Genomic DNA, 55,269 nt, shown 5'->3' with positions numbered 1-55,269 from the left:
ATATAAAACCATTTGATTATATGCGACATCGCAAACCATTTTTAATTTTACTGTTTGTTAGCTCAGTTTTTCATAAATGCTACTTCTCGGTTGCTCATTTAATCAATTGTTTTAAATTAGACAATATAGCTCAAACATTCCGTAATTTCCAGAAGATACGAGTTATAATTAGGCCTACGTGTGATTATTACGTCATCATAAGTACAGTGAATATCCACTAAATATTGGCGATGCAGCGTAACCTTTGCTACTGGACGTTAGCTAGCGTTTTCAGTTTTTCGAAAACAGCATCATAAAACACTCAAAGTTGACTGCAGAAAGTTAGAAACAAGTCAGATGGAAGGACGTATGAAAGTGGAGAGCAGAAAAGAAAATTTTAATTAAAATTCGGTTTTCGCTAAGTGTATGATATTTTCAAATATGTTAGATGGTATGATGTCAGTAAGTTATATTTCTATAAGTTATACTTTTGTATTTGTAAAATTTAGCATGGACATAAAATGAGAAAAGTGTTCAATTAGTTTACCGATTTTAATTCGTATAGGCAGGTTTATTGTAATGTTTGGTAAGTGTCTATTTCAGATAAACTTATTTGTTCAAATATTTGTTTAAGTTGCAAGCTTGCTTGTTGACAGGTATTTCAGTACGGTCTGCATAAACAATGACATCTTAACGGTCCCAAAAACGACTGATCTGGTCCCCACACCTCAGGGTCTCAAACACGTAACTCCAGCACTGCCCTTCGACAGTCGGTTTCTCTTAGAAAAAAGATTGATGTCGAACCGAGGAAAGTCTTTGTAGTCATTTTAAACGTATCTGCAGCTTATCTCTTTGCACCGTTTGCCTCTTCTAGGTCATGTTTGAATAAAACCAAACCCTGTAGTAGCGTGTAGCTTTAGCACGTAGCCTAATTGTAGTAAAATTCTGTCTTAAATATGTTTGCTCATTTTTTCATTTTATTTTTTTCGCCTAAAGTGTGGGGCAGAAAATTATGCCGACACAGGTAGTCGTAAATTTGTTAGCAATTACGATGATAGTTACCTCAAGTAAGACAGGCAGATGTGACAAGGATTCGGGTGCAAAAACTTGTAAAATAATGTGAAAAACATAAAAACTTAGCGTCAGCACGCCAGCCACCAAACCCAATTATAAAAAATACAACTTGAGCTTTCAAAGTAGCCTACAAGTTTAAATTAAGCTTTCACAATTTCACCAAAAAACTTAAACGTTTAAGGCAATTTTTCTCTTGTCCTTAGTTGTCAAAGGGATTTAATATTTACAACATGCTAACATAAACATATAACTTGTACTATCTATCTTTTGCTGGTCTAAATTTAACTTGAAATTTACTCTACTTTTTGCATCTTTCACCGATTGTAATTGTCTTTTTTTTAAATTAGACGTGCGGTATTTCCTACTTTATAGGCTACGAATTAGTCACTTTCAAAATTGCATGTAACATTTACATTACAGGTTTTACAATACGTGAAAAATAAACACAAATAATAAAAGAAAGTTCCCAGTTTCCAATTAAGTTAAACTGCATTAGGTTGCAGTGCAAGGCTTTTCTCTACAATAATATTTGGTGCCACAAACAAGAATTTATTTCCAAAAGTCACTTTTCATAAACGCACGGTTCCTTACAACCATTGAAGTGTGAGTTAGCCATATTTTGGGGCTAAGTGGGCCTATAGCCACTGTCAGGATTATCTTTGCTTAAAGCTGAAATCAACACGTAGCCCGATGCTGATACACGGAAAAAATCGCCTGCTTCATTCGTTGCTTCATTTTAGAGAAATAAAATTTGAAATTTTACTCAGTTATATCAATTAATAGAAAATGTACAGAATACATTGAACTTTCTTCACCTATATGTTTTTGAAAATTATTTATATTTAGCAGAATTTTATTTGGTAAAGATATTTGTTTAACGTGATTTGAAATTATTTTCCATTAACAGGTGATAAAGTGGACGCCGATTGTAGAAATTACATTTCCCCAAGTGTTGATTTCACCAAAGAAGGAAGTAATGATAGTCTGCTCTGAGTTTAATATTTTCTCTTATAATTCGTCCAGTGTTTCTAACTTAGATTTTCGGAGTTAAATTTAGCTAATTTTTTATTACTTTGTCTCAAAAATTTTAAACTATTTTTTAGTTCTACATCTATCTTGTGTTGTAGTGTTACAAGTGATAGATCAGAATGTATCTAAAACAAGGTTAATATGCCTCCGTCCAAATCTAAATAACGCAAAGTTATAGCCCTACTGAGCTATAGTTTGCCATACTGAGCTAAGCTGTTGCAATGTATTTACAAATAGTAATGTTTTCCAGCAAATTTATCATGTTTAGGAATACTGAAAATAGTTTAATTGACGTATCTAACTTAAAAAAATGCGTTTTCTGGACTACAACATGATTTAGTTTTATTTTGTTTGAACCTTTAACTCTCTTAATTCCAATAACAAAAGGTGCTCAGCTGGTGAATTAAATCTTTTCTGAACCAACGTTTCGGAAACCCATGCGGGTTAGCTTCAATAAGATTCAGCTTCAATAGCAAATTACAATAAGAGAATGGGTGGATTGAGCATGGGTTTATGAAACGTTGGTTCATAAAGGAATTAATTAACCAGCTGAGCACCTTTCGTTATTGAAATTAGGCTATGCCTGGTGGAAAACATAGTATCTCTTAATTTTAGTTTTTGTGTGACAACACTGAGTTTGTCTGATTTCTGAAGGCGAATAGTTCGGGAAAGACCATAAGACTTAGGACTGAGCAGATGGAGTGAGTTGTTTGTGAACCGTTTAGGTGGTTTTCTTTGAATTATTGCCGTTGAATAACCGTGGATGGGAAAATGTGCTAATATGTAGAGTATTAATAGTTCATGGTGGCTGAATTGTATTAATCTTAGCACAGTTTGCTAATTATTTAACATAAATGATAATTACACATGACAGCATAATGAAGCAAGCTCGGGCAATCGGGTTTCTGTTCAACCTTTACTTTAGCACTGCCATACGTGATTGCTTTTACTTTTGCACTCCTATATTGCCATGTCACTCTGTCGGGATTCAGTATTAAAGTGCAGTATAATTACGTCATAACTGTTTGCATGAGTTTGATACCTCATAATTTCCAGTTCCCATTCAAGCCTTAATACTGTCTTAAAAGTGCGAATCTTAAGGGGACCTGAAACTCCAACTGGCTAAAGCTAACTGGAAGCTGTGAAGTCTACAAATTTGTTCAGTGCACCACACCCGAAAACCTGTATGCCAGACTGCAGTTTGGCATAGGCGCACGCAATACTGCTTATCACGAGTTTCAGTGCCGCACTTAAGATGCGTTATTTTACACTTAATGATTTGGACAGAAATTCTGTACACTCAATTTTGAATTTATTTAAAGATTGAATGTGTACATTACTGTGTAATTGCGCACCCAAGTTCATGCACACTTCCATTATGTCTAAGTGTTTTTATGGACCGCATTTGTACTTTTTTAATGTTTGGTGTACCCAACATCTTACTGAAAATGGAAATGCTCTGCAGTTCGGCTTGTATGAAAAACTTGCATGATATGCCAGAAATCTCCAGTGTGGCCCTGTAGCGGCCGTTGGTTGTCTGTTTGTTTAGTCGCTGGTTGGCGCCCTTATAATGCTCCCAGCACGAGTTGATTTCAGCACTGCTTGTTTGTTTTCAACAACCCACCCGACCTACCCTCGCCATAGCCCTACTGGAAAGTTTGTTTTCAGTGCGCCGGATAAATGCGCCAATAAAAATAGTGCCAAAATTTGTGGTACTTTAACGTAAAGCTTGTAATATAGAATGTATAGGGGGAAATGGAAATCCTCCACCAGAAAGTTAGCATGGAAGTCAACTTTCTACACTGGAGAAATCTGGTACATCATACCAGCTTTCGAGTATGGTGGTTTGCTGAAGGAGCAAATATCATTGCGCCAATGTCATATATATCAACTTTGTTCTTTTTTTTGTAGCATCACAAAATTGTGTCACAAGAAACCAGGCTGGAAAGTGTGGCACTTTTCAACGAGGTCTCGTGGGTGCACCAGGTGTAAACTGGTGGACTATGTGCATTTTTCATTTTACAACGAACATAAGCTTGAATACAAAGCCAGTGGGCTGTCTTTTTTGGTGGTAAACAAGGAGGTATTTTGGTGCACTAAGCACAGTTTTTAAGAATCTTGAGTGTGCAGTTATATACTTTCCACTTAGTACAGGAAGCACGCATATAAAGACTGCAAGTGCAGTGAAATGTCCTTTAGTTTCATCTCTTCACAATTGCAGTGGCACGGATAAGTAAAGTGACACCAATGGCTTTTGAGTAGGCTCCATTTATTCAAATAAAATAATTGAAGTGGAATATAATTACAGCTTTATTACTGGCGTAGCATAAAACGTAAACTTGTTGTTAATTTCTTGGTATTAAAGTCTCCCCACACTAAGATTTCCATACAGACTTGAAAGTTGCCTAAAATGGCAAATTTTATGAGAAATTGTGTGTGCAGTGACGTAAGTTTGTTTGGAAGTCTGGATGACTATGTGAATTAAAGACTTAATTTTTTGTTTTTTCTTAAGTTGTTCAAACAATTAAAATGCCTTCAAATTTTGTTCTGAAGATGATTAAATTTTATTTAGCAATGTGATAGGAATGTAATTACTCAAAACTAGGCAAAACAACGGAATATCTTAATCTCATATCATCACATTTTTCTCTTGTGGTATCATTAAAGGTAGCCCGCTGGTGTTAGAGCAACAGTGAATGATATCAGAGAGCAATTAGTGCTCTGACATTGGAAAATGGTCACATACTTTGACAATTTTTTATGAAACGAAATACAAGGTATGTCTGGAACACAATGACGAATGTAATGTAGTCAGTTTTGGAGTGAAATATTGGCAGTTATAACTTGTACGCAGAACAAACGTTAGAGCCAAAATATAGTTATGTTTCAGACACATTAATCGTTCAGTCGATGCTACAACCATGATCAATGTTGACATTGTGTGTAGACTCATAAGCCAATTAATATGTCAGAGGGTAAAATAGAAACCAGAGACAAGGCAAACAAATTTGAGAAGCCTAATGTTTGTTAGAAGGAAAAAAGAGCAAGAAGTAGCTGCAGTTTGTAGCTAATATGTGCTGCTGAGGTTGGTGTCGCAAAAGTGGTGTGTGGTGAGGTTAGCACTAACTCATTTCATTATGGCATCTACAAAAGAACACAAAAATATGGAATTGGTAGGGGTTTAGCAGCATACAAGTACCTCACATTGTTGTCTATTTCTTTACTATACCCTAAAAATGTAGCAAAGTGTTCTATTATCAATCAATGTAATAATATTTAAAAGAGAGTTTTCAGGTTTGCAAAACCAAAATAGCAATGTCCATGCTTTTGTAAAGTGGTCTGTACCTTTACTGGTAAAACATAGCTATTTAGTCCATAATTTAAGTGAACTACACGAAAGCCGAATTTGTTTTGTTACGACATTAACTGTACAATAAAATTTTTAGGGTATGTAATTACTGTTGTCAAGAAATTAAAAATTGTCCAAACTTAGAGCTGTTAAGGTCAAAATCCACTGAAACAAATACAAGAAAATTGCCAAAATTTGAAATCTTGAATAGGCTACATCACTTGTAAATCTAAATTAATGCTATCTTAAACAAAATATGCGGTTTCTTAAAAAGATTTACACATTAGCATGGGGGCACGTTTACCACTGAATATGCCAATAATAATAATAATACCAATATGCTTTAAATAAAAGAACAATCAAAAGAGATTTTTTTCAATTAAATATAAGTATTACATCAAGAAGTACCTATATACTGTTTGCAAGTTGCTGATACACATTTGTGTAAATTGACTAGTTATTTTAAATTAGTGATGCAAAAAGCAATTATTGAAGTTACTTGTCCAACTTTGGGAGACTGGGTACCCAAATTGAGACAATAAAAATTTTATCTCGTAGTAAATAGATCTCGCAACTTGCTAAAGATATGAGTTACTCAATAGGAGAAAGAAGGCAGAAAGTTTACCTTAGTTTTTTGGGGTTAAAGTGAAGTTAGATGAAGGCTAAAAGATAGATTTAAGTATATAGGTCATTATTTCCAAGTTAACTTAACAGGAAATCGAAAGAAATTGCTACGTCCAATTTTTTCGGTGAAATGCTAAGAGCACGAAAATAATGAATGTTTATTTTTTTAGGCTGCTATGAAATTATCAAATTTGTTATAACAATTTACACTTTTGTGAAAACTTATATTAAGATCATTAGTGTTTAAGTTATCAGATTGAGAATTGAGATATAATCAAAAGAAAGATAAACACAAAAATAATCAGCATTAGATATAGAATTTTTGCTATTTTAGGATACTTGTTGGCACTTTTATGTATAAATTGCTTCTGGTTTTAATTACAAAGGTTTTTTTTACAAAAACCAAATTTTCACATCTTTAGTATGGGAAATAACCAGGATATTTTGATAATCCAATACGTAAATCTAATCCAATTTTTAGTAAATTTTTGGAAAAAAACGGATGAAGCTGTGTTACACTAAACAGATCCAGCCTGTTCACCACATAGTAGGTTTAAAACGATTCCTTAATTGTAAGCCATAGACTATCCCAGGGCTTCCCAAACTGGGGGTCGCGACCCCGCAAGGGGTCGCGTAACGAACTTCAGGGGTCGCAGAGCGTATACCAATTTTACACGAAGTACAAAATACAATCAAAACAAAATATCGTTCCAGCATAATCAACATTGAAACCGCCTTGAGACCAGAATTAACAGATATTGAGCCACGGCTGGACTTGCTTTGTAGCAGAAAGCAGTCGCACCAATCACACTGAATAAATGTGCGTGCTTTTTTGTTTCCAGTAGCCTAGGCGTGTGTAAGGTAGTAAGTAGGCTCTGAGTTCTGGTTGCTTGAATTCAGTCTTTGCATCTCAATAAATGTCACTAATGACTAATGTATATTTCGCACTGCTAATCAATTTAAACGTGAAGGGTCGCGGAATACTTCAGAAGTTTGAAAGGGGTCGCGAGCCAAAAAGTTTGGGAAGCCCTGGACTATCCTATAGGCTGGGTTACCTTGAAAATAAGGATGACTGGGAATCAATGTTCCTAAAAAAAGAAAACGAGACACTATTTGCATGTTCTTAATTTTTGTATCTCTTTGGTACAAAATGGTATATTAAAGGCGTCGAAGTGCCCAAAATAGGAATCTCTGCCTTAAAAATAAGGGCGCAAGTAAAAATAAGGACATTTCTTAGAAATAGGAAATAAATTTTCCAAAGACACAGGCCTTCAAAATAATAACGAATCTCAGATGTAAGGACATTATGGCAACTCTGCTTATAGGAAATTATCTTGCCCAGCTGTGCTCGTACTTTTTGGTCATAGGTATTCCTTGGGTCATCTTGTAGGTTTGTGTGCACCCTGATACTTTTGACATCCATATAATTTGATTGGGCAAAATGATGACATTTAGCCCAGTTCTTGCCAACTGCAATTTTAGACAGTTTCATATTGTATAAAATATTGAATTTTTTTTTCAGGTGTAAATTTAAAAGGTTTGCTACGATGTTGTAAGAACTAACACACGTTAAATATGGTAAATGTTACTCACTAATATTTTATGTAAACATTGCCGCAAGAAAATTCTTTCCAAATGATGATCAATCCTGCTGCCGACATCTCCAGAAAGAATCCAGCAACCGACTTTGAGCTTTTGCAAAGAGTTGGAAGCGGAACTTACGGAGATGTCTATAAGGTATTTATCTCTCCGAACAGAGTCTATATATCATTAACATGAACATCTTTTTGTAATTCTAACAGATAGGTCTGCTGTTAATTATTACATAGAAGCTTGTTTTAACTTAAATTGATATTATTCATAAAATTGAATATTAAGTGAACAACAAGTATTTTCTACATCCACAGGCACGACACAATGCCACTAAAGAACTGGCTGCTATAAAAGTCATAAAATTAGAACCAGGTTTGTTTTGTGTAATCATGACATTGGTTGTGGTACCTGTCCAGTTATTGCATTTAATCGAAGCTTTTTCACACATTTTTGGCCGCCTATGTTTGTTTTTGACAAAGCAAATATCTGTGTTTACGTGTGATAGTATCAGTGGCTTATCTTTGTTTACAATTGTTGGTGTACATAGGTGATGACTTTTCTATTATCCAACAAGAGATAATTATGATGAAAGACTGCAAACACGAGAACATTGTTGCTTACTTTGGAAGTTACCTTAGGTATGCTTTGCATGAGATATTGTTTTCTGTGTTCGGCATTATTCCTGTTCCATTTAACAATGGTTGATTGGAATTGGTGGGTTATTGTTTACTTGCCCTTTTAGATTTAATTAGCTTATATAATGTTGATATAAAATTAATAGTCCTTTAGCAATTGCTCACAGTTTGGACTTACATTAAGAGTGTTCTATTTTACTTTGTTTACAGTAATAGTAATTTACTTTTATAGGAGAGACAAGCTGTGGATTGCAATGGAGTATTGTGGTGGAGGTTCTATGCAGGATATTTATCATGGTAAGTAGTGAAAATGCATCATTGTTAATTTGGGATTTTAGTAGAACTCTGTGGATAGATTTATGTGTTTAGGCAGTAAATATCTTTATCTATTTTCTAATTTCTAAGCAACATAAATATTCTGGTAGATTTAAATTTTTTTAATTTTTTTAGTCACTGGACCACTTGATGAAAAATTGATTGCTTACGTTTGCAGAGAAACCTTAAAGGTAAGCATTTATGACAATGTCGGACCTGATATCATCAATTGACATAATACGTTATAGGATATGTTTTAACTTAATGCAAGGAACTCCCATGTTAATATTAGTCAGGCTTAACTTTATTCTTTTGGCAGGGTCTTGCTTATCTTCATAGCAAACAGAAGATGCATAGAGACATTAAGGTAACTTTACCATACAGTATACTGTGCAGATACTAAGTATAATTGTAATGGAGTTAGGAATTCACCACTATTGCATTTTACAATAGCCCAATCCTGTACCCACAGAGCATGTAGTTGTACAATTGTTGTTTTTTAACTTATTGATTTATAGTGTAAACTTTTTGATAATGCTTAATAAGAGTATGAAGAGGTTTTGGATAACTATACTGTGATAACCTTATCTCTTGTACCCCTTGCCCAGTGTGCTACTGGGGATAGGACTAACATAGCTCTGTATATTGATTACCATCAAAGGTTAACAATTGTCAAAATTAAAGGGAGCTAACATTCTTCTCACGGATGAGGGTCATGTTAAACTGGCTGATTTCGGGGTTTCTGCCCAAATTACCCAGACCATTGCAAAGCGAAAGTCTTTTATTGGCACGCCTTACTGGATGGCCCCTGAAGTTGCAGCCGTAGAAAGAAAGGGTGGCTACAATCAACAAGTAATGATAAATTTGTGTAATTTATCCTATAACTACCATGTGTTGCTGGCAGCTTTCATAATGATTGAGTGAGTGGCTGTTGCTAAACAAAACTTGACTAATTTGTTCTTGCGCCGCTTGTTGTGAATCACTGCTGTTTTATCGACTGCGCTATTTGTGATTGTTTTATTTTTTATTTCCATTGTGCAGCTATATATTTGGTCGTTAAACTGTATGTATTACGCTATACCTCAGAGGTAAATATCTTATCATTCAGTGTGGATGGCAGCTAAGCAAACAAAATAAACTCTTAATTTTCACCGTAGTGCGATGTTTGGGCGGTTGGAATCACTGCCATCGAATTTGCTGAATTACAACCCCCAATGTTTGATCTTCACCCGATGAGAGCGCTTTTTCTTATGTCCAAGTCCAGCTTCTTGCCTCCCAAGCTCAAAGACAAACAAAAGTAGGTTTACTTGGTCAACTAAGTGTGTATCAGGAAAGTATGTTATGGCAATTGAATTCCACCATCTGCTGTTGCTGTGTTTGCTATTCAGAGCAGCATGTTTTTGGATTTGAGCCCTGAAGGTTTTCCAAGTATTTTTCTTTTTCTATTAATTTGTTGACAATATTTTTCTCAGGTGGACTCAAGACTTTCATTCATTTTTGAAAGCTGCCTTGACAAAAAATCCGAAGAAAAGACCTTCATCTGAGAAGATGTTGCAAGTAAAATATTTATTTCCTTACAAATTTGGAAGTTTTGTCTTCAAGCAAATCAACATGTGCTGCATCAGTACACTAATAGAAAAAACCTAGAATTTAACACATTTAGTTTAACTATCCCTGTTCTACTGGATCTCACAGATGTTACACATATAGCCGGCAGTTTTAGTGTGACAGTCCTGTAAATGTGACACTGATAGTGTAATATTATAGCACATGTGTAACATAATTGTTATTTTTCCAGCATTCGTTTGTCACCCAGGATGGGCTTAGCGCTCGCTTAGGCGTAGAAATGCTCAGAAAGTGTAAAGATCCACAACTCGGTGACCCTGTGAGTCGTAATTCTATAGTGTCTTGGTATGAGCTAATTATTGTGCGAATGATGTAATTAAACTTAAACTTTTTGGTCACCACGCCAGAATATTAAATTATGCAATATCGTAAATGCTGATGCGGTTAATGATTATAATAATGAGAGCTGTCTTAGTTGATGTTTTTTCTTTCATTGGTCATTAAATGATTGTTAGGGCGCCATCTTGCCAGAGGACGATGATGAAGATGAATTGTTGATCGACTCAAAACGTCGAATTCGTTCTTCGAAGCCTGAGGACAGGCAAATAAAAACAAAATCGGAGCTGATAAGTAAGCTGATGGTTATGACCAATTCTAAGGCATCAGCTAAATTCAAGTTTAATAAACTAATGTTGTTCTTGTTTTGCTGTCACTGTATTAGTTTTTTTTCATGTTTGCGCAAAACGTATTGTATTAATTATCATCACATTTCTTTACCAATTACAAATACATGCTACTTAACAGTGGGTGAGGTTCAATTTCAACCTCCCATGCTCAGGGAGACCGAAGTAGAGGTATGTATAATTATATAATGTTTTTAACTGACTGAATTCTGTTATGTATGGGTAACCCTTTGGAAAACCACCTTTGCCACTTAAAGAAAAATTTTTTTAAAGGACACAGATGACAGATGGACACAGAATGAAGGCTCGAGCAAGTAAGTAAACAATTCATTATTGTTAACTAACAGGGCACAAATCACAGAATGTTGTTATGATCACTGGTGCACTGCTATAAATTGGAATCAGTTATTTATGCTTACCCATTGATTTTTGTATGCTTGTTGGCTTTAATATGAGTAAAGAGATAGCATAACATATTTTTTTCCTTCCGGTGATTTTCGACTGTCGATGCTCATATGCTTAGCTAATAATTTTGTGCATTGCCGTTGTTGTTCATGCATGCAGCTTTACATGGATTAGAGACTTTAGTTAGGTGCTAAAATATGAATGTTGAAGCTTTGCCCTGGGCCATCTACTCATGTTTCTGCATTATAATGTAGTTAGTCTTTTCAAAGTTTCATGAGTAGCTAGCTGAATTGTTCGACATAAAATTATGTGTCAGTTATTTATGATGTTCATTTGTACACCGATATTAGCGGTAAACTTTTGAAAGAACTTTATTGAAGTAGAAAACAAGTATGTTTTCGATTGTTCATTATAAGAGGTATTTTGTTCAATATTCATTCACTTTTTGTCCTGTAGAATCAATTAAATGTATTTATCTCAGTAATCTCAGATTTAACCCCAAGTATTTTATTATATTCTTGCTTAATATTATAATTTTTTGACTGAGTTGTTATGCACCTAAAAATCTTCACTCACAGGCATTTTTCTTCATTTTAGTTGTTTTTATTCATCAATTTATTTTTTAGCATTATGTTTTGTTACCATTAAGCAATGAAATCATGATTTCAACTAAAGTTTAAAAATTCTAACGAAATTTTAGTTATTCATCAAAGCAGTGGGAGCATGCTTTTACGTTTGCTAATTTAAGTTTAAAAAGGAAATGATAATTATGTTTTAAAACAGAAAAACCTGTTACCAGTACAATGTTATGGTAATAATAACTTTGTAATAATTATTTTGTTTACAAGAGTTTTATTTGTTGCTGACATATAATTTCTTAGGAGTCTACTTCGTTCAGTCGAAGAAGAATTGCTTTCACGGTAAATATCTCTTAAAGTGAAAGTGGTGTTAATTGGTAATTTGAAATATCAATATTTTTTTAAACTAAAACTTCCTGGCAAACATCTGAACAATTTTTTCGAACTAATGTTTAGGTCTGTTAATTGCTAAAAGTTAAACATTTTTCAAGTTAATCTTGCATTTTAAGCTAGGTGAAGGCATTTGTAATAACACTGAACATGACCTCACGCTTGAATGATTTTGTGCACATTTTTCTTTGCAAGACTACATGCCAGTGGTTGGCTTTGTTTTTGGGAATGTTAATGTAATTGATTTCAGTTGGTGGTAGGTATCACTTTTAAGCTAATTAATAAGTTAACCCTCAATAATCCTTTTTCTGCATGTTGAATGATGTGTAGCATTGTGAAGGTTGTGACTCAATTTTGCAAAGCCAATTCTCATTTACCAAAACTTGTGAGAACATCTGGCATCTTTGCATGACTAATTGATAAACTACATTAGTTTTAACAAAAGTGGTATCATCATCTTTTTGATTTGCATGAACCATATATCATAATTTGAATTTTAACACGGAGTAAAAATGATCTTAAACAGAAATGTCTGTAAAAGTTAATTCCACTGACTGATATGTACTTTAACTTCCTGTAATTTCAACCTGAATTAAAAATCTTTAACTGTTGATCCTAGGATTTGTAAAGTCATAGCTTTTTATGTAAATAACGTTTTTGGCTTTTATTTAAGAATTGGACAGAGTAGTTAAATTTGTTCTTGATTTAAATCTGGTTTGTTTCATCTTGAAATAGTACTTGCAAGAAGTTAGTCAGAAAGCCATGAAAATCATTTTTGGAAGTTAAAAATTTTTCTTTGGGTATTATTTTATGGAAAATATGTATATATATGTATGTACTCGGGCAGTGCCTGGCCAAGCATGCATGCTTTAAACACTGACCATAGTTTCAGCACATATCAATATTCTAACATCTACATTTTTCTGGTGAATTATTTGGAAATTTCCTTTTTGCCTCATATTTTTATGTTGTGCTGATTGTTTTGGTATTAGTTGCAGTTGAGAACAAAGAAATTTGAATGGTTTTATAAGTCACGCCTGTGGTATAAATTGTTAAGAATTGGTTCGGAATGTATAAATAATGCAACTATATATACAATTGACAAAATAACAATAGTAAGGGAGGTTTTGATTATATCCGTTGTTTTGTCTTGATGTTGTAGATTATCTAATTGAATTAGTTGAAGTAAGACTAAATCAGGAGTAGCATTCCGCACACATCTTACAATGATTTAAGTGCTCATTTGCGACACTTTCATTTGAAAATTCCATCTGACCTATTCGAATTCCCTTCTTGCAAGTGACTCGTAATATCTTTGTTGTCTTCGGACCTACTTAAAACAGTGTATATACAGCAACAGCAGCATAACTTGCTTGTTACTTTTCAACATAAAAGATCACAACTCACCAAAGAAAAGTGAATCAAATCAGTGAAATCTTTATCTGATGCGTAATTTGTTTCAGACTATGGGCTTAGTAATAATGAGGCAATAATTATCATGCCAGTTAGTCTCACATTTCCTAACATTTTTTTAAACTTCGTCTGATAGGCTCCAGGCTACTGCATAATACAGTATATATACTATTTACAGGAAATAACTAATTAATTCTTCAACTCTAGATGAGACAAAACAACGGCACAATGTAGCGATTGCAATAAACACTTTACCACACAAAATTCCTTTCTCTTCTTAATGTAATTTCACCATGTTTCTGCGCATTCATTTATTCTGCTCCAACCACATATGAGTAAGTTGCTTCAGAATTGCTTTCAAAATAACATCTGGTCTTGAGAATTAACCACATGTAACTCGTTAGCCTTACATGCAAAATAAAGTTCAGCATGTTGCCCCTTTGGTTTAAATTAATTTGTTATGTGTTTATTATCCAAAGATTTGATGCAAAAATTCTGTATGTGTCAGTTAGCTGTCATCCATTGTTTCACTACACGGTAAAATTTTTGTTGCAACTTAAGCGTGTCTAAAAAATATTTTTAAAACAATTCAGCTATGCAAGACCAATCTAATTACTGTTAAGAATTGAATTAAAAGTACTCGAATGAATCGTCCTAATTGTAGAATATCCAAAAACTAACTCCTAATTTGTTATGCAAATGTTTATGCTAACAGACACTAATAAGTATTTCTGTAATTGAATTTAAGGTTAAACAAGATTAATTTTTCTAGTCTTTAATTCTTGCCAAGGCGTATTTTTTATTGAGATTTTGTTACAGGGGCCATGAAGCTCATTTCGAATCTGAGTAAGTCGTCTATCTATTATAACTAAAGTAATCTTAGAGTATGTCGAACTTAGGTAAATGAATAAGTTTGGTTATTGAAAATATGTTATATGAAATCCATTAGGCTACTTTTATAAAATTTTGAAAGAATTTTTGAAGTTTTTGTTTTGTGCAAAGTTACATGTCTGCAAGAAAAGCACCATGATACTTAAATTTGAATTCATTTTTCAAGGAAATGTGTAGATGTCATTTGTATTTCGCCTTTGTAGGGAAGGAGGTACCATGAAACCAATTGATGGTGTTTCAAAAACCATAAAAAATAGCCCCAGCACTGAAGCTGCCGGTCCACCAATTCCACCAAAGGTGAGTTGGATTATGATTATGTTGCATGTTCTATTGTCATAGCTTTGGCTATCTCGTTTAAGTAAGGGCGACTGTACTTGGTTTTTATGTTTTTTGCTGTCAAGCGAGTATGTGGTTTTAGTCAAGTGTTTCCTTTAATTTTTGGTTAAGTGGTGATGCTTCTGATTTTGAATGATTTTATGTTAATAGCATGCTTTTTATTTAAGCCAAAGCAGTATGGCATGGATTATCTTAGCCAGTCACCCAGCGCTTTGAGCCCCCCAACTAGGCCACCTAAAGACATTTTGTCGGCTGGAAATGCCCCATCTAGACCGCCCAAACCCCCTCCGTATAACAGTGGGTACAGTGCAATATCTAATCCCATTGCTTCCGAAGAAGACCCGCCATTGGTGCCACCTCGTCGACGAAACTCTCCGGCACTAATCGGCCCACTTGCCGATCCTGCGACAGGCAGGCCACCGGTCCGTCCTTCTCACAGAGCAATTAACGGAGTCATGCAGGAGTCTGGCTTGCCAGGGCGAGCAGTTACGCCACCAGCTGGCATCGGCAGGCCAAGTTTGGCCCATCCCGAAGAGGATGATGACGTGACTCCTACTGGGAGTCCTGCCCAAACAAAAGCGATCCCGCCACCAGCCCCTGCTCCTGAAAAAGAAGCAACGCCACTACAGGCCAAGCCTACACTTGTGAGATTGTTTTATTTTGTCAATTTCAGGAAAGATTTGTCTTTGTTCTAACAATGCTTTGCCGACTCATTTTTTATTTTGTCATGAATTGAATGTGAATGTTGCTAGCTAGTGAATTTGCTTGCTTGTTTGTGGCTTCATTTTTCTGTAGCATGTTACTGTAATGGACGACCCTGAAAAATGTTGTCCTTTTTTCAGCCAGCTATGCAGAACATGATCAATGGCCTTCCCCCAACCCCCAAAGTGCATGTGAGTAAATCAAACTACTTTTTTGTTCATGTAAATTTGTCATTGCTCAAAATTAATCACTGATCCTGGAACACTGATGATTGTATTAATACCAATGTAATAAATCGTGTTGCTGTGCATGTGTAATACAGCATCCCAATTTTGTTAAATTTGCGTATTTTTTAGATGGGGGCTTGCTTTACCAAGGTATTCAACGGCTGTCCCCTCAAGATCAATTGCGCATCAAGCTGGGTGAGTACAATCGTAAAGTTACGTAAAACACGGAAAACAACAAACATCGATCAAAATTTTGACAATGAAGCTGATTTTGCAGGTTCATCCTGACTCGCATGACCAGTATATTCTCTTCGGCGCAGACGAGGGCATTTACACCCTCAACTTGCACGAACTGCATGAGAATACAATGGAGCAGCTCTTTCCGCGAAAGTGTAGTTGGCTATATGTGATCAGCAATGTGCTCATGTCCATTTCAGGTTTCAAGATTTCAATTTTTTCTAATACAACCATGGAAAGTGTGCGCTGTAAATTGTTTAGTAGATAGCAGTTAGTAAAGTGCTTTGTAATCATGTCATATAACACATTTGAGCGGTTCCAAATTCATCCAAGTAATAGTCAGAAGTTACAAGATTGAATGTATACTAGCATATGCAATTGTACACAGTGTACAACCGTACATAGCAGAGTCACACAAGAAGGTGCAAAAGTAACAATGCTCCCTTAATATGTACAGGAAATCGGACTCCTACACTTTATTCACATAACTTGGTTGGCTTGCACGAGAATGCTCAAAGGACTCAAAGAATTCATTTTCCAGATAAGATGGTGCCAAGGTAATTACACCCTTCACCTTGTAATTTAAACGGAACATGTCAAGTATATGTGATCAGTGCTATGAATAAGTCTTGTAAGTTTAGCAAAGTTCTTCTCTCACTTTTATAATATTTTGCTCATAAAGGATACAGTTTCTCTTGACTTTTCTGGATTCTCAGAGCCTGAGAATCCCATAGTATTAAGAAATAAATTTCTATACTCGAGAATTATCTGATGAACCGCTACCTTCTATATTAAAGGCGTTTTGCTGTGTCCATGAAAGTTCCTGATACTAAAGGTTGCCAGAGGTGTTCAGTTGTTAGGAACCAGTACAACGGCCACAAGTATCTTTGCGCTGCTCTCCAGCAGTCCATTGTCCTTCTCCAATGGTATGAGCCGATGCACAAGTTTCTACTTATCAAGGTAAGCTTTTTTTCTGGGAATTTGTCAGGCTATTGACAAGGAGATACTCTTAATGATAGCAAACATCTGTTTGGTTTATATAGAAAGAATTTGCTAAAAACAATGTGATGTTGAGTTTCATAGTTTAATGTTTGTTTAACTTTGTTTGCAGCTGTTTGAATTTCCCTTGCCACACCCATTAAGAGTATTCGAGTTGCTGGTCACACCAGAAGCTGAATATCCGCTTGTGTGTTATGGGGTTAGTCTCACTAATAACACTATTCCTGGTGAGTATGGTTATTACTAATTAGTAGCAATTAGTAATTGATGACGTGTAGTAATTGTAAGGTACATAGTGCGATGCCTGGAGTTACATTGAGTATCATACGTAAACCTGTACAATACCTAGAAAGGTGCTGACAATCTATTTAAGTTCGGATTACCTTGTGGTGCCATTAAGCATATACCGCTTTGATTTTATTCTGAAAAGTAACTTAAGCTTTTTGACAGGTAAAGAAACAACACAACCAACTTTCCATTTGAATACGGTCAACCTTAACACTTACTCGTCCTGGTTTGACCAGCCAACTGGAGCCCAACAACTTAACGTGGTGAATGTAACTCAACTCGAGAAAGACACCCTCCTCATATGCCTTGAAAGTATGGCGTTTATACATTTTTGCTGTGGCAAGAGCTGTTTATTGTTGTAATCAGATGCAGTTGCATAAAAAAATATAGAAATTTTATTTTTTCGGCTTCAGGTTGTTGGCTTTATATGTAACAATTTTATGTATAGTTTTAAGAAATTCCTGTTTTGTTTCATTTTGTTTTGATATAATATTTTTTCAACAAATTTGCAGGAGACGTCAAGATCATTAGCATGTCTGGAAAATTAAAGTCAAGTCGAAAATTGGCTTCTGAGCTCCATTTTGATTTTGTCACTAAAAATATTGGTAAAAAAACAACAAATATGGTAACTGGTGTTCAGTTTATAAATCCATTCAAATCTTCACGCTAGCTTCTGTCAATAAATTTGGTCATGCTGTTGTTTTAAGGGTGTTTGAAATATTTTTCCAGTTTGCCTTCAAGACAGTGTCCTTGCTTTTCACGAGCATGGAATGCAAGGTCGTAGCTTCCGCAACAACGAAGTTACGCAAGAGATTTGTGACAGAAGCAGAATATTTCGACTACTCAGTTGCTACAGGTAGAAAACGTCATACTCAGATAGCGTGGTGGTACCAAAAGTTTTCTGCGTAAAACACATTCTATTAGTACTAGCAGACTGCATAAAAAAAACTTACGCAATACATAAATATTGGACGTGATAGTAACGTTACCCAAAACATTTATTTCTATTTTTTTATATATTTTTTGCACTAATCAATCTTATTCTATTGCAGGGTAATTGTACTTGAAAGCAAACCAACTGACAATCCAAAAGAACTTTCCAACTTGTACATTTTAGCTGGCCATGAGGACATGGCTTCTGTGTTTTAATTCATCAATGTGCGTTGACTGTGATCTTGAAAAGGTGGGATAAAAATGAAGAGCTGTTTGGCATTTTTAAAGTGAATGTTTATACCAAAGAGAGAGAAAAAACAGTGTCACAACTAAAATCGAAACTGGCCCAAGCGCTGATATTTTGTTCATTTTGTCAAATATGTATACACGCCTACAAATCTATTTTATCAAGTGTAGCTCAAATTTAATGCGGTTGTGGTTTTTATATATCCAGGTTGAAATGGTCTACGTATTGTGAATAGAAATGCCATTGTTGAAATCAAAAATGTGAAAGAGGTGGTGGTGAATAATAACTAAAGCTGGTTACTTTGATTTCATCTTCACAAAGTTTTCATTACGGCAAATATAAAAATAATAATAAAGTTGGTTAGGGTCGAAATACGCTCACAATTATGTCCCAAAATATGCAGCAATATTTAGTTGGTTGTTTTTGCAAAGTTTTCTACTTGTTCTAAACTGAACGCAAGTAAATGTAGTTACTTTTTTGAAGAATTTAATGTTCAACATCAATTTTAATCTCTGCAGTACTAAATTGAACCAACCTGACAAAATTTGCCATTTTTCACAATAACTAAAAGAATAAAACATTGTTTCAAAGGCAAATCGTTTTTAGATGTGCTCTCAGAGAGCATTTTATTGACTTAAATCTTCTGTCTGGTTGTTGATTTTGTTAGCGCATCGCCTTGGTTTCTACATCTGGTATCTCACACTACTGGCCGCCACACCGCGTTTTATTTCTTTGTGTAATTTGATTTGGTGATTTATGTGTATTTTTGTATTTATATTTCGTAATTAAATTTATGCTTACTGATTTCGACCTAATCTACAGTGCATCTCTCTTGAACATATGAATAACATTTATCTGGCCACAAATGCCGCTTTAGAGAACAGTGGCTTTACTCTTTATGTAACACGCATTTTGCTTTAACTTTCTACTTAGTGAATGTAATACCAGAATAATTGAAAACTTTGAATTATTTATTGCATTTTAACCAATTCCTATATTATATAGATTCGTTTCTCGCAGTATGTCGCTATTTCTTTTATCAAAACTTATAATAAACGTAAACCGTGCCAGGTTTACTTCTGTCTTAAATTACACTTTTCAGCTGCAAGAAAGGAAGCGTTCCACAAGTAGTATTACACGTGCAGCTGATTGTATTAGCAATGCATTTAGTATACTCAAACAGAACCGATAGGTCAGACTGCATTCTTTGCATTCTGTGTGGCGAACATAGATTTCGTACTTTTGTAATGCGCAGTTGACCAATTTTCTTATCAGTTTCGAAACAAATTTGCACGGATGCGACCAATGTTCCCTCTAAGCTGCGCGCGTGGGTAAATGCGCACTGCTGACACGATCTCCACACACAGAAAATCTGTGCTGCGCACAAGAAAAAAATCCAACCTGAATTGAAAATAAAATAAACGCTTAATAATTAGAGGGAACATTGGATGCGACTTAGTCTACTCCCGATATATTTCTTTGTAGGCTAACTTTTTTGCTGTATTTCCTCAACTTGAGTAGCGTCAGAAAAAATAAACAGAAGCACAAAACCACGGCGGCACATACGGTATGTGCGGATGCGGCTGGAATATCGACAAAAAAAGCAGTCTGTCCGGTAGGTACAACTATCGTGACAATGACGTGGTCAAAGAGGGGCAACGGGTTGACAGTTGCCCACAGCAAAAATCTTCCCTCCGCCTAGAGACATTACTGCTCTTTAGTATAATTTGGGTAAGCTACTACACGACATTGCTGTACGAAATTGCGATTTGTAACCGTCTTTTATGGAACCCCTAAAAAAATTTTATTGAACCCACTTTGGGAAACTCTGCTCTAAAGTCTACAGCGTGATATTTGTCTACTTTTAAAAGCCACTGTGCATGTTATAAGTCAATGTTTTGGAATTGATCATTTGTCGGTCAAGCAGAGGCAATGTTTGACACAATCAGGCTACTAATCATAATCGCGTGCAATTTTCAAAGAATAATACCATATTTTTTTCAAAACAGGTACAGACCAGGCTTTTGTATTCGGTTCCAACCTGCCCATGCTTGGTCAGGTAATTGAGTCTAATCAAGGAGACACAGAATGCCTAAGAATGGTTACATTTTATTGATTGTAAGTATTTACAACAGCATAAAGTAATGAACAGTGTTAAGAGTATAACAACGGCATATATAAATAAACCGTTATATTTCAGAAATTAAACAATCTAAAAATTACACCATCAATAGGTATCAAAATTATACATCTTTCATAACGTCACGAGAAATAAGCTCTTTCATAATCTCATTGCTTCCACCATAGATAGTTTGAACTCGGGCATCAACATAAGCACGTGCCACTGGGTACTCCCACATGTAGCCCCAACCTCCATGCAGCTGCACACACCGGTATGCTATGCTGTTGTTCAGGTCAGTTACGTAGTACTTTGCCATTGAAGCCGTTGACGTGTCAAGTTTTCCTACGTTGTGCAATTCGTTGCACCTGTCTACGAATGATCTTGTAACTGCTGTCTGTCAATTAGTAATAATCTTGTGAGAATGTATCAAAACATGTTCGTAAAAATAACCTACCTGATTAAAATAACAATACAAGTACTAATTCCCTAATTATGATACTGTCAGGTTAATGAAAGACCCATTTACAACTGTCTCTGCAAAAGTAACAAGTCGGCTAAGTTAAACATTAACATTGGAGTGAAAAATGTAAGCACTTCAACATCACTAACACCAGGTTTAATATAATTAATACAAAGTATACATTTACAAGTTCATTAATTTTTAACATGAAGAAATGCCCATCCATACATATGAATGGAAGACCCAACAAAGCTAATTTCTGCAGCGCCCTCTACCATAAATTATTGTTCTTCACCTGCGTTTTCATTTCAGCCAAGTTGTGTTGTATGGTTTGAAGCTTGGCCAAGGTTTTTCCAAATGCTTTTCGCTGCTTGACATAGTCTCTTGTCTCTTCAAACAGGTATTCACATGCAGACATACATAGGTTTGCAATGAGCAACCGTTCCTGAGGTAATTCTTGCATTAACTGGTAAAATCCGCGATTGAGTCCCGCCTCTCCTCCAAGGAGGGCGCTGGATGGTAATCGACAATCCTCAAAGAATAGCTCGGCGGTATCCTAAAAGACATTAACATGAGAAGTCAAATAATACAGCGTAATAATGTAATGCATACTGGTAATTTGTATTGCTTGGATCAGTGGTTCCCAACCTTTTCTGGTTACGGACCCTTTAAAATATATTGTTAGTCTTTGAACCCCTACATAGAAAATTCCTGAAATTTAAGTTACTTATAGTTTATACAAGCTGTATCTTGCATAGTTGCTGTAGGTTATTACAGCAAATCTTCTGCAAAATCAAAATAGATTTCTTAACCTTCATAGTCTTGCTTGACTTCTGCAACACAAACCCGTTTTGCATCTTATACATCACTCAATGGTTCTTAAACTGGGTTCAATCGAGCCCAAGACTTGGCCTAGATTGGGACACACACAACATGTGTTTGCTATAGGGTTTTAAGTTTTAACCAAGGGTTCTGTAAATGCTTGTGTGAAACTTTAGTATAGTAACGAGTTTTAGTACCCAAGTTCAAGAACCACTGCTATACACATTGCAATTTACAATACAGTAATAGATAATGTTAATAAACATTGCGATGTCATAATGACACGTAACATTAACTAATGAAGGATTAATAATCAATTTACAACACCCCTGGTCGAGCGTAGGCAACTGTAACTGAGGAAAATCTCAAATCAGAAATTAAATTTTCTATCAGGCTCTATGTCCTATGATTAATGACGACATACACAAACCCTAGACAGTATTTCATGGACCTTTTGTGCCATATTTTCCTGCTTTAGTTGTGGTACATTGTCAACTTTACTAACTTGTTCACAACTCTCTGTATCAGCTCAATATTTCATCCCCCACAATTTACGTGAAGAGCAAAAATGAATGAATGGCCACAGGTTGGGAACAACTGGCTTCAACCAACCACGCCCTACCAACTGCTCCCATGATTGTATATATTAGTATGTATAACTAGTTTGTATGTAAAAATAATAACTTGAGCTCTCAATCCCATCTTCTTCAGCTTTTTCCCTTTTACAAAACCAGGGGTGCCACCATCTACAAGAAAGAGGCTAATCCCATGTGCATTTGACTTTGCAGTTTTGTCTGTAATTGCTACAACCACAACAACATCTGCCATCCATCCATTTGTGATGAAGACCTTACTACCATTCAGGATCCAATCATCTCCATCTTTTTGAGCAAATGTTCTTATTCCCTGACAAAACACAACAAATGAATCGCATAACATAACATAACACAGTTTTTACTAAGGCTACCTGTAATTTTGTTTTCTGTGATTAAAAGGTTACCTGCAAATCGCTGCCGGCCCCTGGTTCAGTCATTGCAATGGCACCAATTCTTTTCCCAGCCGTCATATCCGGAATGTATTTTGCAATTTGTTCGGGAGTTCCGTATCTTGTGATGTACGGCATTACAATGTCCGAGTGAAGAGCAAACCCGGGACCAGAACAATTGACATAACTCTGTTCTTCATGGACAATTGCAGCAGAGAGCCAGTCGCCTCCAATTCCACCATGGTCTTCAGGGATGTTGACCCCAAGAAGACCCATTTCACCGGCTTTTTCCCAGACTTCACGACTTACTTGACCTGCCTCTTCCCATTCAGCATGATATGGCATCACTTCTTCCTGGAAGAACTTACGGCAGGATTCACGAAACATGTCATGGTCAGGAGTGAATATCTTCCGAGTGCCTATGTCAGTAAAACGGCCAGTTTGAAATCCTTCTGGACGAAAATCTGATTGAACCTTGGCACTAGTAGAAAATAACTTCTGAAGTTGACCACTTAAGCGTAGCTTGCTGGCTGAACGAATCACTGATCCCATAGAAGTCATTGCCAAAAAATGAAGATTACAAAATGACAAGCTGGTAAAACAAACCCTGTAGCAAAATATCAAAGTAGTTAATAACCTATAAGATTAGACATGAAACTAAAAGGAAATACACCACAAACAGAAAATTGGATTTTCTATGGAGTATTGTTTTGTTTAAGTCCAATGGTCCTAATATTTAAGGGTCATGTGGGCAAAATTTCAATGACTGTGCATTAGTTTATACATTATAAGCACATTTCAATATTTTATGCCAGTGGTTCCCAAACTTTTCCAAATGTGGAACCTGTCAGCTATCAAGAAAACTGTCAAAATTCACATTCAAAGTTTTTTGTAAATTAATTGTACTTACAATATGCTAATATTCTAATAACTGTCCTCTATAATATGATTTGTACAGAAGTAGGTAATTTAGTTTTAAAAGTAATTTCTACCTATGCATGATTACTCAAATCTTTTTATCTGTCTTGCACATGGGGTCTGCGCTGTTTTACAAAACATTAAATCAAAATACAAAAAGTTAATCGAATAAACATAACCTAAAAATCTAAGTTGTATTAACTTCTACATTTTAAACAGACTGGAAGAAATAACAAATATACAGCAATTTGAATAATCACCTGCTGACCTTCAATACTAAAACAATATTACAAAAACTGCATAAACCTACAGTAAATATTATACTGACATTGTATAAGCAGACAAGTGCACGCCATGGCGTAAGCCCACTTTTGTAGTGCTAAATGCAAGCCCAAAAAGCAACAGTAGGGTTATGCGCCGAATCAATTTTTACAATGGTAAAATGTTTTATACTACTTCAGTTAAAATAGTAAATATATAATACTTGCAGTAAACAGATCTGATAGAGAACTTAGGCCGGCCGGCTTAGGTATGTGCAGTCCAATGCCAGCACATACGGTCTACGCCGTAGAAACTCTACGGCCTACAGGCCAGATTTGCTCCGAAGATGTTAAAAATGTGAAATAAAATTATTTTGAGTCCAACAGTTCTCACAGCAATTTGCATGTAAACTATGAGTAGGTTAAGCAGTTTAGCTATTATAATTGACTTGAATACTTTGCACCCTAACCGAGAACCAGACCTAATTCTAAAAAAGTAACGTGGGACCAATCAGCCAATACTTTACCACCATGCCAAAATACATTTGCATTTCTAGTCGTGTTGCTATGATGCGCCACTGACAAGTACAGATACAAGGTCCAAAGTCCACACTACACGGAGAAAATAAACCGCGAGTGTAACTGGCAGATATTTTTGGCTCTGACACTCCGACGTGCATGATCACATGACGTAGCCTGTCTCGTCGCAACGACCAATCGACCATATCCACCGATCTACACATATCAAATGAGTTGTTCAAGACAGAAGTTTATTGGAGGTCCTCCAATACTCTGGGTTCTTCAGCTCGTTAGTCTCTTTTTTCGTTAGTTTTCATGGAAATTTGGCTTTGCTTAGTGTTAAAATAGGCTAGATTATTTTGATTCAATTAAAATCGTTCAGAATTGTTTGTTTTAAGCAAACGTAGGCTAGGTTAAGTTTTTACAAGTGTTGAGTAGACTTACACGTTATAGGCTAGATCACACAAAAGCAAACTGTGAAATGCAAACTGCAACCTGTAAATATGCTTTAAAATTCAAAAATATTAACTTAATACGTAAACAAAAACGTCTTGAAGGTTCATAATGATTTGACCTGAAGTTTGGCTTAGTTGAAAATTTCAGGTACGTAACGTAACTATAAATAGAGCCTACAATGGGAAATTATTACGTAAATTTAGCGAATGATGTCTGGACTCGGGAGCTATAAAAGTTACTTTTTGTGTAATCTGTAAACTCACCGCATCTCTTACTTTCGTTTTCGGTAATAACTAGGGCGATTATTTTTTGACTTGTCAAAAAAAGTCCGAAATTTGTCAAATTTACAGCGTTAGGTCAAAAATTGTCAAAATTGTTTACAAAGTCAAAATTTTTTACCACGTCAAAATTGTTTACAAACTGCCTTGTCGTGGTATCATAGAGGTTGCACTGTAGGTGAATTTGTCATTTTACATTGTAAACCTTGCCTTGCCTACTTTATACTGTTGTAAATGGCCCATTGTCTACGTATTGTGAATCAGCTCTTGCTTCAGTTTTGCTTTAGATACTTCATGTATCTTTAGTTTAGACAAATGTATTGAACAGTTTTTGTTGTGTCTTAGTTGCAGTTTTTTTGGCAGTGATTTGTAATTAGCTTATTCCCCTTTTCAGAATAGGCTAGATCTGTTTTCACATTTTTGCCCTTCTTTACTACAATAAATTTTAACTTTTTGTACAATAGCCTAATGCGTAATTTAACTACTTAAGTTCATCATACGTCAAAATTTGTCAAAAAAAAGTTTTTTAATGTCAAAATTTTCAGTTTTTAGGTCAAAAACTTTCGGTTTTTAGGTGAAGAAATAATCGCCCTAGTTACCTAGTAATAACTAATAAAAATGCTACTGTATATTAGCATTTGGAATTACACTATCGTTTCAAAGAAGGTTCTATTCGCATTGTCAGAACATTGCGCCAATCTTTTGGGCTGACAGATTCCATTACCGTACACAGTTTGTTTCTTTCATCAGCTATACGTACCCTTATTTTGCCTTTGATAAAGGTTGTGAATGTAATTTGAGATGATATCTCGCCGGAAGCAATGGTGCGTTTGTATAAAAATTAGTTTGATAGTGGTATAAAATTAATTTCAAATTAATACCTTGATGTATTTAAACCTAAATAAATGTTTTAAGCGGACTTCTCTATTTTTCACCCATTTTACTTCTAACTAATTCCAAATATATAAATTTGGCGTAACCATAACCGTTGTCCGCTAAATGACTAAAGTTAGACTTTGCCACACACTACAAACACTTTGCTAACAAAATGACGTCTCACATGACTGCTGGCGAGTAGCCTAATTGTAATTTCCTAAAATTGTTTTAGTTAGCCTACGTAAATTGTTGAGCTACGCCCAGTTCCAGGTTGACCATAACGAATTTCATCAACATTGAATGAAATCTCATGACTTACATAAGTAATGATGATAAGTAATCAGAATAAAATTAGTTTTGCATTACAACACATAATTGGCCATTGGATTTCGAAAATGTAGTGTCGAGACAATAGCTTTTATTTATGGAAGAGAGCGCAAGCGGCAAAAAGAGCGCACAGTCAATGCACCGAAAGTCGTGTATAGGCCTAAATGCATTAGGTTTGTGGCGGTCAAGGCCAAGGGTCCTAATTATTAGAAACACCTAGACTTTTGTTACGCTTTGTTCTACCAGTTTCTGCTTTCTGAGCATATTTTGTAATTCATTTCTTTTCAGTGTAAATATTTTATGCTTTTTTTTTTCAGTAAAAAGAAAATTAGTGAGGAGCAAGATAATTTATATGTCGGAAGTGAGACCTCAACAAAAAAGTTGGAAAACTACTGCGCTATAGAATGGCATTTACCTTGTTACATGGAGCTGTCTATGGGAAGTGTATTCTATTCAATAGCTGGTGGCAAAATATTTCGTGTTTGGCCTAAAGACCTCTGAGTCATTGACGCAGGATGCTATCATGTATTTTATAGCTACCTGCTCCTAATTGAAGACTTATCAAACCGAAAGTTTTTATGGATAGTTGGATATAGTTTTCTGGATGTTTAATAAATTTAACCTAATTCGGCATACGCATTCATTCGCACACTTGTTAGGCAAAAGTTTGAAATAAATGTTTTCGTAGAAACTTTATTGAACGAAGCATCGCATTGGGTTCACATGACTATATGCTGGTAGTCGAATACACATTATCGGACCTAAAAACAGAAAGTCGTATTACGCAAAATTGCTGTTGAGTTATGCAAATCACAATTCTGATCTTGGCAATTTTTTTATTATCGCTAGTTAGAATGACAGTGTTGCTTATGCAAGCATAATAATTTGCTGTACATGCAGACAAAGTTTATTGACAGCATGAGAAGTACATCAAAGCAAATTGTTGGAATGCTTTACTATGACGTAAAACACAAAATACGGAACTTTACATGGACGAAAGTTGGCTGTCTGACATGATCACATACTGGACAAAATAAAAAGACTGCAAACTATCAAACACATTTGGTAGGAGCCGGCGCATTGATGGTGTTACTGCTGGAATTATTCTTCTCTTTTTTTAAAAATCTCTTGAATGAATCTGTCTCCATTAGCAGGAATATTTTACCTTGCGCTTCATCAAACATGTCCGTAGTTGGATTTTCCAAATGAGATTCGGTTTTATTTCGGGCTGCGGCATCAATATTTATCTACAAAATGTAATCATTTAGTGAATAAATATTCCCCTATTCACTTTTTTGCTTAAAAGTTTTTGTTTCGATACATGTGAAACTAAACAAGTTGTAATACTGTAATATGAAATATCACAAAAGATGACGAGCTTTGGGGGTATTTGTTTGCAATTACTCTACCTCATTTGGAGAGTTTGTTTCAAAGTAGCGGCCGTATATCTTTATGGCCATCTTTCGTTGTTTACTTCCTTTCAGTTGCTTGAACGCCTCACAGTCAAGCCAGAAATCGAGATTTTCTTCGCTGTACTCTTTGCAAAGGAATGCTCGGAAAGCCGAGATGCCGCCTAAATCATAAGCCAATAGATTTGTATTGGGTACGATCTTATTGCCTGGTTTGAATCATTTCGGCAATCAGATTAAGAGAAGGCTCCTTTTTATTGTCATGACGCTTTTAAAGTAACATTTTGGATACAGTTATTCTATTAGAAGTTTGCACTGTTTATCAGTCTTAACTTATGATATTCGGACTTAATTTACCTGCCGAATTAATGATCTGACTCCGTGGTTGCGTGCGGTTAGAATTCTCTAACCTAACGTTGTACTAACCGAAATCTCTTACGATATTACAGATACAGTTTATCAGAAACGGTCCTTTATTGTAGGAACTGTACAGGTTCCGAATATGACACAATCACAAACTTAGCATTCACCATTTAAAACAAGTCTAACGAATTACAATTAACACGACTAACGTAATACGTTCGTACGATTCTAAATCTCTGTCTGCGCGGTTACTCGCGTATCAGTTCGAGTTTATAAAGCGGAGCGATGTGAGCGGAAATATTCAACACAATATACACAAATATGTCAGAAATCGCAAACGATAAAATAAGCGTTGGGCAATGGGGATTATTTACAGTTAAAACTCGGATGTTATGAAATCACCTGGTAACGTACTAAACGGCGCTTTCACATAACGTTATTTAGAGAAAGTTTCCAAATATTAAACGACAGTTGCAGTTTTATCACTAAACAATACTTCAATAAATAAGTATCGGTTATATTGATAAAATACAGACTTAGGCTTAGAATCATCTGCATACCTTTTGACTGAAGTAGATCCAACAGTGTATTACATTTGCCATAGTTAAGCGGTGCATTGCGCCTGCAAAATATATGTTACGTTCAGTAAAGAATAGAATTCTATCTGATCCAATTCAGGTGTTACAAAAACGCAGGTGTCACTGTAACGAAACTAAATTTAGAAGAAAACGATGAAATGATTTGGGCAATTCGAGAAACATTTAACCTTTACCAGCCAATAACCACCTACTTTTTAGGCCTATAAATGCTAGAACTTCTCCGAAGTTTTGTTGTATTTTCGTTTTCGCAAGATTTTGACTTTGGCCTGTAAAGACTTTTGCTTCGTTGAAGTGGCTTAATATCGCCATCTTGTGTTTTTCTTTGCAACCAGGTTTTGATTGAACATCTGCAAAATTGAAATAATGAGATAAGATGACGAGATAAAAATGAAAACAATCACACAATAGCTTTAATTAAATGTAAAAGTCCCCTTTGTCTTTGAGTTATGCTTCTTTGCAACTCTAATGTCTTAAAGATACTTGCAATAAACTGTTTATACAGTTATACTAACATCGGTGCTAATTTTGACTTTTCAGGGATGTTTTCGGTATTACAGAAGGCATTGACTTTCCCAGTATTTTCACAGATGTCATCGGCATGTTGTAACAACTGCTCAATGGTCTGGCTACCATCTTCCCGTGGTTTGGACGTGTTCCCGTAGAAGGATCGAGAATAGTCTTTGGAGGAAGACGTCATCCCATAATCTTTTGCAATGTGAATGGACTCATCCCCAAATGCGGAATGGGCTGATGTATTTTTTTCATGAGATGCATCTGTGTTCGTAGGACTTTCGTTGTCTTCGGGAGAAACAACCCTACTTTGTTCAAATAGATGTGATTCTTCCTTTGCTGAGGTGCAAGATGAATCTTTTGAATCAGAAGAGACGGAAACTAAGGATGAAATTTGATGGTCACTTCTGGAGGCAGAAAACTCAACCGATAAATTCTTCTTACTGGAGCATTCTGAGAATTTTTGCTTTTCCAAAAGATCTTTTTTCGAATCTTTATCCCGATTAGTGAAGTGGAACTTCTTTAAAGCAACTTCGTCATCAATAAAAACGTCATCGTCGTTATTGGTGCAATAACTCAAGCGAGATAACAAGAGCTCAGAAGCACTGTAGGTTTTTCTGCGGAGGTGTCGTCTTCCAGTGGGGGTTTTTGATCCGGGTTTCCTGATGGTGACTCCGTTGACTTCGGAAGACTTTTTCTCCAAAGCCTGTCCCATCCTATGTTGAAATACAGGATGCGAAATCACGACGTCGACTTGCAAGTTTTCTTTTTGAATTTCGTCGGACGTTGATGACAACGACACTCCTACTGGGCGCATATTCTCCGGATTGTTCTCTTGATAAATTCCAAATGTCACTCGTCGACGCTTTCTCAGTTTCGAAAGTCGACGTTCATCGCGATGCTGATCGTAAGAATTTTGATCTTCTTCTGAACAACATTTCTTACATTGATATTTCCCTTGGTGGCAATCCTGAAAGTAGACAAACCACAAACCTCATATAAAATAGAGACGTACTGCTGTATTGCTGTTGCAGTAGACGTATAACTGATTAATAACTTAATAACCTCGAGTCTAGATCTAATACAACATTGAAAATACTATTCAGCACATTAAGCTAGTTTTCTCAGTCGAAATTCAACTGAACTGGAGCTGAAGAACATGAGCTTATATTGCACGATGACGACACAGTCTGATTAAAATGGCGATTAATGAGGACAATGACGGAGACATATTCCCACAAACGGTTCTAATTAGTCTTGCAAATGTTTTATTGTCTTTTGTGTACTCTGGAGAAGAATTCTTTTATATTTTGTTTACTTATACAAAGATTGATTTAATTTCGAGGAAATGCGGTTTTTAAGTAGGTTATAGCCTACTATTAAATTGAGGCAGATCTGATAAGTATACTGTATTTGTTCAAGGTTTCACTGAGACGTGTGAAAGAATTTTTGAGTCAAATAGCGGGGGAACAATGTGCTTAAAATTAAGAAAGATAACAGTGAAGAAGAACTTACCTTGCTGGTTAGGGAGCTATCGCTGTTTTCCGAGCGATTTGAACTTCTTCTCTGACTCAAGTTTTTATCATCTTCGTACACATGATTGTGCACGCAAGAAGGTGTACGTGCTGGTGATACATGGCACCTCCTCAGGTCTACGAAAAATTAATCTATAAACTTTACATATTGCTTCAAAAGCCTCTAATGCTGCGTCATACGAACGATAATAAACCGGTTATAGAAATGCTTTCAAGTGCTTACGCTCGTTGTGGGCAGCTTTTACTTTAAGGTGTTTTTTCCTTCCCAAGGCTTCCCGAAGAAGGTAGTACCAACCCTGAACGACCTTAAAAAGGGTGAAGTTTTATTTAAAACCTGTCTTGTAGTATAATACGAGTAAGCTTTATATATTTATCAAAACATGATTTGAACAGGTTCGGAATGAACAAAATCGAAGAATTTTATCGAACCTCTTGCGAATTCAATATCGTGCGAAGCCCGAAGCTCATACAACCAATAAAAGCTGGCCGTTCCTTTCCTTCTCCACTGGACCACGTTGAAATCAACAAACGACGATTCACATTTCTCCGCGAGATCTCGCTATAACGAAAGTAAGAGGCTATAATCTATCTTCTGCGTGAGTTTTTCCAAAATTTCTACCATGAACTTCATACTTTGCAAAATACAGAAATAAATAAAAGTAAAAGATAGCTTTTTCTAGCACCATGGCACGAAAGCCTCCAAATAAGTTTTAGGTACACAATAAAAATTTACTTACAAGGTGAAAGTTTCGTGCAAATTTGCCGAATCACCTACGACCAGGCATGGAGTAGTTTTGTATCGAATCTTATCTTCATTATCTGGTGATAGAGACAACTGCAAAACCAGAAAATTACTGATAGTAAAACTGATAAAACAAAGTTAAATAAGAAACAGGATATAGTTGGAGACTCTTAAGATAAAACAAAGTAGGCCTCACGTGTACTGTAACCTTGAACAATACTTACTCTGACGTAAACTTGTCTGGGGAAATATTCGTCGGCCGTTGCTGGCTGAGGCAGAGATTTCAAGCCAAGTATAGTAATTGTAAGCTTTCTTACACTTGCGCAGATAACCAACTGCAGTTGGCCTGAAATTGAAAAAAGTGTTTAACTGTAGGCAGGGCTGGCCGTATAGGTCAATACGAGCGATGCGACTGCGTTGGGCCCAGCATTTGCTAAAGCCGGCCATGACGGTAAGCAAACATTTTCATCTCAGGAAAATGAAATCTTCGCCCTCATAGTTGATGGAGGAGCCATTAAATGAATTCAACGATTTGCACTTGATAGTTCATGAAACGTCACCTTACAGTAATTCTGTAATATGACGATTCTATACTTACCGCGCATTTTAAGTCCTATCATTGTCGTTATTATTAGTATATTCAAAGCAAAATACTTTGCTTCTAATAAATCCAGAATTCTGTATATCGCAAAGTCACAACCTTACAAATACTTATTGCTCTGCATATATGAAATGATGATATATAATTCTTGAAATACATAGTACATTGAAACAAATACTGGGTATAGGCCTGAATGAATTTAGCCTGAAGAAAGTTATAAAAGCGAATCACAGAATCAAGCAAATATTCCCGAAATTTTTACTGACTGCCGTTGGCTGAATCCAGATTTCAAGCGAAGCATCGCCTTCTATATGCGTCGCGTTCACCAAAATGCTCGTTTTATTCCTGGTTATAACAAAAAAAGACCAAGCCGCTGTTGGAAGCGATTATCCCAAAAGTAAATCGTGACGATTTACATCCTACAGACGTTGCCTGAATCTTAACCACCAGTACATATGCACGAACTGCACCCAGGACTATTTATGTAGATATCTTGCATCCTTATTTACGTAAGCAAGCAGCAAGACATGAGGGGTTTTGCGTAACTAAACACTTTGTTTTTAACATGTTCGTAATCAAAATACTCCTACATATCAGCAAGAGCGTGATCAACTTGCTACCGCTAAATTATTAACTAAACATTTACAGAGGCAATTATTTCCGCAAATAAATATAAAAAATACAGCAAAGGTTCAAAAATTAGAAAAAAATGGAGCCAATAGCAACCAACGACTCTGTCAAATCCCTACTTTCCAAGTGACAGAAACAGTTATCAAGACCTGCTGGAATTTCCTGATCTGCTGCATACACCGCTGGTTAAGTCGTATTACCGTGATATGATAAATCTGCACTATAGGTTTTTATTTAAAATTTTGTTTCCAAAGTTTTTACAAAAATTTGTTTGAAACCTAAGCGAGGTATGCCAGGCAATTATTTTACGTTAACTGGTCATTGATAGTGGCTTTGTTTCAACTCAAAAACTCATTCTCGCAAGTTTTATTGTTTGAAGACAATACGACCGTACGTAATAAACTAGTTTCTAATCCAGAGAAAAGCATTAATTCAATGTAAGCATTGTAGGTCGAAACTTTAGTGGTTTGTTAGCTTCGCACGCTTGACTGTAACACGGTAACAAAAAAGGACTTACTCCTAACTCCAGCAGCTAGACAGTCTTCAGGACAAGACCAATTTAAATGAGCTATCACACAGAAAAGCACAATGCCCTAATGAGAGTGTTACTTTTGCAAAAGCGTGGGAATATGTCCTTTGCGTTTACACTCCTGGATAGTCACTTAAGTCGGGGGCCAGCTGCAGGTGAATTTACAGACAAAATTAAGGTTGTCTTTTTCGTATAAGTAGCTGCGATTAACTATACCTCTGTCATTGTTTTGTTACGATTATCTCTAACACAGATATGTAAAAGTCAACTGTCTCGCTTTTATTCGAAGTTTCTACTCTTATCTTATTGGTTACAATGGAGCTGAAACGTTTCTACTACGTATTATGCTGGCTTGGGTTGCTTCGCGCACCTTTTCAAACAGCACCTTTACAAAACCACAAGATAACTGAATCGCAATGTAAGCCACAAAGTATGTGAAACCATCTAATATTCGAACTGAATCTGTTTCTGCGATAATCCTTAAAATAAGCAAAAATCTTAAATCTTATAACGTGGTGTTAAACGCCCAATGCCGAACTGCACCTGTCCCTGTAATTATTTAATTCTTTCTCTTAAAACAAACAAATAAAAATAGCTGGTATAGTCTTGGTCGATTTGTTTACGATAATCCGATGCTTCAAAATCTGCCAGCGAGTGGACAATGCAGATGAATCATAACACAAGTAAAACAACTCCAACCTGACAGCAGTTTCCTAATTCTGTTATACTGCCTCAAAATAGTGAAGATTTTTTAACCCTTTTTTAAGGAACTCTTTTGTTGTAAACCTCATTAAAATGACATGTTTACCACACGCATAGACAAAGTATCAGCTTTAATGAGTATTGCCTTTAGCAGGACTGTGAGAAAACTTCAATCGTCGAACAACTTTCTCACTTTTATGATGATGCAGTGAATGACATCTTAGCAATTGAAACAAGACAGAAGACCACTGTCCAGACGCGACAATGCAGCGCGCGTATTCGAGCAAGACCAAAAACTAATACCGTGTGAGCAAAACGTCACATTTTAAGCAAACATTGATGCAGTAGGGTTCAAATGAGGTCAAGCGAAAATCCGAGAAATGACGGAAACGCACACAAAGCTGCATGAAGAGTATAAGACTAATACGGCCTAGAAATTAAATTTTATAACCTTAATTTGATAATTTCTACTTCAAAATATTCTACCGACGTAACAACTTTCTATTAATTTATTTCGAAATAAATGTAAAGGTTCAAGAAACAGCATCGAAAAATTAAATCTTTATTTAATGGCTTCTTTGGCGCCACAGGTAGCTTTGAAATATGGAAGTGGTAAAACTTTTGTTCTACTTGAATGAAGGTTGTAAAGGATTAGTAAGTTTGATTTGTACCGGGTCAACAATCAAAGGGAGGTGAAATTACTCTTGTTCAATCTCAAAAGACGAAAAAATTAGTTTATGACCCAGCAAACAGAATTTACCTAAATAAGACGCTGACCTAAACAGTAAACTGAGATTTTAGTGGAACAAGTTTCCAATCCTGTTTCAAAGTCCACTTATAATCATGCCTAGTCAGAAGTTAAGAATCAATTAAATTAAATTACAGAGTTTGAACATTTATCGCCCTATGTATGATTGTATAGAAATCTTACTCGTATATGGATAACTACATTTTCTTAAGGCATAACATACTAATACATTAGCGTCATAGCAGTCTACTGTAGTTAAAAATACAAGCTTTATACAAAATTTTGTATAAATGACTATTGTACATATACAACATTCATAAAATTATATCTAACCACGAAAACCTGAGAGTTCTCTTATTTAGTGTAGGCCTAGTCATGCATTCAGCAGCCACGTGCATACATTCAGTCGTTATTAAACCGAGACAAAATGTATATAATAAAGGCCTTGTAGAAATTTCTATAACGCGGACAATAATAACCCAGAAAAAACAAATATTTAAATCTTAATCTTTCGATCTAAATATCGGAATTAACAATACGTTCCAAATCAGCGGATAAATAAAACACATGAATGCAACGAGGAAGGTTATTTCCTTGCACAGCAGCTTGCACAAACTGAAAGAGTTTTGATTGATTGATATTTTCAAAATCCATTTCACGCAACTGTGAGTCCTAGCGGAACAAAGACTTTCTTTTTGGTTCAACAATCTTTTAGCTTGCATCTCTGTTGCAATGTTAGCGTACGTGGTAAGGAAAACGTCTATTTTCTTTATAGTTCAAATACTTGTTCATAATAAAAATAACTTTAGTTGAAAGATATGGCGACTGTTGACCGGTAGAAACAACTGCAAAAATGAATTCTTGTTTTTATCTGTCTTGATAACCATGCATTCTTATAATATGTGTTCCGAAAACCCAACAATCAATTGAATTATTTAAGAATTTAATTAACAAATACAGTTGTGTGGTCATTAACCTAATTCTGACAAAATAACCATGAATAGGCCTTAAGTGTAAAACAATGCGATATAAAAAGCGTAAAACCCAAACTCAATCAATCAAAACGACACCCGGTATGGACGTAATATTTAGTTTCACGGTGTCAGATATAAAAAAGCTGTCTGATTATTCAAATAATTAATTGGGAATAACAGTAAAATAGCTCAGGTAAAAAGAGATGGTAAAAGCAATACCTATAACTATAACTTATATGAAGGAAACTTTAACTTTGTAACGAGAAATCGAACTTAGTCATACAAAGACATAACTTTTTCAGTCACTTGTTTTGGCTCAGGCTTTGTATAATAGAATATTATTTTATGAACCACCCAAAAAAGCAATTAAAAACACTTACTTTTTTCAGCAATCACTCCAGCACGGTCGTACGGTGTGCTGGCGCCAGCTCGAGGAAAGATTTCTTTTTTATTAGAAGATCGCCTGATGTCGCTGTTTACATACTTATCGTCTGGCGATAAAACGACAGATCTCACTTTTCTAAACTTTCGACTCTGAAAACCAGACTTTTTGGATGCTGATGTGGCTTCGCGCATATATCGGAGAGTTCTTCCACAACGAGCGTTTGAAGAATACATATCGTCGCTATCGTCTTCACTGTCGGAGGAAATATCACTGGAGTTCCACCTAATCGTGAAAACAGTTTAAAGAATTACTCACTCTGTTATAGCAAGTCACAGCAAGCAGTGTACTACAATGCTGTTTTAAAATTGACCAAGTTGCTTCTAATCGGCGAACCAAGTTACCGGTTTATATATTGCTAATGCCAAATCGGACAGAAAAGCGATAAAAGGTGAACAATAACCTACGACAGAAACAAAAAAGTGGAAACAGGAAAGTAAGAACATATGGACGACATTGGAAACTGAGATAAAATTGGCGCTAGCGAAACGAGATAGACATTGAGTCACAAAGAACGTGCAATTTCCGCTCTATGAGCTCGTCATTTATCCCGATCGATACGCGATTAGACGCTAATGTCCTCGATAAAATCATAGATAGGCAGTTTGGTTTATCGAAAAGCGAGACTGATATCATTTTTGACACAAAGGGAATGTGAAGTAAAAAAAATGTTTATTTCTTTTACTTAAAAACATTTCCTGAATGCTATGACACCTATTGTGCAATTCAGCTATTGTTACTGTAACGACGAACAAATATTACGGCACATTTAGCGAGCACATTGTTCATGCACAAAGCCGTACCTGTCATATGTTGGGGAATACATCATTTTCCTGTCCAGCACCTCATCATCTTCTGACGTGTACGATGACGTTGAACTGCCGTTCATGTATCGCTTCCATGCGGCATTTCGCGCAGCTGCGAGCAACTCGGTGTCGGTGGGTTTGGTTTCAGTCTTCTCTTGAGCAAAAATCTTGTTCAAGGTTTTCACTCTTAAACTTCGGGGTAAAGGTCTCCTTGACTTTATCCGACGATTTCTTATGAAGCTTTTACGATTGGATTTTTGTGCGAAAACATTTTCTTTATCATTTTGGTTTGTTACGTCCACAAGAGGTTTGGTTTCGATCATTGCTGTTACTAATTTGGATTTACTACGCAGAAATCTTTGCTCTTTTGTTTTTGTTTTTAAGCTGGAAATATAAAAAAAATAATCCTTATATGCTGCCATAAGAAAAGTGTGTTGTTAAAAAAGTAAACTAGTAACGAAATAATATCTCTTGTCGTAATAAAAATTTTATAAATTATTTATTAATACATTAAGTACTTTTGTCAACGTTGTAATATTGACAATTTCTGTTTTGTTCTAAACATCTTACACGTATTCGTAGCTTTTCTTACTAGCTATACTTATACCTCGTAGTAGCTTGAATTTCTTGCAACTCTGACTACATAATATGGTGCATCCTATGACTGTTCTTTGTGTAAATATTGTTACAGTGCTCTTGAACTAGGTAATTAAAACAAGGCACATGCTGCAATCTGAAATTCTGTTTTTTTTTTCATAAAAAGCATTTTCTGTTAGCCTGGTATAAGTGTACAACTGCTAAATAATATTTAATGAGAGCTTTGTAAATAACAGAAACGTTCAAATACAGCTTTCTTTTTAATAAACTGATTTCGATGACGACGTTCAACAAGACTAAGTAGATTAACAAAAGGATTAACAAAAGATTACATGCGCATGTTTATTTTAGATATGTGGAACGTTCTTAATAAATAAGATAAGCATTTGCTTCTTGTGGTTCCAAGTTTTCTACCTATACTTATTCTACGATACTTTTCCTATTCGACAGACAATGACAAAATTGTTTTGAGTATGAAGAAATATTCTTTGTTGCAAATTATTTGTCCGCCATTTTCTATCTTAACTTTGTTTTGAGTTTGGTAATGTATAGACCCACTCGCTTTAACTGACGCATTAGAAAAATCAGCGTTTACCTGCCATACCTTGCATGGAGCTACGTCAAACGAAAACTACCAGGTGACCAACATAAACTTTCAACTATATACTGTACTCCACTTCCGAAATTTGCCACTTGTCGTCACGTGGCCCTACTAGTACAAGTGGCATTAATAGAAATCTGCTGGAAACCCAGCTATATACGTGTGAATCGCCCTCCGACCTTCGATATTTCGTCAAGTGAGCATAAGTGTTAATTGTTGAATGCGGAAGTCGGTGTCTTCTGATCAAGTTTGTTTTTTTCAATGGGAATGTTTCTGAAGAAAACCTTCAAAGAGCACACTCGAGGTCGCTATTTTTAATAATAGGGAAAAATTAAAACAAAATCTAAAGATTTCTCAAAGCAGGTTGTGTCCACGCCATTCTGTAAATCAATCATGTACAACTTCGCCATCTTAGACTATTAAAAGTAGCCTAGTATTTATTATGCCCCGCGCAAAAATTAATAAGTAAGCTATGACATTGCAAAATGGTATATTATTTTTCAGATACAACAGCCTGGTGGTTGTTCCGAATACTTCTATTTAACGATGTTTTGACAGCTTCAAGAATAAACATAGACAAAGGTTATAGCTGGCCTACATCTTTAAATATCACAATATCTCCAAGCGACTAGATCACCTGCAATAACAGAAGGTTATTTTTGTTATTACAAAAGTTTTTTCAGGTTTTCCAGTTTCCGAACTCTGCTGAAAGAATGAAATAATTCACTTACAAGAAGTTTGAAAGATTGAGGGCGAATTTTTCTGTTTAATGATGTCATAATAGGAACGGATGCTGCACGGGTCACGAGACCAGTGTCTACATACGTCATAAAAGGGCTTTAAGAAAACAGTGATTAACAACAATAGAACAAAGAGAGCAAAGCGGAAAAATATAACTGATAAAGAGGGTCTGAAATGAATTCTGCTTGATGAACTTTTCAATGAGAATCTTTAAGAAGGACCGACAACGGGTGAACTCATTAAGACAAATTAGCTACCTTTGTTTTCGGTCAGATAATGACTTTTTTGACGTAGAGGTCTGCAGACGACATATGTATACCTGCACGAAACCAGACAAAGGTCGGTTTCAAAGAGTTCTTATAATCCCATGAAAGATTCCGCAAAATTAGAATAGTTTCCAGGCAAATGTTTCGTTTTAAAACATTTGCCGGTCTTAGTTATCCTTCTTTGAAACTTTTGTTTTCTTTGGTTGGGTTATTATTTTTTTAAATATGCATTGATAGAAGTTCAATCTGATTTCAACACCTTAAGACTACACTTAAATCTCAACGATTTGCATCACAGCAAATAAAAACAAACTGAGGTAAAAATGTCGTCAACTCAAATGTTTGGGATAACTGCGATTAATTGCTCACAGAAATTCTGCAAATATGAGTGCCTGTCTTAAACAAGGCAGTTGTAGCGTGAATGTTATACAATAAAGCTGGTAAAATTTCGTTAATCATCCGACTACAAGATATACGACCTTAAGCGTGGTTTATCTTTTATCTGACTAAAGTTTAAAATCGATTAATCTGTCTAAAATCTATCCTTTTCCTTGAAACAAAAAAAACTTACATGTGCAGCTTACAATCGCCTGAAATCTTTCAAACGCCGTAAAGCAAACAATTAGGTCTAATTGATCTGTAAAAATAGTTCAATACACTTGTTCACGCCGTTCAGCTATGTTAATTTCTGTATTATATCCTCGAGGTGTTAGACTTCAATCAAATTTCCCTTATTTTGATTGCGTGTAGCTGACATCAAAAAGTTTTTGCCGCTGTATTGGTCTGAGGCCTAAAGCTAGTATAATTAAAGATAAATGACGTTGTTTTTGTAATTAAAATCTACATCAAAAATGCTTGTCCTAGAAATGATTTATGTAATATAGAGTGTAGACTACATATCGACGTGAAACTGGTTACTTATCCAAAACAAAAATTTATTTACCTGGCGTTTGTTTTTTATTCAGTTACTTATTTTCAGATGAAATTGCTTACACGCTATACATAGTAGCTTATTGATAGCCTATTCTGAAGTAAAGATGTTTACTTTAAATTCAGTAAGTAACTTCAAAAGTAACTAGCGAACCGGCAATCAGCTTCACGTCACTATAAAGCCTACAATACAGCATTAAATCGTATTGATTTTGTTGTAGCATTGCACACATGAATGTAGACTCTGTAGAGCGATGAATGATTTATTTTGTAAAAATAAAGCACCTTGTGATTGAAGCAAACTTGTACAAAAGCTGAAAAAGCGACTTTGTCATGAAATTCAGATCACAATCAAAATATTAAAATACTTTATTTTCTTAAAACGATACATGATATAAAGTAATTTTTATAATCAAGGCAACAATGCTATAAGTTGTGCAAACGCAGAATTGATTAAATGATAGGAATTTAATTGTTGCTAAAAAAATGGTACTACATTGCAAATTACATAAGTAACGGTCAGAAAAATGTTTTATGTTTCACAATGTGTCAGCATTTGTATTAAACTAATGCTTAAAATATGGCAAACGTATATGAGTGTAGTTGTAGTGCATATCAAAAAAACATATACATCTCAACTGAGCACATACTTCAAACAAATTTGTGGAAATTATATCGACTGCAACGTATGTTGTTCAAAAGCAGCTTTTCAGAAGACAGACAGTCGACATTTTAAATATCAATACCTGTTAAAAAATTAGACATGGCGCTCGTTTGACGGTGATGCAAATGCCCAGCATTCCTATCAAGGATGTGTCACTTGCCTGAGCCGGTAGTTAAACAAGGACGCAAATGCAGGAGTCGTACTTGAAATGTAACAGTGAGGAAAGTTAACGATGCATAGCGGAAGTGACGGAACAAACATGGCAGACGTCATAATAATAGCACCAAGAAGTTTCGTGAAAAATGACGAAAAAAGATAAAAGTTTCACACGGTCGCAGCGCATGAATTTCTTTATGACGCACTACTGCGTCATAATTTGGTTTCTTTACCGCTGTTGATCTTTCTTAACTTACCGGTGTCTAAACCGCTGAACATGAGAAGACCTATTGTACAATAAAAAGTTACTTTAACGAAGAAGCTGAGCAAATGCTGTAGAATTAGGTCGATGTGTTCAATTTATGCTCTATTGAAATACACTCCTTGAATTTGTTACGAAATTACGGAATATCAACATGTAAAGCTTTAAACCTTTATACATTGCAACTTAATCGCATTCTACAAACATACTTATCATTCCATCAGCGAGGAGCGATCATGGAAGACCTCTTACTCGTTCAAACAAAAACATACCGGAAGCTCGTTCGATAACTTCGACAGGAACCATGAAGCTTTTAAGCGGGATCTTCGGATCGACTGGTTCGTTTGGCATCATGTAGCTTTTCAAGTCAAAGTGACCCTGCCTCTCGCAAAGGATAACCTGAAGTACGGGAAATATGCTTGCTTGCAGACAGGTACGCACTATCAGTTACCACACTATTTGGCATTGGCATGCTATCAATGATCGGTCTTGTGATAGGAAAAGAAGAGTGTGTACGAATTCTTCTTCTGAGCATGAAGACATATTTTCTGAGCAAAAACTTTCCTTAATAGAATAATGCAAATCTTACCTTGAAGAAATGAGTTGGGACAGCAACGTGATTTGGTTCAAGCACCTGATACGTGACATAGAGTTTCCCATCGTTTTCCCTTCTAAAATGTGCAACACATAACAGCATTATAAGCACATTCATCCCTCATCAATTGCTTTACTGGAAGTAGCATAGCGTAATAACATAACACTGTGGCTAACACCTAAAACCTGATGGGATTGATAATACTGAACAACGAAAATTAAAAACAATGTTCTATAAAAAAAAATCTAGTGGCTTTTTGTGGTTAAATAGGTAGACAAGTTTAAGACTTTAGACGGAGAAAACTGTTAACCATTTCAGTCTTTTAAGCTCTTTTAGATTTTTATTGAAACCTGCGTAACTCACCTGGGCAAGTATAACGGGCCAGTGCAGACGTATACGTTGTCGTAATGATACGCCAAGCTTCTTGTATATTTTTCTAAGTTGTTCCATGCGTTTCGATTTAGTTGGGGATGCTGCGGTGAAATATTAGAGAGGTAAAATGTGTCAGCCATCCAGTGTTTGTTCGCCCTGTAAAACACCCGATTCAACATCAATAACTTGACACAGTACCAGTAAGCTGGTTACAATTACAAGTTACGTTGACGAAAGCCACACGAAGGAAACATTAACATAACAACAAACCACCCTTAGATTAAAAGTCATGTAAAGAAGGGGTTAAACAATCAAACAAGAGCTGTGGTTTATAAAAGCTTAACCCAGGACATACCTCATTAGTGAGCACGAGGTTACGTCAAATGTCTCTTTATTCATTATTTATTTATTACACTGGTCAACACGATTTTTTGTGCCAAGGATTTGACAACGATTTTAGGCTAATTTGGGGTCGCTGATTTCGAAAATGACAATTATTTTTCTCAATTGGCTCTAGTTTTTGAGATATTTAGATTTTTCACTTTCGGAAATTCCACTCATGTCACACATAACGCAATACTAGGTTTCAGGTATCAGCCAACTGTAATACACTTGGACAATAGTCAGTAATATAGTCAAATGCATAAATATCACAATACTAAATCAAACAGTGCGTAATAAATCTGTTTTTATATATAATTGATGGTGAATCGCTTTTTGTATGACTTTCTTTTATGGCGGACGTCAGTATAATCGTGCTGAAAACACCAACATTAGTCTGCCATCAAGTTTTTCTCCCATCTGCCCTGGTATCATTCTTCCATCACCTTTATGTCCTGATGAAATCTCTCCCCTTTTTCTTCAGAAAAATCACCCAATTTGTCAGGAAATTTTTCCAAATGGCTGTGGAGATAGTGCACTTAAATGCTCATATTTGCCCCTATCTGTTGGTAGGTCTCGAGCATATTTTCTACCAGCTCTGCATAGTTTTCTGCCTTGTGGTTTCCAAAAAAGTTCTTCACCACAGACACAAAACAAGACTAAGCTTGGAATTCCACATTGTTCATGCTTGTTCCAAATTTGAGTCATTGATTAATTTGCGAATTTGAGGCCCATCAAAAATGCCTGCTTTCAAATTTTCGGTTGTCAGTTTTGGAAAACATCTACAAAAATATTTAAAACAATCACCATCTTTATATAAAGCCTTTACAAATTGTTTCATGAGCCCCAGCCTGACATAGAGAGGTGGTAAAATGATCTTCTTTCTTTGAAACAAAGGTTCTTTAATCACATTTGCTTTGCCTACTTCTAGATTTTCTCTTGTGAGCCATGCCTTTTTTACCCTGTGCTGGGTCTTTGCCCTGCTGTCCCACAAGCACATAAAGCAGGGATACTTAGTGTATCCACTTTGCTGTCCAAGCAAAAAGTTCACCATCTTTAAGTCAACACAAATTGACCACTGGTGCTCAGCATAGCAGATCTTCCGTAAAACTAATTTCACATTTTCATACTCTTCTTTCAGTTTTGTTGAATGAGCAATTGGCAGAGATGAATAGCAGTTGCCATTATGCAACAGAATGCATTTTAAACTTCTGGTAGAGCTGTCTATAAACAATCGCCAGTCTTCTTGTTTGTAGTCTAGGACTTTCATTTTGAGGAGAAGTCCAGTTATATCATTTCAATATTCAAGGTCTGCATCTTGACTGAAGAAGGGAAAGAGTTCCTCTTCTCCAGTCCGGTAAGCTGTTATCTTTGCATCCGCCTTTAGACAGTTCTTCTCCTTCAGTCTGGAAGCTAAAACCTCAGATGCTTCTTTTGATAAGTTAAAGTCTCTGATAAGATCATTAAGCTCCTTTTGTGTGAACTGTTCGGGAGTGAAAGAGCTTTCTTCGTAAATGTTTCATTTCATGCTTTTCCTCAATATCTGTTTCTTGCAAATCTGGTACTGATGTAAACGCAGGTAAGGGAATGCTTTTGCAGTGCTCAACCGGTCGCCTTACTAACTAGTTTTAAGAAGAGTAACGTTTTATACACCTGCAACTCGAAAGAAGCAAACTTGATCAAGGTCAGCGATTCTTTCCTTCAGTGCATTAAATATTTCAAGAAATCATGAGAAATTAACGCATTTTTATCAGTACATCGACAAATAAGGCAGGTCTATTTAATGAGAATCACAATTGAGTCTATTCTGAGGTTTCAACCTAAACACAAACGATGACGTAATAGCTAAAACACTGTCACTAATGCCAGAAATAGTGAAAAATGCTGAAATAAAGAAAATAACCATAACTCGAAAACTAGAACCAATTCAGCAAAACCAATGCCAAATTCGGAATCAGCGACCTCAAATTACCCTAAATCCGTTGAAACATCGCTGGCACCTCAAAAAAAAATTTTTTTTGTTGGGCTGTGTTATTTATCAATTATATCTAATTACCGGTGGTTGGCTGCTGCTGCTAAATGGCCTCTGTCAAATCCACTTCTGAAAAAATCTTGATTTGTGGCACGAAATGGCTTGGGTATGCTGCCATCCTCTGTGAGAAGACGTTTTCTTATTTATAAAATTTTACTAACTCTAAATCTGTTTGATATTGGTGGCTTGAGTGTGAAAACGGTAAGGATTAACATTATTCTCTGTAGTAGAATCTAGCTCTGTTTCTCACATTCTTTAATTCATAGGCAATACCAGTTACTGCTTTCAGTTAGTACTAATATAACTTTGTTAGGTGTAGTAAATCATAGCAATAAAGACTGTTTCTCCCCTTATATGGTATGTATACTTAAATTCATAAAAACAACTGTTGCTTCTTTCACTATAAAAGCAAGCAATGCTATCTAAATTTATTGGATTACATTTGTAACAAGTACAACTTTAAAAATTAAATTACCTTGGAAATTATGCTCTTCTCGGTTTGCTGAGTTCTCATCTACTTTCACCAGGTCTCGGGTTAAATGTTCAAACACCCAATGCGCATTACGACATCTCGTGTCATATGAAAGCACGTAATTTTCTCGCATCTAAATGTTCAGAAATTCAGCAAGAAGTTAAAATGACATGTAGGTTAATTTCCTATTTGACATACAGTAGAAGAAGATACAACTACAAACGACATACAGCCAAATGCAGCTTCTGTTTGCATAAGGGTAAAGTTAAGTTTTAAACCGTGGAAAACTTTTTAAGTTGTTAACCTTTAAATTTGTATTGCTGGGAAACCCATACTTCATTATTTCTGTTGGCCGAGTAGGAAGAAGGGGCATAGCGGCTTCAGCATTTTTGAAAAATATTCTAGAATTAGCCCATCGCTTCTGCAGCTCACTTCCAGCCAAACCTCCGATGGCTAATGTTGCAATGGTACCACAAATCCGCTTAAACATTTTTACGTATCGTTTACTTAATCAGTATCTAATAACAAAAATCATATTGTTCAATTATGTCATCACTGAAAGATTGAAATAGGAGGTGAAAAACAACATTAACAACGAGCACAAAAAAGAAAAAAAAAACAAACTGGCCTTAAATTCTTCGTAAAACTGACTAGAGAGTTTGATTAATAACAATGTAACTGAGCTAAAAGTGCTCTAGAATGAATAAAAGTTTCACAGAATTCAGACTTCAACTTCTACAGTATTATACAAGTACAGTCATTTCTGGACTTACAAACGTCTGCAAATTTAAACCACATGCCAACATCTTGCAAGAGTTTGCAAGTGTCCTGCACCTTTAAAGTGAATATGTCAAGTGCACACAGTGACAGGGTGCTGTACATCAACACCAACGGTCGGCAGGCCTAGGGTTGCACAACAAAAGAATATGATGGTCATCATCGATCATTAAATATGTAGACATTTTAGTTTTCATTGTGTCTGACAAATGCAAAAAAAAACTAAGTTGCGTTCTGTGCATAATGTAGGACTGCTTAGTAGTCATACAATATACTGTGCACCAAATGCAAAACTGAACTCTACATATTAACTGTTAAGTCATGAACAAAATTAAAGCTAATTAAAGGTTGCATGGAACACAACTCGTTTGTTAATCAGGAAATTACTGTACTATAAATAAAATATATAATTATAACAGTAACTATAATTTTATTAGTATGTTTAAATTAAACATAAAACAATTAAAAGTTTTTGAAAATTCTTTTGAAACCAAACAATGAAATAGTAGCAACATTACAATATTTTGCACCTTTCTTGCCAGTAAGTCTATTGATCACAAAACTGAATACAAACAGATGTTCAGTACAAGAAATAAAGCATGTCTTCGCAACACAAAACATAAACAACTAAAACTATGGCAAATATGGAAGTAGCCATATTGCACTTACCACAATACACAATTGCTAGAGGTAGCTGCCTAGCAATTTTGTTTGGATTAAAAATTTTTCTATATCCTTACTTACCAGTGTGCCATGATATTTGCATAGGTAGTATATCAATCACTTTATCAATTTGTAACAAATTAATCCAAAAGGCATTTCCAAATTTACTTAACAAGTTAACGCCGTTATCACATTTGAATAACCGAAAATACTGCAATTACTTAGAAAAAGTCTTATAATGAAACAGCAAGTACCAGCACAAATCAGAGAAATAAATAAACCAATTCAAAAATACATTTGCGTATTCGTCAAAGATTTCCAACACAATTCTTTAACGACAAGCAACTAGGAACACATGAAAAAATCACAGCATTTTGAAAAATCAAAGCTGAAAACTACTTTTTATAAATGTTTGGAAATTGAAGGCACTGTCAATCATGACACAGAGGCAGACTCCTTGATCGGTAGCGGGTGTGCTTCTGTGTTAAAGACCCATTTATCGAGCGAAACAAAAGAGTCATCATCCGAAAAGAGCAAGAATAAATATTTTAGTGTCTCCCCAAGGAAGAATGATTCCATCTTATCCATGGGATTTGTGTTGTTTGGATCCATGACATTTTTTATTGAGCTATAACCTCCGCCTGAAACCTGCCGACAAAATTTAGACACATTTTACAAACTTGGAAATGATATTTCACAAAAGATATTTGTTTACTTTACGTTTTCTAAAGCACCTTAGTGTATTTTTCAAAAGACTGTGCAATATTCCAACCCCATTCCCTATACTTGGCATCTTTGGTGATTCTCCACATGTAAAATAATGACTCAACTGTCTCTGGTCTCAGAAGATTGTGGCGATCAAGTGGCTAGGATGATAATATCTTGTCAAAATTTTTGGAACTAAGTATTTTGTGGTGTGCAATTATGCATGTGCACTGTACGTCGCATTGAAGATTAAATACCATGTTATTGTTAAAAGCAGTACCAATGCAGATAATTACTAAAGCTAACCAGTTTCTGACATTCTTTTGTCCTGAAATAAAATGAGTGAAAAATGTAATGCAAATTCTATTTTCAAGGCTTCATTCAGAAGTAGTTGCAAAGGAAAAAGTCCAGGGTATTAAATAGATAACACGGTTTTAATGATATTGTTATTTCATAAATCGCTCAGATGAAGAACAAAAGTATGTTTAAAACAAGTTAGCTATAATAATATAATACACCTACTTGTAATTGTACTACTTTTAGCAAGCTCATGGTACTTGAAAACTAAATTGGGAATTCCACATTCAATAAATTTGTTACATTACTGTACATAAGATAGTAAATGCCAAACACATTATATAACGATGAAAAAAGTGGTTTTGTACCATAGCTAAGTAAACCAATGTTTTTGAAAAAAAAAAATGTATACAGTACATGCAAATGATATTAACAATACTATGGTAGGTATGTTACACTGCTGTGTTATAGATATTTTTAAAACAAACCTTCACAATAAGATCTCCTTTTATCCCATTATTAACATTAAAATAAGTTATTTCTGGGCTTAACCCAGTCGGTGTATTTGCATACATTTGGTAGCAGGTCTGACATAAGTCCTGCGCCAGTTGCATATGTTCTGCTGCCTGCCTTGGATGGGTTTTGGAAAATAATGTGGAACCCAGAGCCAATGTCCCAGGTAAGAAACAAACAAGATGATCCTGAGAGTAACCATAAAACAACTTACTGTATTTTATAGCTGAACCAAAACACTACAACAACGCTGAATTGTGACATACAGCAACCTATACCTGAAACATTGAGTATTTACAATACTACCAAGTAGCAACAGTTCTTAAGTAACTTACCATTTTCGCGCTGGGAGTTACACCACCCAGCAACTCTCCAACGTAGGTGTAGCCACTTGGTACAGACTGGCCAACTAAATGCTGTTCAATGCCATCTACCGCTTCTAAATATGCATTCAGTAGATGTTGCTCTGTTTGACCGGTCTGAATCAAAAGAGATGTTTTAATATTTACAATCTTGCTTTAGTTTGAAAAGATGCTGGCTAATATTATTTATATTTGAGTTTTGCTGAGTTAAAAGCTTAAAACCAACATGAAAGACATTACAGGTGCATTTATATAGTTTTTTTAACAATACCAACCTGAACCCATTGTTTTAGGAGATATTCATAGTAGCTGTCAGCCCTTGCACCAACAGTGAATGTTCCACCAGGTCGAAATAAACCAGTATTAGCATTTATCCACATTGGAACAAGACCATTTTTCTTTCCTGACAAACCTTTAACGTGTGCTGTTACCCTATCAACTGCATCCTAGAAATATATTACATAATTAATCATCTGAACTGACAAATTTGTAAGTTACAGTAAGCCAAAAAGGCTTTTTCCGAGGGCTATAACATACAACAGTTTAATAATCCATTTAGCTAAGGTAGATCACATCAGGATCTTGTGTTAGTATAAAGTATTTATGATTATTGATTACATTCAAGTTATTCAACAATTAGCTGGAATTAGCAAACTTGAAATAGTATTAGCCCAAAGAACACTGTTCAGCAGTGAAATTTTACTACTCTGTACATGGATTTAAAATTATTCTAAAATTTGTTCACAATGCGACCAGTTATTCCAATTCCTGTTTGCGTAACAACAGACCTTGTACTTTGGGTTTCCAGTGATAAATGACAAGTCTCGAAACTCCATTTGAATTGTGGTTACTTCAGATACAGTGCTGTCTGGGCCCCATTTTGGAGCATGTACATTGTGAGTATGTAGATTGACATCGGAATATGGCACAGCTGAGACTGATCTTGACAATGCTGGCATTAACCGCTCACCTATATCAATCTAAAATTGACAGAGAGATTTAATCTTTTTATTTTAGGAACAAGATACTGGTAAGGACAAGCATCATTGCAACTACCATTGCATGTGTGTTGCAGAAGCAGCATACACTCATAACTCAGGAGTACAATGACATTAAGTGATCAGTTAAGCAAGTTATTTTAAAAGTGCTGTCTTATTTTATTTACATTATAATTTCAACCATTTTACACTCGTGGCCTAGAATTCACTTTGATAAAAATTCTCACTCAGAAAAAATTCCAGTATGAATCACTACAGCTGTGTTGCACATATTAAAACAAGCTTTCAGTTTGGTGGATATCAACAGTACCATTGTAGAAAGCAAGACAGGGAAAGAAATTATTTGCGATCATTGCATCACAATAATGAGATGACATCACTTTCTGAGTTATTCAAGTAAGCAAAGTTTTTAAGTTTACAAATTTTCCTTTCTGATCTCATCATCGTGTTTTAAGGAAATAACTGATTTACTGTTAGTACTGCAGGTCACTCCCCATGTTGTAAAATATGGGCAGCTAGTTCAGAGAATGGGTATGCAAAATGCATATTTTAGTTATCTAAGGTCAAGTTAAAGTTAAATACAACTTAGACGACAGATTTTACGTTAAGCTTAGGTTTACTATGTTGTAACATTTAATTTAGGTAACCTAGGAGCCGTGACAAATAACTTCTATCATAAAATTTTTAGGGTGAAATAATGACAGTGTTTTAAAAATTCCCTGGTCCACTTAAAAACTCCTTACAGCCCAGAAGTGGGCAATGAACCAATGGTTGGCAAAGGCTGGTCTAAATTCTTGTGTTGGAGATTAGATATTAAGTATGATAACTGCCAAATTATGTCAAATTATGGATTTCAAGAGTTTTTATAAAGTTGTTCAAAGAAATGGGATAACTTACAGCTCTCTCTTTGTAAAGCATGTCTCCAGTTAAATGGAATGCACTAAGCATTGATCCGAGAACACGTATCGTACACTCGAATAGATTAACATCAACGTTAACATCAAATGAAAGCTTAGTTGCAATCCACTCTCTTGCTTCTGTATATTCTGGAAAAAATTGAATTCCAAATACAGTAAAAGCTCATTAACTTGACTTCATGTACTTTGAAATTTCAGATAACTCAAAGCAATTTCAAGAATCCCGGCGAATCCCTGATTACAGGTTTGTACACAACTAACGACAACTTTATGCTCTGTTAACTAAAAATTTCGATTAACTCGAAGTGTTTATGCAGTTCCCATTCATTGTAACATAAACACCATGATCATTTACTTTGGAGATGGGTGTTAGGGTATACTGTAGGCTACAAACGTTGAGCGTTGTTTTTTCATTCTAATTTAATGCCTCTTTACTTTAAAAATTATCACGTAGACCCAGTGTATAACATTTAAAACCCTAAATCGAGCCTACCGCAAGTCACAAGCCTAATCAAAAGATTACAGGGTACATGGCTACACGCAACTGTAAAAAAAGAAAAGTTAAAGCAACTAAACTAATATAAAAGCAGTTAGACCAATAAAATGACTGCAAAGACACTCTATGATAACCTAGCAGGCTGAGGCAATGCTAGGGATCCGAGCCCTAAATTGGTATAACACTATAGCAGTTGCACATTACCGGTGCTAGGTTTAATGCTTAACACTGTATAGTACTGTTTTTACTGCATCTTTTACTAAAAACGATAAGTTAATTAGTTGCTAAAAACGCCAATTATTCCCCAGTCAGGTATTCCAGGTTATTTGCTACTAATTTTACCAACTTCAAGTAACTCGAAGTAATTTAATCTGTCCCTTCGATTTCGAGTTAACAAGCTTACAATTGCGTTATCACATGAGGTTTTATGATTAGTATAAATATAACAAAAGTATAGAGTTCGGCTTTGATGACCTTGATGGTAAATTACAATATGATATTGATATAGCAGTACTATACCACCAATCGAAAACAAAAGAATACTCATTACTCACATTATCTCCAAGTATATTGCATTGAGAAATTTCAAAATGATTAAATAAAATAGATTTTAGCTTGCAGATGTTTGCCTTAAAATTTTTGTAAATTTACCAGTTTTAAGCCCCATGATAAACATGGTATCTAGAGCATCTAGCAACGTAAGGCCCACACCAAACCAGTCGTCATAACGATGAGAAATAGGATGAGAATGATCATGACCCCACGCAGTGTTTTTGTACCCCTTCCATGCATGCTGGAACATATCAACAACATACCGCTGTCTCTCGTTGTACAGTTCACTGTGCAAAGGCTTCCACTCTGAAATAAAAATATTTTAATAGAATGAAGGAATTTAAGGAAGTCAGTCATGTTATGTTTTCACAAATTTCAGTGATCTTCGTGGTGTATTAAAGAAACAATACATACAAACTTTATACAATAGAATCTACATAATGATATCATGATAACATATCTAGCTGCAAATTGTTATTGCATTTCAACTACATTGCAATGATAATATTCTCAGAAAAGACATCAGCTAACAAATAAAAGTTTTGCGATAGAAATCTATTTCCAACCTAGATTAGCAAAAAAACTTCAACATCGAGAAACATTTTCCTCTTGCAAACAGGCAATTAATTTCATCTTGTTGCCAATTTCAAAATATTTTTAGTTGTAAATCAGCAATCATTTTTTCTGAACAAACAATTCCATTTTTGAATGGGGGTCACCCTTAAGTTATGTCAGCATTTCGTCCAGAAAGTCAGTCAGTTACCTTCCAGTATGCTACTTATAATTTCACTAACAGAACACACTGGTACTCTTTTTCTTTAGTGCAGGGTACATTACTTCTATAATTATAATGATTTCTTTTGTAATGTGATCGTATTTTTAGCATTTGTCTTGATGTGTTTTCAGTGTTTTGGATTATAAAACCGCATCTGGCTAGGACTACAAAGGATTCAATATGTGGATTCTGAACAGCATAATGAAAAGAAAAATCTCACAAAAATGGCATTTGTAGAAACAAATAAATTAAATATCATTGTTTACCAGGCATTGGGTATTTTGCTGCTAGATTTACAACAGCAGGTTTCTTTTCCTAAAACACAAAAAAGCAAGATGTGTAGATTTAAAAAATATGTAAATTTGAAACAATGTTTGCATAAACAATGCAAAAAGTACACTTTTAACAACACACTAAAAATAACGTATGCGACTTACAAAATCATGTTACTTGCTTGTGGAAGCTACATTCATAATTTAAATTATTACTTTCTACAATGAAAAAGCAATAAAATGTTATTTATACCTCTTTCACTTTGACTGGTTCATGCTCATCCCCATTACCAGGATTATCAACCCCTTGGTCTAAGTCAGCCTTCACCATTTGTATTACATTCTCAGCATCCTTTATTAAAATTTTACGCTAAGCTTGTTATTACCAAAGCAACCATTACATACAATGCTATAACATGAAGGGTAGTGATACCTCAAAAAAGTTAAAATTCAAAACTTGTTTGAGAAACTTTTGCCCTGTATGTAGTACTTTTCTTGGAATTCAAACAAAATTAATAACTAAACTTGCATAACTTAATGAGTGTGTATCTATTGAAAATCAATTTCCAAGTATAGCTTTTAGTGTTTTTCTTTGCATTTGTTACATTTTTAATGTTGTATATACATATGCTATTATTGTGCTGTATTACTATTATTGTGAATGTTAGGCATACTTTTCCTCAAGTTTTCTTTCCAAAAATCAGTATTAGAAAACATTATCGAAAACATTGCATTAGAACTTCAACATTTTGAAAATCAAACAACCTATAGAAATGAGATCAGTTAAGTTTTGAGGTATGACTGTTTTTGAAAAAGTTCCTTCTAAACTAATAAACTATTTACTTGCACATACTTTACTATTTTCATCTTTCTTGCGAGGAATAATCTTTGGTGGGCCTCGTCGCACTGGCCTTTGCTGCGAAAAAAACATTTACTTAAACTTTACAAATTTGTAATTTTTGCAAACAATTAACTTACTAATTTATTTATATCTTCCTCAATTCTTTTCTCAAGATCATTCAAAGCTTTCTGTTTATCTTCTCCAAGTTTTACAAGAGCAGGTAACACAATTTCAGATTCAGAATCATCAGGATTGTTTACTTGACTACAGAAATTTAAATATATAATTAATAATCACTGAATTTATTTAAACTAATGCCACACGACTCGCAGTCCATACAAAATTAAAAGTCAAATATGTTCATAAACATTCCTAATTTGCATAGAAAAATTTTTACTGCAATATAAATGTGTAATTTCAATGAAAACAATTTTGTTAAAACAGCATTTGCAGCATTTCTTACAATTAAACAATTTCGGAGGATTTTTTAGTAAACAAAACCGAAAATTCAGCAACAAAGCTGAATATTTGAAGATTTTTATTTCTAAAACAGCTGAATAAAAGTGCACTAAAAGTATGCTAAGTTTGTATTTGTCAGTAACTTGTTGTTTAAACTTCACACAAAGGCAATCATTAACTTACTTTTTGATTTTCAACTTTTGCGAATTTTTTTTGGCTGCACGGACACCAACACCATTTTCTTCAATTTGAGAGTTATAAACATAGAGAAACATAAGTAGGATACAAACTCCGAGAATAATGAGCTTTTTCTGAAATGCTGTTGTACGCTTCCATCTCTGGATAAACATGTAAATGGAATATTACAATGAAAACATGCAAAAGTTAACTGATGCTATTAGCAGTGCTGCTTGTCAAACAAAAATTTAATGCCTCTGCATTATGTATATGCGTTAGAAAGTACAACCAAATGTATGCCAGGAGATAAAATGGTTTCAGAAATTTAATAGAAATAATGCATAATTAGTTAATTACACACCCTCCACAATGATGTTGATTTTGTTGAAGGCACCGAAGTTGATTCACCGATGTCCACGGCAACAGATCCTCTTGTGTACATTGTAGCCAATACAATGCAAAACTTTTACATTGGACAAATTTCGGAAACAAAGTTTAAGCAACAACATCAGAAAGACAAAAAATAAAAGAATTTATTACCATGCAGAAGAGTACCGTACTCGGCTGCAATGTTGGTGGAATTTTCTGATACTCTATTTAGCCTGTAGAGCTGTCTTATTTAGGATTTCGTAAACGACACAGTGAAGGAGTAATAATAGCTTCATTTTCGAAAACCCAGTACGCTAAGCTATGTAACGTCAGCGATTTCATATGACATATTCCAAGGCACAAGTAATCTCTAGGCTCTGGGGTCAATGGTCAGTTCTTCCTTTGAGGTTGTGCCTGATGAAGGGAATACCCCAAACCATTTCCGTTATTAAGTAATAATCTAAAACCATAGACAACTAAAGAAGTATAAAAATACTTTTTACCAGCAGGCAAAATTGCAATAACTAAAAGTATTTTCAGTGAACAAAATACCAACTGACCGGGACGGCGGTGTCATGCTATATTTGTTCTGGTTACTGTGACGCAGGGATAAAACATTACAGAGGACAAACTTTGTGCGATTTGCATATTATAGGAAGTTACAACATACAATTCCAATTATGATACGTAATCATAGTAAATTGAATAGTAAGAATAATAAATTTGAGAGGGGACAAGTCCCTTCCATTCTTCCAGAAAATAGGTAGCCTTCTTGTGCGACGTTACAACACCATGAGTCCATGACGTTAATTTTTTGCTTAGACTTCTTGTGTTGCCGTCGGATTCATGAAAACTGTAGCATAAAACAGGACTTCCCGGTTGGTCATGCGAGAAGTTGCTGCTGTGGGTGCCAAACTCGGC

At 35.2% G+C, this 55,269-nt stretch overlaps 5 protein-coding genes and 1 long non-coding RNA gene across 16 annotated transcripts; 2 read left to right on the top strand and 4 right to left on the bottom strand.

Moving 5' to 3' along the window:
* Nucleotides 1–7,581: 7,581 nt before the first annotated feature.
* LOC143469562 (mitogen-activated protein kinase kinase kinase kinase 3-like) lies at nt 7,582–19,569 on the top strand. 7 transcript variants are annotated; one of them, XM_076967305.1, is made up of 28 exons: nt 7,582–7,792; nt 7,963–8,020; nt 8,196–8,286; nt 8,516–8,580; nt 8,734–8,789; nt 8,918–8,965; nt 9,283–9,450; nt 9,756–9,895; nt 10,071–10,155; nt 10,397–10,483; nt 10,680–10,794; nt 10,969–11,018; nt 11,121–11,161; nt 12,134–12,172; nt 14,453–14,479; nt 14,728–14,821; nt 15,028–15,504; nt 15,703–15,753; nt 15,919–15,984; nt 16,067–16,226; nt 16,484–16,583; nt 16,824–16,986; nt 17,138–17,252; nt 17,476–17,625; nt 17,826–17,918; nt 18,043–18,169; nt 18,366–18,496; nt 18,701–19,569. In XM_076967305.1, the coding sequence occupies exons 1-27, from the start codon at nt 7,691–7,693 to the stop codon at nt 18,460–18,462; spliced, it is 2,865 nt and encodes a 954-aa protein (XP_076823420.1). In that variant the 5' UTR covers nt 7,582–7,690; the 3' UTR covers nt 18,463–18,496; nt 18,701–19,569. The 7 variants fall into 7 exon arrangements, with proteins under 7 accessions (XP_076823420.1, XP_076823419.1, XP_076823421.1 ...); XM_076967304.1 differs by having other exon boundaries at nt 18,366–19,569; XM_076967306.1 differs by lacking the exon at nt 12,134–12,172 and having other exon boundaries at nt 18,366–19,569.
* A 1,013-nt stretch (nt 19,570–20,582) lies between these two features.
* Nucleotides 20,583–23,525, bottom strand: LOC143469564 (long-chain specific acyl-CoA dehydrogenase, mitochondrial-like). Its single transcript, XM_076967315.1, has 4 exons — nt 22,898–23,525; nt 22,582–22,803; nt 21,371–21,631; nt 20,583–21,009 (listed from the first exon to the last, which is right to left on the bottom strand). Exons 1-4 carry the CDS (start codon nt 23,441–23,443, stop codon nt 20,737–20,739), a joined length of 1,302 nt encoding a protein of 433 aa, XP_076823430.1. The 5' UTR covers nt 23,444–23,525; the 3' UTR covers nt 20,583–20,736.
* Nucleotides 23,526–25,191: 1,666 nt separating this feature from the next.
* LOC143469565 (uncharacterized) lies at nt 25,192–27,147 on the top strand. Its single transcript, XR_013119140.1, has 2 exons — nt 25,192–26,137; nt 26,834–27,147. It is a non-coding gene; the product is annotated as an uncharacterized LOC143469565 (long non-coding RNA).
* A 164-nt stretch (nt 27,148–27,311) lies between these two features.
* Nucleotides 27,312–37,826, bottom strand: LOC143469563 (uncharacterized). 3 transcript variants are annotated; one of them, XM_076967313.1, is made up of 13 exons: nt 37,714–37,826; nt 37,104–37,490; nt 36,239–36,525; nt 31,899–32,020; nt 31,670–31,767; nt 31,362–31,491; nt 31,156–31,237; nt 30,913–31,049; nt 29,400–30,367; nt 29,079–29,234; nt 28,849–28,910; nt 27,926–28,089; nt 27,312–27,763 (listed from the first exon to the last, which is right to left on the bottom strand). In XM_076967313.1, the coding sequence occupies exons 2-13, from the start codon at nt 37,427–37,429 to the stop codon at nt 27,569–27,571; spliced, it is 2,727 nt and encodes a 908-aa protein (XP_076823428.1). In that variant the 5' UTR covers nt 37,430–37,490; nt 37,714–37,826; the 3' UTR covers nt 27,312–27,568. The 3 variants fall into 3 exon arrangements, with proteins under 3 accessions (XP_076823428.1, XP_076823427.1, XP_076823429.1); XM_076967312.1 differs by lacking the exon at nt 37,714–37,826 and having other exon boundaries at nt 37,104–37,513; XM_076967314.1 differs by lacking the exons at nt 36,239–36,525; nt 37,104–37,490; nt 37,714–37,826 and adding an exon at nt 32,273–34,885.
* Nucleotides 37,827–40,488: 2,662 nt separating this feature from the next.
* LOC143468655 (endonuclease G, mitochondrial-like) lies at nt 40,489–45,665 on the bottom strand. 3 transcript variants are annotated; one of them, XM_076965986.1, is made up of 7 exons: nt 45,480–45,665; nt 45,179–45,308; nt 44,728–44,824; nt 42,282–42,446; nt 41,913–41,994; nt 41,533–41,722; nt 40,489–41,348 (listed from the first exon to the last, which is right to left on the bottom strand). In XM_076965986.1, exons 1-6 carry the CDS (start codon nt 45,663–45,665, stop codon nt 41,558–41,560), a joined length of 825 nt encoding a protein of 274 aa, XP_076822101.1. In that variant the 3' UTR covers nt 40,489–41,348; nt 41,533–41,557. The 3 variants fall into 3 exon arrangements, with proteins under 3 accessions (XP_076822101.1, XP_076822099.1, XP_076822100.1); XM_076965984.1 differs by having other exon boundaries at nt 41,596–41,722; XM_076965985.1 differs by having other exon boundaries at nt 40,489–41,722.
* Nucleotides 45,666–45,692: 27 nt separating this feature from the next.
* LOC143468653 (endoplasmic reticulum mannosyl-oligosaccharide 1,2-alpha-mannosidase-like) lies at nt 45,693–54,702 on the bottom strand. The gene is made up of 14 exons (XM_076965983.1): nt 54,341–54,702; nt 53,986–54,140; nt 53,481–53,607; nt 53,356–53,418; nt 52,756–52,854; nt 52,497–52,545; nt 51,555–51,761; nt 50,388–50,536; nt 49,281–49,472; nt 48,768–48,938; nt 48,466–48,609; nt 48,106–48,318; nt 47,350–47,481; nt 45,693–47,263 (listed from the first exon to the last, which is right to left on the bottom strand). Exons 1-14 carry the CDS (start codon nt 54,419–54,421, stop codon nt 47,051–47,053), a joined length of 1,995 nt encoding a protein of 664 aa, XP_076822098.1. The 5' UTR covers nt 54,422–54,702; the 3' UTR covers nt 45,693–47,050.
* Between the last annotated feature and the right edge of the window lie 567 nt (nt 54,703–55,269).

This window comes from Clavelina lepadiformis, chromosome 8 (assembly GCF_947623445.1).
Source record: "Clavelina lepadiformis chromosome 8, kaClaLepa1.1, whole genome shotgun sequence".
NCBI classification, from domain to species: Eukaryota; Metazoa; Chordata; class Ascidiacea; order Aplousobranchia; family Clavelinidae; genus Clavelina; species Clavelina lepadiformis.
This window is presented reverse-complemented; position numbering and strand designations above follow the sequence as displayed.

What these genes read in the sequence shown, in the direction of transcription:
- LOC143469562 (XM_076967305.1), top strand. Translation starts at nt 7,691, where the DNA reads ATGATGATCAATCCTGCTGCCGACATCTCCAGAAAGAATCCAGCAACC. An exon ending in CATCTGAGAAGATGTTGCAA is followed by an intron (nt 10,156 to 10,396) that starts GTAAAATATTTA and finishes TTATTTTTCCAG; the next exon opens with CATTCGTTTGTCACCCAGGA. An exon ending in AACAAAATCGGAGCTGATAA is followed by an intron (nt 10,795 to 10,968) that starts GTAAGCTGATGG and finishes GCTACTTAACAG; the next exon opens with TGGGTGAGGTTCAATTTCAA.
- LOC143469564 (XM_076967315.1), bottom strand. Translation starts at nt 23,443, where the DNA reads ATGACTTCTATGGGATCAGTGATTCGTTCAGCCAGCAAGCTACGCTTA. An exon ending in AGATGGGATTGAGAGCTCAA is followed by an intron (nt 21,632 to 22,581) that starts GTTATTATTTTT and finishes AATGTCTTTTAG; the next exon opens with GATACCGCCGAGCTATTCTT. An exon ending in TGGCTGAAATGAAAACGCAG is followed by an intron (nt 21,010 to 21,370) that starts GTGAAGAACAAT and finishes ACTAATTGACAG; the next exon opens with ACAGCAGTTACAAGATCATT.
- LOC143468655 (XM_076965984.1), bottom strand. Translation starts at nt 45,665, where the DNA reads ATGTTTAAGCGGATTTGTGGTACCATTGCAACATTAGCCATCGGAGGT. An exon ending in GCAGCAGCAGCCAACCACCG is followed by an intron (nt 42,447 to 44,727) that starts GTAATTAGATAT and finishes GGTGTTTTACAG; the next exon opens with GGCGAACAAACACTGGATGG. An exon ending in AGTTATCGAACGAGCTTCCG is followed by an intron (nt 41,349 to 41,595) that starts GTATGTTTTTGT and finishes ATTGTACAATAG; the next exon opens with GTCTTCTCATGTTCAGCGGT.
- LOC143468653 (XM_076965983.1), bottom strand. Translation starts at nt 54,421, where the DNA reads ATGTACACAAGAGGATCTGTTGCCGTGGACATCGGTGAATCAACTTCG. An exon ending in AATCAACATCATTGTGGAGG is followed by an intron (nt 54,141 to 54,340) that starts GTGTGTAATTAA and finishes ATGTTTATCCAG; the next exon opens with AGATGGAAGCGTACAACAGC. An exon ending in CTGGAAACCCAAAGTACAAG is followed by an intron (nt 48,939 to 49,280) that starts GTCTGTTGTTAC and finishes ATATATTTCTAG; the next exon opens with GATGCAGTTGATAGGGTAAC.
- LOC143469563 (XM_076967313.1), bottom strand. Translation starts at nt 37,429, where the DNA reads ATGATCGAAACCAAACCTCTTGTGGACGTAACAAACCAAAATGATAAA. An exon ending in TGGAGTGATTGCTGAAAAAA is followed by an intron (nt 32,021 to 36,238) that starts GTAAGTGTTTTT and finishes TTTCAATTTCAG; the next exon opens with GCCAACTGCAGTTGGTTATC. An exon ending in AAACAAACTCTCCAAATGAG is followed by an intron (nt 27,764 to 27,925) that starts GTAGAGTAATTG and finishes TACATTTTGTAG; the next exon opens with ATAAATATTGATGCCGCAGC.